Genomic DNA, 72,089 nt, shown 5'->3' with positions numbered 1-72,089 from the left:
TTCTAAAAAGTACTTTCATGCTGCAAGAAGACTAAAAAGCCAGATTTAAACTTTTGCATTCAGTCCGTGATATACTGTCCCTAAGTTGACTGTGTGGTGTCCCACCACAGGTGTTGCTATTGGTTACACCATTCGTAAAAGTCTGTACTTTTAAATGTAAGTGGTAATGTAGCAGTACCAGAGTTTTACCACTAGAAGTCGTTATATCAAGTATGTATGCCTAGATATTGCACAGCTGTAGAAGCTAAAGCGTTATTGTTTTTTTTTTGTGTCAAATGGATCTGTACACCAATGAGAGTTTTTTCTACTTCTCACCATCATCTTTCTCTTTAATTCTTCACATGCACTCCTCACCCACTCACAGTACATCTTACATGCGCTGTAGTAAGGAAGTCACATGGGTAGAGGAAGTGTAGGGTCTTTTGCCTTTGGATTCTGTAGAGGAAGGACACAAGCTAGAACGTTCCCCACAGCAGTCAAGTTGGGCCCTGGCTCTTGCCAGGTCCCCAGTCTAAGTTGTGGTCTAGAAGGAAAACACATGTACCTAGACAAAGTTTTCCTCAAGAAACTTCACTAAACACTATGCAGTGTTAAGCTCCTACTAGAGAGGAAAAGTCAGGGATCATCCTAACCCCCGCCGTGGACAAAGACAAACACAGTGTAGGACAGTATCCACACAAAGTAAAGGACCTGATTCGGATCGAGCAAAATTGCTAGAAGCCTATGCACTCTATTTCGCAGCATGAGTGTAATCAGAGAACTCTGACCACTCTGCTCATCCCAGGTAGCAAGGTCTGGGGCTTGTGTCTCCCTCTAGGATGGGTCACCCGACACTAGTGGGCAATTGGTGGTGCAAAGACTAAAGAGTCAAAACTCAGGCACAAGTATTCTCTCTACTTTCAAGTATTCTACCTCTTCTACCTCTAAAGTTCTGGCAGAGCACAGTACTAACTCTCTCGACATCCTCCTCTCAGCACGCAACCCAGCCAGCACGGCAGTATCTTCTGCTTCACTCTCAGTACAGATCCCGCCTACCAAGTATAAAGAACCATATCAAGGCAAAGCTGTATTACCTGCTTCCTATATTAAGTATACAGATTTTATTTATTGTAACGGGACTCTGTGGTTCTTCACTAAGCACCTACACAGTGAGTACACCTTCCTTGGGTCATCTCCTCTTTCTGTGGGTGGCAGTATCAATAGTCCGGGTGGGCGACTATTCCACTTCGGACTACCGTGATAATTACCCAAGGGACCCCAAAGCAACCCGGCAGGTTACTGTTCACAGGAGAAAAAGAAAAAGGTTTAGCTAGCCCATTAAAATAAAAGCAGGTGTGCCAGCATACCTGTGTGCCCATCCGGCACTGGCGTCACGACACATTACCACCAGGAAGGGCTATATATCGGCCAACCTATACAGAACTGGCGTCACACCAAACCATCTGGCAAGTGACCGGTTGCTCCTCCACACCAGAGGTCACCACAACTGTATATCATGGACTGAACTTTTCAGCTCTTACAGGAACCCCTGCATCGTAATTTATTATAATGCAGTGAGCTCTGAAACAGTTAAAGTGTACCTGTCATTTCAACAAACTTCTGACATGTTATCATTTGTATCACTTGGGATGCGAGTGCTAAAACCCCTGCTGATCACTAGAACGAAGGGGCAGAAGTTCTTAGCAGCGCCTTTTCTGCCCCTTCTTCTCCACTCTCACTGCTAAAGTAAAGATGGATGAAATTATAATGGAGCCTATGGAATTTTTGGCAATTGTGTTACAGAGTAAACCTCTTCAATATAAAAACTGCCACAACGGTCTGCAAACATTTTGCTTAAGGAAGATGCTGCTGGTTATATATTTCCCCTCAAGTAGCTGAAATGTGGTAAGAACATGTACATGTGACCATTTAAATGAATAGTAAAACATTGGTATGCAGTACATTGATGGCTAGGTCATCTTTTCATTTTGGCTCATAGCAAAAGGCCTTAAGCAAGGAGTCCCCTGTTGACATGTATATGCACTAACAGAGCATATAAAAAAAGGTTTATTAAGATAGGACAATGGCTTAAAAGCCAATGAATTACAGAGAAATGAAAGGAAAAAATGAATATACAGTGGTGCCTGGGATTATGAGCATAATTCGTTCCGGGACCATGCTTGTAATCCATATCCACTCTTACACTCTTAAACAAAGCAAATTTTCCCATAATAAATCACTGAAATGCAGAGAATTGATAGTGGAATTGGGAGCGTAGTACAACAGGCTAGAAAAGAGAAGCACTGCTGCTGTCAGAGGTCTGTGAGGTCACATGACCAAAATGGGGAATGGGTGCGTGTTCAGCATGGACCAATCAGGAAGTGAGAATCACAGAGCTCTGCAGGAGGACAGTGACAGAAACTTCTCTATACAGCAGTGTGAATGGCTGAGTGTAAGTGCAGCCACATTATAGCAGCAATGTGTATAGCTGAGTTTGAGTGCAGGCACATTATAGCAGGAATAGAGAGCATGGGAAACACAAGGACTGGCTGACTGCAGGGAGCATGAAGGAATGAGCAGGGTATATGTGGGCACATCTCGCACTATCTGTCTGAGGTAGAGAGAGGTTACAGCTTGAAAGAGAATAAATAGGGCCGTGTTCACATAATATTTTAGATATATGAACCTGTATGTGCTTATATGTAAAGGAATTAGACAACAGGTGCATTTTTGGATTAGCACCTGTATAGACTCGTATACACCTATCAGACAAAGGATCAGGTATATAAAAGGACCTAACCGTAGGGGAAAAAGTTACACTAGCATTATTCCCTCTAAATGTAATTGACCACAGCTACTACTGGAAAATAAAAGACATCACTGGTTTACATGGATGTTTTTGGTCACTTTTGGTTCAAACTACTGGCAAGTTACAAAAACAATGGGATCTCTCAGATTCTTTCCAACTTTTTATACTGAAGGTGGTATGAACAAAATGCCTAAAGGAAACCAATCCCCACATTGTGCTGATATGGTTTCCTGCTGCACAGTATAGATCCCCGAGGCCAGCCACGCTGCTGCAGTAGCTTTACAAAGGGGAAAAAGAACTAGTCATCTAGGCGGAGAGCTACCAGTGATTAGTCACAGCTTTCTGCCTGTCAGCACACAGTTCGTGGTGCTGATTGGTTCCCTTTTCTTGCCTGATCCCTTTTATAGATTCTGGTGGAGATTTATCAAACGTGGTCTAAAGCAGATTTGTATTAGTTGCCCCTAGCAACAAATCAGATTCCACCTTTAATTTTTCAAAGAGTCTGTGAAGAATGAAAAGTGGAATCTGGTTGCTAGAAGCAACTTAGCCAGTTTCACTTTACACCATGTTTGATAAATCTCCCCCATCATTTTTAAAGTTTTATTTTTAAAACTCCAGACAAAACCAATGGTGAAAAGCAGGTCAAGTGTAGCATTTACTTCTTAACCTTCCACCATGGCACACTGTAATGTTATACATGCTCTCTTTGGTAATACTTTCCATGTGGCGCTTGCACTTTATTAAAGATGTTATTTATTTGACATAATTTCTTGGAATCTCTCTGACTAGAGATGAGCAAAGATACAATAGATTCAGATTCACAAATCCCTGAAAGCTCAGCATTCGACTGACTGGAGAAGATAGATGCAGCCCTAGGACTGCCTGGAAAACATGGATACAGTCATAGGCCATAGGCTGTATCCATGTTTTCCACGCAGTTCCCAGGCTGCATCAATATTCTCCAGCCATTGGGAGTCAAATATCGATAGTTTGGGTTCATGTAAACCCGAACTTACTGTAAGCTCCCTCATCTCTTTCTCTGACACATTGATGTTCTGCTTTTACATAACTAGATGTACATTTTCATGAATTTTGGTGCCTATTTGTGTGTTCATTTTATGGCATATATGTTAGACTCAACCACCCTCCAGGATTCATTTTGTGACTTTTTATACATTTAAAGCATCGGAAATCTTTTTAATTATATGTTGTGCCCTATAGCAAATATAATTCAGCACCCTCTCCTAATTATCTTCACATGAAATTGGTCCTATTCTGTGGCTGAGATAAGAGAAATTATATTGGGACCCCAACTGGGGAAAAGACTAATGCAATCGATGTAAAAAATAGACAACAGAATGTGAATAGGATAAAGGTTAGATTTACCAAGGCAGTTATGTTAAATATTCTGATATATTTGCATTTGACTAGGAAAAAAACTTACTTTTGCATACAAGGCTGTAATTATAAAGCCATGTGCCAAAAGATTTTAAGTCTTTCGCCCTACCAACTCTTCAAAAAAAGGCCTGCAGTGTGAATAATGCCTGACAGCCGTTTAAGCTTATTGTAGTGCTCAGCATACAAGATCACAAGCATCCATGTAATACAAGTCCATCAAGAAGAAAAGTACGCCCACAGGAACTGGTACAGGTATGAGTATAAATACAAATACAACTGATCCAACACACACCCATCTTACGTTTCCTTCCCTAAATCCAGATTAGTCCATATATACAGGGAATGTATAAAACTGTGGTCTGTCCCCCACAGTGTACTCAGTTTTTATTCTGTTCATCACCAGTGGTTCTGTACTGAATAACTTGTCTAAATATGCTCTGCAGGTCTGTTTGAGTTTGAGATGGTATTGTTTAATTTGAGTCTGTATCATTTCACCTGATTTGATAAGCTGTGTATTGTTTGGCAACAGGACTGTTGGCTATTGTATGTACATTGTACAAACTGGAAAAATTTAATAAAATAATAAATTATAAAAAAAAAAAAAGAGAGAAGAAATATGCGGCACTCACCAGAGCTAGATACAAATATAGAATGTATTCCATCATATGGTAGGTATACAGACGTGGAAGAACAAATGGGCAATGATTGTTTCACGTGCACCTGAAAGGAAGTAAGCAATGGTGTGCACAAAACGATCGTCGCCTCTTCCCTCTTCCTCTTCTGTACACCTATCATATGATAGAATAAATTCTATTGGGGAGATTTATTAAAGGGTGTAAGATAGACACTGGTATAAACTACGCACAGGAACCAATCAGAGTTCAGCTTTCAGCTCTGGTAAAATAAAAGGTGAGCTGCGATTGGTTGCTGTGCGTAGTTAACACCAGTGTATATTTTACACCCTTTGATAAATATGGGCCTATATTTGCATCTAGCTTGGGTGAGTGCCACAATTTTCTTCTTCATGGACATAATTATGGAGCTACTAACTCTTTGCGTGGAACATGAGAATCTTTTTGCCAGGTTGTAGCTTCGAAATAACATAGAATATAGGAAAGGGACTGTATTTTTGTTAGGGAACTAGAATTGAATAATACCATGTGAAACCTAGCATTGTTGTGTAGCCTGCACCACATTCTGCAACAGGTGTGCATTATACACCACATCAATTGGTATACCCCCTAGATATACCCCTTAGTAAATCTCTCCCTGTGTTAAACCTTACCTTGCTGTTTTGCAGCAAATGCACATGGTTAGATCTCTGTGTGTTTTATTGCCATTTTATTTTAAAGCTTTGTTTAACATACTTGCACAGAGTACATGAAGGCGGGTTTTACAGTCTATACAAGGGGCTTTAGGTGGCTCAATAAAACCAGCACTAATTGTGTACTGTTAAGGTAGACAGTTACAAATCAAGTGGAGTCTAATCCCCACTATAATCACTGCAATATAAAAGCACCTCTTCAGCCCACACTACATGCCCGCTCACTGCGCCTTGGTGATAATGAGGGTAAGCCACCAAGTTCATTCTTATTGAACTGATAAGTATTTTGTCCTTTGCAATAAATGTCTGAGTATCACCCCCTCTGTGAAAGAAACACTGTTCCCTTCTGTTTAACTAGTTTTCAAGCAGTAAAACAAAGAAAAAAAAATGATTGCTTTCAATAATTGTCCTTTAATCACTCTGACATTTCATGGCAACCTAATGAACATACCAAGGCTTTGGTGAATGCGGACTGGAAGAGACATAAGAGGCCTGCTAGAGCATTCAATAAGACTGCATTATATTTACACGCTGTATTGTCTTCTCTAGGTAAAGAGAACAGCAGTATATAAAGCATTAAATCAATCTGACATATATACATTGCTGGCTCACTATATATCCTATATTTTAGGCTTTTCCTATACTTTTTTTAACTACCATATTAAAGCAGCCAGGAAATATATGTGTTCATTTTCAATAGTATAAATTAGGGTTGTAAGGACAATATATAATAAAGCTTAATTTACTTAAAGGTAATAATAAACCTATTTTAGAATCATGCAGAATTACTTTTGAATATTTACTTCCCAATAGGCGCAGCTTTCCTTGCCATCATCTAGAAGAGAAGCTGATATACATATACATACAGGTGTTGGGCTCTCCTAGTTTATGTTCCATGTCAGTGTGACATCAGACAAGCTGTGCCCAATAGTAAGTGGAAGGGCTGTCATCAGGACACTTTGATGCCTACAGCTCTTTGATAGAAGGTCACAATGCACAATGACATGTACAAGATAACACTAAATGGGGTGATGCTGGGGCATGTTCACTTTAAGGTCGTTCACATCCACTATACTAAACATATACTAAACCTACTAATATATTGGATAGTTATAATGCTGAAATGTAGAATCCCTTACATTGGGTGAGAACAGTACAATGGGCTTAATGCACACATGCAGGAAATGCAGGAGACATTTCTGCCTTAAAATATTGTTAAGTCTTCCTTTTGTTCGATCTTAAAATAAGTATGAAGTGTTGGTTATGATATCTTATGTGTGTCTGTTTGTCTATCTATCTCTATATGTTTCTCTATTCATCCATTTATGTATGACATTATTTTGGCACATGGGGCTGCTGCTGCTGCTGCCCCCTCTATTGTATATCGCATCTTCTATGTAGGAAATTATTTCTAGTAATCAGGGCCCCGGCCTCCTCCTGATCTGACTGGGAGCCTGTGTGAGATGTAATCCTGGGCTGCAAGCTGGGGGGCTGCCTTCTGCCTATAGCCCTGTCCAAGCGGATCTTAGCTGTGAGCCTTGCCTCGGGCTAAAGCTAAGCACTGGTTTAAAATGGCCACAATGAGCACCAACCTACTCTGTACCAATCTCCATCACCCAATGTCTACTGAACAGCTTAAGGGACTGATTGCTCCATTAACGCATATAACCTCCCCAGCATATTCTGCAATTGAAAGATACATACCCAGATTATTCCTTAAGTGGGCCAGGAACAAAAAGCTCAGGGAAAGAAAGAGTTAAAGTAGCCCTATACAAGTTACTAATATATCCTACATCTTCTCATCAGCTTCACCTTGTTGTAAGAAAAACAAATAATTATATATATGCATGCCCTCGAAATTCTGGGACCTATTGTGGGGAAAAAATTTAATTATATCTATGTATATATATATATATATATATATATATATATATATATATATATATATATATATATATAGTTGAGCCAGAAGATTTGCATTTATGCGCCTGTTGTATTACTGTTACTATACCGTAAGTATTCTATCTATATTTCTGCCTTCCCCACCGACATCGCTGGTTTTGTTACTTTGTAACGTCTTGCACAAACTTTTAATTAGGTATGAAATTTCCCATACATTTTTCCTTTCTGGTAGTGATATGAATAAAATAAATAAAATATTTACAAATAAAACAATAACAATACAATATAATAAAATAATGTATATGTATAATACAACATCCAACACATTAGAATCGAAATTTCATTTATTTGCGAACTTCTACTTTTATAAATAAAAAGACTAAAAAAACTAAAAAGACTAAAAACGATTAAACTTGTAGAAATAGGACCAGGATCACTTCATAGAGTATAAAGCAGCTCAACTTTTTTCCCTTCTATATCGCTGCTGTTAATTCTCTGTTGGGTTAAACTTAATTCCCTAAACTTGTCCAGAATTCCACCTGAATTGCTCGATCTTTGAGAAATTGATGGTAGTGGGACAATATATCACAACTATTTTTTTAATAATGTAGCATTGGCCGAGTAGTATTGAAAAGAACTGAAATAAACCGTTTTGTTAGTAGTTAGTTAGTTAGTTATTAGCTGCTTTATGACATCGCCTGCTGTGTTCTAATTCTTGCACAAACCCTATACAATTGCCCACTATACAGGTACGTGTGTATACACCTATATACTTGCGGGAGAGGTAGGCATCGGATTTTTAATAAAGGATCCGAGCTCCATGTGAGCAGTGCCGGCTTGTTCTCAGTATCCGCTGAGAGGAAACGTATGGAGGAATGAAATGAAGTTCTTGTGATTAAAAGAATCCGGTCTAATGATGGAAATGTCATTATTTGGGTGACGGAAGCCGCTCAGGATCAATCAGCCTCAATTAGGATTACACAGAGCCCATTGAATGTAATCTATTAGCGTCTCATTTCACACACGGCTCCAGTGCATAAATCAATAAGCAGCAGCAGAAGGGGGAGAGGGTAGGGGGAGACATAGGTGGGAAATGAAGAAGAAAATCAAACTTACTACATCTAAAGAGCCAATTCCTTCATCAATAGACATGAATATTTCATGGTGAAAATCAACACATTTACTAAAAGTGATCTTAATATATATATATATATATATATATATATATATATATACAGACATCCCGCCCTATGTGACGTCACACACGTAGGAAGCTCAGTGTAATGTGCAAATTGTATGTTACACACCAGTGACCTCGTCAATAATGTGGAGAGACCTCAAGCTCAAGGCAATGGTCTGATTTTTTAAAATAAGTTTGCCTTTTCTTGTTTTTACAGGGAGTGTTGTGAGATGCCAGTCATGTGGTTGGTCTGGATGCCATAGCTGCTGTGTGTGTGGCTTTATTTTCATAAACTTTCGTCTTTTGGCTAAATACACTGGTCTATTGATAGCTGTATGACAGCCAACCATGCCTGCAGGAATGGGGGCAGGATGGCAGCTCTCCCTGTCTAGGGCCATAGGTCTATGCTGCCAGGCCAGGTAGACACAGCTGCACCTATCACCATGTCCTCTCTAGCTGGGATCTTCTCTTAGTTATAGTCATTAGTGCTGTATAGGATGAGGAGGACGATGAAATGACTTTATTTTCCTAGGAAAGAGGTTGAAAAGTCCATTTAGAGCAGATCCAGTGGCTTGTGGAGAATAATAATAATAATGATTATTAGAGGGCGCAGTGAAGGGAAACTGGATAAATCCCCCCTCGGCCTTTTCCATTCTCCCACCCACAGAGAAGATTATTTTGTACGAATTATTCTCATGTATATAGTTAAGGGTAGAGGGGCATGTTCTGGAGCCTGTGTGGGAGGTCTGCAGAATACTACATAGATTCTGGAAAGAGAAAAAGTCACTCTGTGTATATTACCAGCTACACACATACATATATATATATATATATATATATATATATATATATATATATATATAGCACTAGGGAAATTGGGATCATACAAAATTGGGAAATACAGATCAGTTCTTTCATTTTAGATCTTTACTTCTCTACCTTAAAGCAACACAATGCAAATAAATAGGATCCTTGGCATACAGTACAGCTGCATATAGATACATTCCAGTATCCTTGTCTTGAGGATTGGGTGAATATTGATATTTAGACATACATTAAAAACTAATAAAGTAAAATATTTGGTTGATTTTAAATAATGGAATCCATACAGTGCGTTATACCCTCCAAGAAAGTTTATTGCTGATTGAACATTGAAACAAAAGGCTGTTTCCATCCACTTGAGAGAAGCATTGGCTTGCCTTCCATGTCTGGGGAGTCCTCTTCATGCCACATGACAGCTCCTCCTAGGACACAGAACAAACTATACAATTGTTGTGGGGACATTAGAAAGCAACAGCCCGATTCCCATTCAAACAACAGATAGTCTATGCATTCTGTTACCATGGAAACTCTGGAATAAATCCCCATACTAAACATATCATAAGCTAGGTGTAGCATAATCTGCCTGGAACATTTGGAGGCGATGTAGTCAGACTCCTCACTAGATACGGGGACACTACATAGCATAGCATACTCTCTGATTGTTACCTCTCTATAACCGGGAGAAATCATGAAATCATGGCACACATATATATATATATATATATATATATATATATATATATATGTCATGATTTCTCCATATATATATATATATATATATATATATATATATATCGCATTTTCTGGGGTATGCTGCGTTTATTGGATCCCTACCGTAGAGATATAAGCAGCTGCTGAAATATTAGTCAGTTTAAATATCTCACTTCTTCATCTTTTTACAAACTACCTGTCAAAACAAGAAGGTAAACGCTGGTGTGAACACAGCCTAAACCAAGCATACATGTGTTCTGAGGTAAAAAAAAAAAAAAAAAAAAATATATAAATAAGTGTATTGTAGTATTTGTTGAAGTGAATGGTGAGGATGTTGGAATATCAATGGTAGAGCACATTCCAATATTCTCAGTTATGGATGTCTCTACTATATGGAGTTATATTTGGATGCCCTGTAAATGAGATCCAGCATGAACTATTTGTATAGCAGTTGTTGTCTTTGTATTAGGTGTTGGGATCCTGCCGACCCTTCCTCTCACACATTGCTTTTTATTATTTGCAGGGGTTAATACATCCCTCCAGCGGGGTCATGTCTATTGCTCAAGCACACAATTCACAGTAAATGTGTAATGATAGCAAAAACGATAACCATAGAGTAACATTGTAGGTCTGCCATTATACAGAAGGGAAGGTGGTGTGCTATGTAGCAGCAGGTCCTGGGTGTAATAGCAGGCATACAGGACTTACCATTTCTGCTAGTATTGCTGGGTCCAGGCTCCTAGTTATTATTCGCCAGACGTGATCTGCAGCCACTAACCTTTCTCCAGATCCAGGACCTCCAGGAACCTTCTGCTTGTTGCTGAAATACAAAGGAAGCCATTTACCATTAATGATATATTCTGTGGGCTATTAAGAAATAGGAAAGATGAGACGATTATATATATATATATATATATATATATATATATATATATATATATATATATATGATAGATAGATAGATAGATAGATAGATAGATAGATAGATAGATAGATAGAGAGTGAGTGTAGTATATTAGCTTAGTATGTGACATTACATTCCGACCTCAATGCAAGAAGCTCTATGTCTATGATATAACTATATAATGTTTTTTTGTTTTTGGTCTGCTACTCCAATGATTTTTGTGATCTAATGTCGATTGAATATATTAATAGATAATTATCTGCTCCACATCCTACACAACAGTCAGTAAGTATCACCTTGCTCCATGACCTTGCCACATGGACTTCACCAGCCTGCATTGCCTCCAGACACTGGACTAATCTGAGGGAGGTGAGGAAGGAATTGACTGAATGAAACAGATCAATGACTTATTCCCCAAGCTGCTTGTACCTTGTTACCTTGTAGAACCAAGCTATACAACTTGACTACAAGGGATAATTCTGTATGTACCAGTAGAGAACACTTCTTGCGGTCCCCTATCAGTCGTTTAACCCATTCTGTCCCGTGCTATGTGAAGCCAGGCCTGTAAATTTATGATGCCCCAGCTCTGACACAATCCATCAGCACCATGTAAACCTCATTGTATTTGTAGTTACCAGTCAGTGTAATTATTTTCCCTGTAAAGATGTTAAGACACTTAAATATTAAAGCAACCCTCACTGACTCTCAGGACCACATTACCATTTCATGTATTTGGAAATCGGTCTCCTGATATTTGCTGGGACATATGTCTTTCTGTAATAATTATCTATAGCCTGAGAACATAATAATAGATCAAGTCTGAAAATCTGGAATTATGATGTTTTTTTTGTCCCACTATGAATAATTTGTAAAGAAAATACAAATACGTCTTTTGATGAGGTTATCCTATGATGAAGAAAGGATCTTTCCATGAATCAGAGCCTGTTGACTGGCATCCAGACTTCCTCCTAAACCTGACTTGAGACTCTATATTATCGCCCCCCCTCCTTCCTTACACATTGCTAGGACAGGACATCTTGATTTGTCCAGTAATTAGACACTTTCCACTAATGGAAGCAATTGCATGTATTATATTCACGCACCTGATTAGGAATGAACTCACTGCTAAGGGTGGACTTCATTATGTAATGTCACTTAATGATGAGGAGATCAAGCTTCACCATGGAAATAGAGGCGGACTCATACTCTAATGTACAGTCAGGGAAATCAGCTAGAAGTCAATGTAACAGTCCAAGGCACTACTAGCATGGGGGCGTCAATATATATATATATATAATCGATTATTATGGGACTTCAGTATTTTATAATATTAATTAATTAATTAATTAATTAATTAATATATTTGGAGATAAGAAATGGGCTGTAACTAAAACTGAAATAAACAAGTAAACGACTACTAATAATTTACAAAAAGTTTTGTCCTGTATATAAGGAAATTATATTTAGAAGCTTACACTATGTATTTCTTCCAGTATAAAGTTAATCAATGAACTCTCCCTTGGCACCAATGCAAACCAATAACACTGCTTCAGCGCTATTAGCTCCAAGGCAATTTGGATGGACAATGTCCCTTTTCTGTATACTATTTCTCCACAACTGTAGAGTGCAGCAGATACCTGGTGTCCTTCATATGCGTTTTTTGTGCACTATACCTTTTTCCCTCTCTTTTTTGGGCATCTACTTCTCTAAAATCAAGGTGCATTGATGCCAACAGAGTGATGAAATAAGAAGAAAAGCCAATTGCTGCACTGAGGTGGGGGATAGCTGCTAGGAATCCGCCTGCAACTGTGGAGAAGTCAGTAATTGCTGGAGACAGGGAGAGCTGGGGGTTGGGCTGAGGGATCCATGTATAAATAGTGTGATCTCAAATTGAAAGGCATAAATAACAGCAGGAGTGATCTAACCCTATGCAGTTCATCCTCGACGGGGAAAAGGGGGGGAGAAACAATAAGGAGAAGCTTCCAGGGGACGTGTAGATCTCCCAGTGCAGACCAAGTGGATCTCTGTGGATACAAGATCACAGGGCGCAGCAGCCATGGAAGAACTTACTGCTTTTGTATCTAAGTCCTTTGACCAGAAGAGTAAGGATGGCAGCGGCAGTGGCAGCAGCAAGAAGGAGACCATTACATACAGGGAAGTTCTGGAGACCGGCTTAGCTCGGGCCAGGGAGCTGGGGAACTCTGACAGCAACCTCCAGGACATTACAGACACCAGCAACCACTGCTCACTGCACCTCTACAAGGAGCACCCAGACCTAGACAAGGACAAGCTGAAAGACTACAACCCCAGCAGGATATCCGACGGTGAGTACTCCCTATGGACTCTACTAGATATATGGACTCAATCCTGCAGAGAGAGAGAGACTGCAGAGCATGTGCTAGTATACTATATACCATATATAATCGGCTTCTTCTTATTATTATTGCATTAGTAGTATTATTAGTAGACGATATTCTATGTACATTGCTTTCTATGTAGTCAGAATGACACTTCCAGAGCTTCATGTTTTTTTGGCATGCTAGAATAGTAGTCCTACCTTATTTCTCCTAGAAGAGGGGGCGATTAGTTGCTGTTGTGCAGTGGATAATGCCTGACAACTTCCGGATAGTGTAGTAGATGGGAATGATAGGGAGAGATTATTGGGCCCAGTTGTATACTACATCACTCACATGCAGATGACTGCATTCTGTATACTCTAGAATAACACAGGCCACAGACATTAGACTCACTAAATATTTTCTCTTCTCTCAGAGAAACAGGTGTTCTTCTTTCACATTGTTATCGTAGCTATTGCTTACTAAGACATATTGCAAACAGCCTGCAAAACATGTGGCTGGAGAAGGAGGGGGGGGGGGGGGTAAAACGTTTTCATCTGGTGGGACTCAAGGTGAAACGAAATTAAAAACAAGTCATGGGAGAGCAGAATGGAGGAAGTAGATGTGTTTTGTGATACTAGTGATTTTAAACACTTACAGAATAGAGAGAAGATGGACAGACAGAAAATAGTTACCATATATAGATGATATGTCATAGATCATCATTTTTGCTACATCATAAATTGACATAGCTACAAAGTCCAATGATCTGTAAAGACTAGAATCATATCCTAACATATTGTTTTATTGTACACAGCAAATACATTTCTCACTAATAGTGACAATTCCTCTTCCTTTCTAATGCTATATGTAATGGCAGCACATTGCTATCAGGCAAGAACAGAAGGATTTGGTGCCCTGTCTGGACTGGGTCTTGTCCGGCCACTTCTTCTCAGCCTGAGCGCAGAAATCATGTGTTTGTAATAGAAGTAAAAAAAAAAAAAGTTTATCAATCCAGACTTAAATAAAGACTACACATACAAGATCTCTATAAACACCTGCAAAATGCACTTCCATTTTTTTTTTGTAAAGTTTGTTTTTTATGAAATGTATTGACAGGATGAGGAAAGTTTCTGCAGAAGGTTCTGACAACCTGAGAAAGTGCAATTCATTTTTAAAATATAAGATAAAATAAATAAACTGTAAGATTTATATGTTGTAATTTAAAAAATAATAATAATGTATATATTATTGCTGCTACTATTTGTACTATTAGGAATGTATTAGTTATTATTTTAGTATTTTCATCATCATCATCATCATCATCATCATCATCATCATCCAGATGATTGCATTAGCAAGACAGACCTTATCGACAAAGGTTTGACACTTGACTATCATATTCCTTTTTTATGTTCCACTTCCTCCAGAGCCTTTCTCCCTTGGTCATTGAAGACCCATCGGTAATAGCAGGGTTTCCTAAAGTCAGAACCTATAAAGAAACTGGACTAAATATTGTGATTGTCTGGTACTTAACTGATTCACCAAATAGAAATACACAGAAATGTAGGAATATCCTCAGTATATATATATATATATATATATATATATATATATATATATATATATAAAATTTATACCATTATTTTACTTTGAAGTGAATTCTTTATCTGTCTGTTTAGCTCTCTAGCCAAGCTATCTGTTTTGCTCGATAGAACTCATGTCAGAGATCAGGTCTGCAAGCATCCAGTCCAGCCTGAGCCCAGGAGAATGGGCATAGTGAAATGCTTGCTGTTAATCTATTTATCGTATGTAATGAAGCCACATAGTAGAGTGATCTGGATTTATTATCATTATTAAATGGTATGAAATAGATACAGATCCTCGATCGTTGTGTATTACTATTCAGTAGGTGCAGAATTGATTTCCCTGCCTGTGTTCTCTGCTCCACTATTGGACTAATAGTAATCGATTGAGAATACATTAGGACATATCTGTTAGGATAGGACGAGCAGTTCATGAAATACATGAGGGATGAGGAGTCATTATTAACATTACTCTGACTTCTTCCTTCCCAAGGAAAATCACATTTCATTCATCAATTATTCTAGAGCTAAATAAAAACTATATGAGGAAATGCAGCCTGTTAATTGTGGATCCAGTCCACGGTCATTTATCAGCAGGAGAAAGCTTTATGTAGAGACATTTATCATAGAGGTATTAGGGTGTCATTCAGCCTGTCTGGGAACTAATGCCATGCTCTGGGACTGATGGAACTCCTCATGCTTACAGGAATCTACGAGTGTAAGGACAAGAGGGAAGACGTGAAATCCGAGGATGAGGATGGTCAAACCAAGCTCAAACAGAGGAGAAGCAGAACCAATTTTACATTAGAGCAGTTAAATGAATTGGAAAGACTGTTCGATGAGACTCACTATCCTGATGCATTTATGAGAGAGGAACTAAGTCAGAGGCTGGGACTGTCTGAAGCCAGGGTGCAGGTAAGGAGAGAAACTTCCAAATACTGGGGGAGAATCATATAGTAATAATAATAATCAGAACCATCGCTTTCTAGTATGCTCTGTATTAGGTATCCTATTATCATCTAGTCATCCACACCATCTATCTATCTATCTATCTATCTATCTATCTATCTATCTATCTATCTATCTCCTATCTATTATCTATCTATCTATCTATCTATCTATCTATCTATCTATCTATAAATCATCTATCTATCTATCTATCTATCTATCTATCTATCTATCTATCTAGTGTTAGACACATACAGAGAAAAATAAAGAAAACAATAAAGCAAAAACAAACTAACAAAAAACAACAACAAGAAAAATCAGTTAACACCTTGGCAGGAAGAGGAGAATTATTGTGTAAACTTTCCCTAGTTAAATTAACAAAGGTTGGTGAACAAGTTATTTATCATGAGGTCGTCATCATCATTGTCCTCAACAAGAAGATATTAATTTAATAATAAAAATACAAAAAGGTATAAATGCAAATACAAAAAAGGATATAATGCTATAAAAAATAAATAGGTACTCATTGTGTTATCATTACGTGAAATATATTGAGAAAAAAATAGATAAATAGATAGATAGATAGATAGATAGAAGATAGATAGATATCAGATAGATAGATAGATAGATAGGAGATAGATAGATAGATAGATAGATAGGAGATAGATAGATAGGAGATAGATAGATAGATAGATAGATAGATAGATAGGAGATAGATAGATAGATATGAGATAGATAGATAGATAGATAGATAGATATGAGATAGATAGATAGATAGATAGATAGATAGATAGATAGGAGATATCAGATAGATAGATAGGAGATAGATAGATAGATAGATAGATAGATAGATAGATAGATAGGAGATAGATAGATAGATAGATAGATATATAGATAGATAGATAGATAATAGACAGACAGACAGACAGACTGGTGAGTGGGGAAATAGTCCCTGCTTCTCTCCCTAATGGTTAGTGTCTCATTATAGGAATACCCCCCAGTTTCCCCTGCATGCAGGCAGCCTCCCTCTATACCACCCGCTATAAAATCCCCTTGGCAGCACAGACACATTTGGTCTTATTAGTTTCCAGCACAATTTCGCAGCTTGTGCCGGGCCCGCCGCCGCCGCCGCCGCTCCTGCCGGATAGAACAGGCCCCTTTAGAGGTTCCTTGGCTGCTTTGGGGCTGGATTATCCTGAGCCGGGGGTGAAGGTGCCCCAGCTGACCTGCTTGACAGCCATATGGATTTATGACATCCAAGTCCTCCCCATCTGCTCCCTCTCTCGCTGCCTTTAAAGTGCTGGAAACACAATCCTGAAAATGATGATTATTTCGTCAGTAAAACGCATTTACGAGCTTTTAGCTGAGCATTCAGCCTTTATGACAGGACGCAATGAATTAAATCTCTATTAGACTCCATCATAACTTCTCCTGCCTTACAATTAATCGATGGACAGAACAGTAGAGGACAACGACATAGAGACAAATAGGAAGGATACTACATAGGCTATAACATCCTATTCTATATAAAGTACCTGCTCCAATGTGTTACTTGCAAACCTACTTATTTGACACCATGAATTGTGTTTGCCAGTGAGATGTTCTAATAATAATAATAATAATAATAATAACAATAAAACAATTAAAATTATAAATATATAATTCATAAGAGACTAATCAGGTAGAATTCTCGTTTGTGTTCAGTGTAGCAGAGGAGGAGATCATCTTTGCCATCATTAGCACACTTCTCCTCTTCTACATCTATAATATCTTCCACTGCCTTGATGTCTTTTCCAGAAAAAACAAATTACTTGTAATTTTGCCATTTACTAAAGTAGCACCTTCTTCTCAGGATGTCCAAAGATGCAGAAAATTGCTCCTTAAACTACTTTCAGATCGCAACCAAAATGTCTATATTGATTCAGGTGAAGGCATGAAAAAAAAATAAAAAAACTTTGGAGCTTTAAAAAAAACAAACAAAAAATTAGTTGGAAATAGAAATAGTTGGACCGTTTGGGAAAGAGGAAGCTAATTATCAGAACACTACAAATCATATTATATATGGGGGGGGGGGTCTTAGAGGATCTGGGTTTGGGGGGGGGCAGTATATGAGCAGGACAGGCAGGCATTTTAGATGGTAAATGGCTTGTTGTAATAAGCACATAAGCACACACTGTCCTTGTTGTTAGAAGATACAGTTTCAATTGAGAGTGGAAATTTGCTGTAAATAAATTGATGCTCCTCTGCCTGCCTGCTCCTTATTAACCTTTTATTTTTAGCGTGTCCTGGAACCCCATACCACCCAGCTGTCAGCTTTATAATTGAAAGTTATGAGCCCATAGTGAGGAGCAGGCAGTAATTCAATTACAAGAAATATCTCTTGCTTTATGGCGCACAGCTAAATTAAATGTCATTATTCACTGTCTCTAATGGAAATCAAAAGGAAATCAGATTAGAGTATTTGTGAAAGAAATCACTGAGTGATCCTTAATGAAGAAATAACTGTCTAAAACAGTGTAGTGCGCTTTACTTAGCAGATTCAGGCCTAATTGGCATTGATCACAAGCCTGATTTATTATTGCTTAACCTACTGGCTAATTCATCACTTTTATTTGTCATCATAACCTCGTGTTGTGTTTTTTTTTTTTTGCTTGTCCCATGACTACAGGGGCTTCATGCATTTATTCCAAAAAAGCAGGCAGCCAATGTGCCAGGGGTTCTCAGAGGTGCCCCCCCTTCCCATACAACCTAATCACATTACACACTGCGCTTCTCCCTTTGTCTACAGCATCTAGATACACAACAGGCTTCTAGTGAATGTGCACTGCCCGTTAAGATGGTGTGTGGCTTTGATAAAGTAAAAGGATCAGTATCACAGGGCCAAATAGGGATTGCGGTGGGCCATGTAAACTCTGCTGACCCCCTATTATAGAGTCCCCTGACTGCCTGCCTCTGAAGTATGGAGCACCTACTCACACACACACTCTTACAGATGACATTGCTCTCCAAATCACTGTGATGAATGTCTTCCAGAGTTTCTTTGCACTAATTACTGCCTTGTAAATGACCATCATTAAAGCAATTGAACAAAGCTTGGAGGGGAATGCAAAGCAGAAAGTGCAGCCAGTAGGAATGAAATGGTGGTAATTGTCTATGGAGACGTGGAAAATTCAGACTTTTTAGATGGCACTTCCTTGCTGCTAATGATCTTTACTGATGGTCTTCTTCTTCTTCTTCTTCTTCTTCTTCTTCTTGAGAGCTGGGGAAAATTCTATTTATTAATAGTTATGCAGTAATGGTTTTGTCTGTGCAATCCACATCACTTTTTTATTATTATAAAACCTTATGTGCTATTGGTGCTGTTTAGTTTGCTGCAAATGTGCAAGATGTGTAGGTTAGGAGTGGAGCAAGAGGTTTCTGAGACTATCACTGAAGAATATAGATTATACCCCAAGCAGAATAGAAGACAATATCCTAACTTTATTGGACCTTGGAAGAAATTTGGTTTATTACTCAAACACATTAATTTACTTCCTAGTTTGCATTTTCTGAATGTCCAGTAACAATTTACTAATATCTGAAACAATTATCAATTCCAGGGTGACAGCTCTGTGGTAAATAACACAAGGATTTCATTTCCTCTGTTACTAAAAAGCTCTTGGTATTTGATAATTTGTATACAATATATAGTTGTTTGTGTGTATCTAACAAGGGCAATTCTATCCAACTCTCTCTCTCTTCTCTCTCTTCTCTCCTCTCTCTCTTTCTCTCTCTCTCCCCACACTAGCATCATATACTTGTATTTTGTTACAGTATTTAAGTAAAGAAAATTAATCTGTGTCAAATGCCATTTTAATAAATACACTAGCCCCACTTTTTCTTTGTAAATATCATTAGGTCCTTAACAAATAAGATAAATACTGATACAGACTGACAATAGTTTTCACATTACTTGTTTAAATAAAAAAAATAAAAACATGCAGATAAATATAATAGTGGAGAGGGGTACTGTCCAACTTAAGTAATTTTTGATACTTAAAGTTAGAGTATTGGTTATATGTATATATATATATATATATATATATATTTTAGTAAAATGCTAATGTTTGCTATATTTGTATTATCTAAGCTATATCACAGCTTTATTCACCAAAATAGGGCTGGCCTTTTAACTGTACATCAGCCTTGCTCAGGACATTCAGGTATGCATGCACACACACATAAATTTTTCACATTTTTATTCTTTAAACATAATTATATATATATATATATATATATATATATATATATATATATATATATATATATTTCTGAGCCAACTTTTATCCGAAGCCTCTTCAACTCCTGTAATGTTTCTCAGGTATGGTTCCAGAACCGAAGAGCTAAATGTAGAAAACAAGAAAATCAAATGCATAAAGGTGGGTACGGTGAGTAGATCCAAACCCAATGCAGTCTTGGTCATTAATTCAGGTGGCAAAGGGTTCTTCCATTTTTACATTGTATAAATAGCATGTCTACTAGCAGATTGTATCTAGAGAACTGAATAATATTATAGTTTCGCAGAATACTCTGTATGATTTCACCCACATCTATCAGCCTAGGGAATGTAGTATAGGAAATATCCTGGACAACTCCTGTGTCATCCATGCATCATTGCATTGTAATAATTTAAGCTGAAAAAAGATCTGCAGTATAGCACCTGAGAAAGGTACCACTGAATATATTACAGAACAGCTATGACACATTTGTTTTCAAAGTTTTTTTTTTACATTACATTTCTCAAATAGTTATAGCTCCCCAATATTCCCATTACTTACCATTATATAAGTGTTATAAGATAGGGTAGAAAATATCTGGCCTCCAATGTGTACAAATATGATAGTAAAAGGAAATGTTAACAATATTAGTCAAGTTCTTTAAAACTTAAATAGTTTTCATGCATGCAGATCTTCTTGCTACTCTTTAACAATGTGTTGCCAACATAATTGTTTTTTACATGTTTTATATAGGTGTCATTCTGGGGACAGCAAGTCATTTAGAAACATGTAGAGTGGCACCATATGTGAACATGGGAGCACTGAGGATGCCTTTCCAACAGGTAAATTTATATATTGTAAAATTATATTCTATAATGCTTAAAATATAACATTACATGTGATTATTCCCACAGGTGGGATTTCCACAGGCTGTCTAAAATGTGTCTATTTTAACTGAGTGTGTAGGCTTTGCTATATCTTTTTGTTATCTTGCTACAGCTTTATGTTACATCCCCTTGATGTAAGATACTTGAATTGAGTATATTTAGAACACCTCATATGTATCTAAGGCTAATTTACATGTATACAAAGGTAATCCTGAGGCTGGGTTCACACTATGTATATTTGAGGCTGTATTTGGTCCTCATGTCAGGTCCTCATAGCAACCAAAACCAGGAGTGGATTGAAAACACAGAAAGGCTCTGTTCACATAATGTTGTAATTGAGTGGATGGCCGCCATATAACGGTAAATAATTAATATTTCAATACAACAGCCGTTGTTTTAAAATAACAGCAAATATTTGCCATTAAATGACGGCCATCCACTCAATTACAACATTATGTGAACAGAGCCTTTCTGTGTTTTCAATCCACTCCTTGTTTTGGTTGCTATACAGCCTCAAATATACAGCCTCAAATATACGTAGTGTGAACATAGTAAAGCTGTATTTCCATCTTATAAAATGATGGTAGGTCACTAATATATGGTTGAGGTCAAAGCTCTGGGACCCCATTCTGATCCTGATAAAAATGGGCCACAGTGTAGAATTACAGTTATGTTCCTGGCTGCCTAACTGTGCATGGCAGTACAGCCAGCTACCTTTACTTAATTAAGGCTACCTTGTTCCCCAATACAGCAGATGGTTGGGCGCCATGGTTGTGGTAAATGCCGGAAAAATGCTAAAAAAGCAAAAAAATGCTGAAAAAAGACTGTAAAGGGACTTTATTACTAAATCAGCACTAAAGTTCCTTATTTTTCAGGATCAGTGAGTACTCCAGATGTAAGATCTCTACTTATCTTAAAGGGATAACACAGTTTAGTATTTTGCCATCATTTTAGGAGTTTGGAATACCTATTTACCCATTTACCACACTACTTTGGGCCTTCAAGATAAAGTATTCCCCCCCCCCATTTTTTTCTGTTGGGCTGGGTTTACATTCATCTGGCGATCTGGCGGCATTAGAAAAGCGCCAGAGGGAAGCACATCTTTGAACTGATCCCATTCATTTCAATGGGACAGTTTAGAGCATCCAGCTTGCTAATAGTGCTGCTGCATTGCTGGACAATGGACACGCCATATGTCAGAATTTGTCAGAATGCAGAAATTCTGCCATATGGCCTGCTCATTGATGGAAAAAAAGGTAGGAAGACGGAAACAACTGAGGCCTTTTTGGCATCAGTTTGGGCATCAGCTGTGTTCAGTTTCTGAAAAAAAAAAGGAAAACAAAGAAAATTTTGGGGTACCTACTGATTATTGTTTATTAACATTTTTAGGGGGAAAAAATCTTATACATTTTTTTAAGTGCTTAAGTTAAATTTCATCCTATGGGTCATAACAATTATGGTAATAGAAATAGTTTTTAGAATGTGACATAGCAATAAAATAAAATAAATTGGTTTTAAATTGCTGCATTCCAAGGGTTTTACCTCTATGTTTTCTATATTTTTCCATCACTGTATCTGTATCAGGGCTTGTTTTTGCTGGACAAGCCATGTTTCTTAATAAAACTATTTTGGGGTTCATATACATTTTTTTATTAACATGTTTATTTTTAGTGGGGGGAAGATCCCATTGTGCATTTCTGCCATTTAGTGTGCAAAGTAAATCAAATACAGACTATTATTTAAAATACCTTGATTTTTTATTTTTATGAACACAGTATACCAAATCACTTGTCAGTAGTGACTTGGTTCTACTGCGATAGTAGACCCTGGCTGACAAGGCAACCTATGAGCACCCCATGATCATCTTGCAGAGCACCAACGGGGTAGCAGAATCAGAGTTATCTCAGATTCTTGCCATTGCAGCCAGAACCTTGCATCTGTGCCCACCTCATCTCCACATTGCAACGGTTCACTGAGATGCAGGAAGATATCCCACACCATAAAGTAAAGCTACAGTCTGGTGCGGGATGTTCTTGTCATTGATATAGAAGTTGGAAGAAAATCAATGTCCCATTGATAATTTTGTTTAATAAAGGGCCTTTATTAGACCCTCATCTGCGAAAGGTAGCCAACTGATGTGCCACAATCACACTGCAGAACAGTAGCGGGTGACAGAATCACAGTTATCTCCCAATGTTGTCATTGTGGCTAGCAACTGCTGGTGGCTCAATTATCCCTTTGCTAGGGCCCAAATTGCCAAGACAGTCCATTGGCACACCACTATGACACTGTGGAGCGACAACTGGGCAGCAGGAAAAGAGTTATCTCTGATTTTGCATCCAGCGTATGAGGGCTGCCACACTAGGGAGCAGAGTCTAAGGGGCCGCTGGTCTTCACCAGTGCCCACCGGAAGGACTTGCTGTGGCAGGCGACCCCCAGGTCGCTACCCCTGGCTTGGCTTGCTAGCGGCGGCAGGCAAGGTGCAGCTGGAGACAGGTAGGCAAGCAGGCTGGAACACAGCAGGACAAATGGCTGGAACCGGGATAGCAGTCACAGGCAGGAACCACAGATAGCTGGACCTGGAGCCACGGGCAGGAACCACAGGCAGGAATCATGGGAGAGCTGGGACCACAAACTAGGAAGCATGCAGAGGCTTCAACAGGGAATGTCAGGACAGGGGCAGCTTTAAAGGGAGTTGACTGGATGCACATCCAATTAGGAATGCACTCTCAGTTTAAATTAAAGCAAATAATGCCGGCACATGCACGCTCCCTAGGGGACGGGGTGCACGTGTTGGAGCCTGGGACCATGTGCAGCCGGGACGACAAGTGGGAAGGGGTGAAGTTACTTTTGGTCATTTATAAAAAGGTTGGAGGAAAACTGATGATGTAATGATACTTTTGTTTTCATCTGAAAATCTAAAATCAGTTATGTCCTTTTTTTACAGAAACTTTTCTGATATTATCAGCATGGATTGTGTATTAACTGACATGTCAATGAAAAGCTGTATGTTCCATCTGAAGGCGTATTGAATGTTATACTCCTTCAAGTGGAAATGTTAAGCCAGTATCCTACCAGATAGCAAATATAGAGCCCACGCAGTTCCTCTTTACCTATGATTTTTTATTTTATTTTCAGAGACATGTCAAAAGTTTTTATTAGTTGGGGTCTGAGTGTTCAGGCCATGACTGATCAGGAGAGCGACTGGGCAGAGAGTTGTGTTGCTGCACACCTCTCTCCCAACTCTGTTTCTAGGTGAGCAATTTGGCCCTATAGACCTACATTATGCAGGCATCTTGGTCACATGACATGAAACTGGAAGAGAATGCCCAAAGATCCTTCTCCTGATTGATCAGGGTCTGAACACTCAGGTCCTAAGTGATAAAAACTTTTGACATGTCTCTCTGACATATAGTATCAAAGTTTTCTTTTTTTATTCATGACAGTTCCCATTTAAGTTTATGAATTAATCTAATTTAAATGCAATTTGTGACAGAACCCTCTGAGGGCCCATGTAATAAAATTGATGATCAGCCGATGACAACCCTCAATGGCCTATAGTGTCTTAAGGTCCTGACCTAAAATCATCGGCCAGCAGACACGCATCATTACTTGTAATAGCAATGCACGGCCAATGGCTGATTTCAATTCCTTGCGAAACATATGTAACAGTTTATGACACTGCACAAAAGGGCTTTACATCCACAACAATTGCTGGGTGTCCACAAATAGACAAACACAGTGCATATACTTGGTGACAGAGTTGTGTTGTGAAAAGTTGACCCCACACCATACATTTCAGAATATATTGATTTTGGAGGTATGTTAAGAAAGGGTTTAAAAGTACATATAATATCATAGTTTATAAGGCTATGTTCACACTACATAACAGACCGGCAGTTCCGTGACCCCGGCCGGGTCACGGAACGGCCGGTCTGTGCCCGGATCATTGCGGCCGGTACTTAAGTACCGGCCGGATGATCCGTCCGGCCGCAGAGCTCTCATGTGGGCGCATCAGCGCACGCCCGCATCAGAGCTCCCAATAGCACACAGTGAAGCAAGCGGCCGGAGCCGCTCGCTTCACTGTGTGCACTGACAGGTCTTTCTGAGGCCGGAATTCACTGAATTCCGGCCGCAGAAAACTGACATGACAGTTTTTTCTGGTGCCGCACGATCCCGTCGGATGTGTGTATGCTCCGGCCGGGATCCCATTAAAACTAAAGCTATGTCCCACCCTGCAAAACTACGGCGAGAACTACGGCCGTAGTTTTACTTAGTGTGAACATAGCCTAAGGCTGCAAAAAAGATGTACTTCCCTCCATTTCAGCCTATTACTCTTTAATGTTGATCCAGAGAAAGGCAAAGAAAATAAATAAAAAATAAAAACAAACATAGAGCATAAGCCATTTTCCTTCATTTTGGGAGGAACATTTCAAACTCTAAATCTGGCAATGCCAATAAATCCCTGGATAAACAATCCTTCTCCAGAATCTAGTGACTATAACTTGTAATATTATAATACTCCACAAATGTATCCAGACTCCTTTTCAATTATTTTAATATATTCGCTATAGCAATTTTCTTGGGCAGAGAGCTCTGTAGTCTCACTGCTCTTACTCTAAAGAATCCTCTTCTGTGTTGGTATAGAGATCCCCCCTCAGGCTTATAAAATGTCCCCTTGTTATTATTACTGTCTTGGGTACATAGTTACAATAGTTTATGTGAGAGATATTTGTATTGCTCCCTGATATATTCATACCTAGTTATTGGAGATGAGCACAACTTGAGCATGCTTCTGCTTGCCTAGCATTTAAATACGGGTGGCTGACAAAGTTGGATGAGGTCCAAGGGAGTCCTGAAAAACATGGATACAGCCTATGGCTATGTTTCCACTAGTAAAGTAATAAAAGTGCAAATCATTATTAAAACAAATTAAATTAAAAAGTTAAAATTATTTTTAACTAGAGGGAACAAAGCCATAGGCTATGTACACAAAACGTCAAAAAAAGAGAAAAGGCGGCCACTTTTTCTATTTAAAAAGACGTCCATTATTCCCGTGATTTAACTTACTGCAATGCAATGCACTGAAGTCAATGGGATGTTGGACATCCAATGCACACAATGTATAAAATAACAGACGTTGTCTGTGCGGACGTCAAAATAATGATTATTTTAATCATTTTCAGGCGTCTTTTGCAAACAGCAAATAAATTCAATGGACTTTTCAATTAAAGACACACCCAAAGGGCAATTAGTCAACCTGTACTACAATAATGTAACAGCAGCTGTCATTGCACTGACGGGTGGCCAATCCACAAAATAACGGACATAATTTTGGACTCAAAATGACAAAATTCATTTTAAAAATTATTAACGGACAAGAAACGGAGCTGAAAAAAACGGACAAGAAACGGAGGTGAAAAAATTGTTGTGTAAACATAACCTTATGGCTATGTTCCCACGTTTTTTCCAGCTCCATTTAAAATTATGTCCGTCATTTTGAGTCTAAAATAACAGACGTCATTAAGCTGCCTAGCCTTCCCTTAGTGCAATGACGTCTGTTGGTACATTTTTCTAGATTGGGTTACTAATTGGCCTTTGGATGCGGCTTAATTGAAAAGTCCATTGAATTTAATAATAAAAATGGAGAAAGAACGGTGAGTAATGAAAAACTGTGTGAACAACTTATAAAAAATGCCCGCTGTTTGAAAAAAACGCCGAAAATAATTCACATGATCATTATTTTGACGTCCATTATTACGTCTGTTATTCAATAGATTGTGTGCATTGGACGTCTGTCTTTCCATTGACTTGCATTGCACTGCAGCCAGTAAAATCGTAGTAATAACGGACGTTATTTTAAATTGCAAAAGCGGCTGCCTTTTCTCTTTTTTTTGACGTTGTGTGAACATAGCCATAGGCTGTATCCGTGTTTTCCAGGACTCCCTAGGGCTGCATTCAACTTTATCAGCCATTGGAATTCAAATGCCTAGTGAGTGGACTCGAGCATTAGGTCACCCTTCAGTTTTCTTTTTTTAAACTAAATAACCATAATTTTGATAATACTTCTCCCACTCCTCCCATTCTATTTGTTTTTCTGGTTGCCTCTCTTTGACCCTGCCCAAGCTTTATTCCTCTTTCTTGTTTACAGTATTCCATGTGTGGTCTGACTAGTGATTTGTACAGTGGTAGAAGTATTTCCTCATCATATGTATTTACGACCCATTTCATGCAAGCCATGGTTTTATTTTCCTTGGCAGCAGCTGCCTGACAATATACCAATGTACCATAGAGGCATTCTATACTGATGTGGGGTGGCTTATGGAGCTCAGATTGGCCTCTTTTTTTTTATTACTAGTAAGAACCTAAACTGTTATTTCCCTCTGTACAATGTTACATTGATAAATGAGGCACAAGAACCAGCCAAAAGATTATGCTTTCCATATCACCTACACATCCCCTACACCAAATATATTCCTGAGAATTATAAGGGAATATAAACTGTCCATTGACCATCCATTAATGTTTCTTCAATAAGCTTAAATATTTCCTATATTAACATAAATATGGAAGATATAAATATATATATTATTTTTTAAATATTTTCTAATAGTAAAAATAGAAAAACAATCTAATGAGGGACAGCTATGTACACACACTGTTGCTTCGCAGCTATCTTCTTTTTGGATCATGATCATTATTTGTGTCTGTTGTTATTAAAAAACGGTAGCAAAATGACAGTGGGTGAACATGGGCTTGATATTATTATCAAGTTCCTGGACCCCCGGACGCTTTCTGGTTGGATTGGGGACCTGGGTTGTGATGCATCGGCCCCGCTCAGCAAGCCAGTGGCCGTAGCGGGTCCCAACATGTTGTTATGGTAAAATTGTACAAAGCTATGTAATACCTTAATGGTCAAATATTTAGTGCGCAGGGATTTACCTGCTGCATTATTTTGACACTCGGCTTTCCTTAAAATGTTTGCTTCTTTTATAGAGTACTTTATATCTTTAAAACCTGTACACTGATTTTCTTCACCTTTAGGGTAGCTTCACACATACCGGATTCGCAGCGGATTTCACGATGCAAGTTTGCAGCAAAATCCTGGTACTGTGATATTCAATGGGGTTACATTTCTGCAGTGAAATTTTTAATCCCTGCGAGCATGTAACGTTGGCCCCTTTAACCCACCACCACCCAGAGCATCTGTTACCTGCTCGGCGCCGCGGCTGCATCTGAGGCTCTTGTCAGTCCCGCTGAGCCAATCAGTGCGCAGACACTGATTACCTGAGCAGGACCGACGGGAGCTGGGAGCCTCAAATGCAGTTTCGGTGCCAAGCAGGTAATATATTTTCTGGGTGGCAGAAGGTTAAAGGGGCCAGCTTTACATATTCGCAGCGAAATAAAAATTCTGCTGCGGGTATGTAACCCCATTGAAGATCACAGTACCAGGATTCACAGTGGATTTCGCTGTGAATTCGGTACATGTGAAGCTAAACTGGACAAAAATAGTAACAAAATTCTATTTATTCAAACTTATCTTTTAAAAGCACATACACTGTCCCATAGGTACTGTGAAATGCCTTTGCTTTATTTAAAAAAAATAAAAAAATAAAAATAAATAAATAAAAATTAGATTTATCAATATATGTAGATTTTTTTTTAAACTTTATTTTATTGAACAAGGTTGGTTGGTAGGTAGGACACACTTCTGCAACCACCATTCAAATGAATGGGATTGTTGCAGCATGCGGAAAAAATTAATTGCATGCAATTTGCCATTATTGTTTTTAGCATATGTATACAAGAGTAAAGGAAGTGTTAGGTTACGTAACTGTTGCCACCCATATGTACATATACATACATATATTTGAGTCATAAGATATCAGTAAAATCCTAATATAAAATTTGATCAGATATTATGAATTTAATTGCTTGGAATCCTTTTGTAGGCCATGTCCCCACACTGTATTTTTGCTCAGTATGCAACCAAAATCAGGAGTGGATTAGAAACACAGAAAGGCTATGTTCACCCACTGTTGAAATTGGGTGGATGGATGTCATTTAATGGGAAATAATCACCGTTGTTTTAAAATAACGGTCGTGGTTTTTAAATAATGGCTGTTATTTGCCGTTAAATGGCGGCCATCAACACAATTGATAGCCTTTGGCTATGTTCACACAACATTTCTCCAGCTCGGTTTAAAATGATGTCGGTTCTTTTGAATCTAAAATAATGGATGTCATTTAGCTGTCTGGCTGTCTGCTGTCATTTAGCTGTCTGCAATGACTGGTGTTTGTACATTATTCTACTTTGGAGTTACTAATTGGCCTTTGGATGCGGCTTAATTGAAAAGTCCATTTAATTTAATAGTAAAAACTGAAAAAGAACAGTGACAAAAGAAAAACTGTGTGTGAAAAACTAATGAAAAAAGTCCGCTGTTTGCAAAAGACATCTGAAAATAATGGTCATGTTCATTATTTTGACGTCCACGGCAAAAACGTCCATTATCCAATGCATTGTGTGCATTGGATGTCCGTCTTCCCATTGACTTCAATGCATTGCCACTGCAGTCAGTTAAATCGCGGCAAAACCGGACTTTTTTAAAATATCAAATCGGGTGCCTTTTCTTTAATTTTGATGTGTGAACATAGGCTTTCTGTGTTTCCAATCCACTCCTGGTTTTGGTTGCAAAATACTGTGCAAAAATACTGTGTGGGGACATAGCTTTAATCTTACCTTTTTCATGAATGTATTACTTGAGAAGCCCAGTAAAATTTAAAGTATATTTTACTATTTTGTTCATGGAGAAATAAATCTATGATAATATTTGGGGACTGTCTACAACTTATTTCTTCTCCCAATTAGGACCAGAAGGACTATTGCAATGATGGTGACCCTTGGCATTTCAGCTGTTGCAAAACTACAGTTCTCAGCTGGAGTGCCAAGGTTCACCATCACTGGACTACTTTATCAATTCAATGTGCCCTACTAGGTTTTACAAGGAATGGAGACTGCCACTTTCGGATCTCCACAAGCTGTCATGTTACGCTCTGATCACATTCTTAGTTGCAGCCTCAAGGCCTAAATATATGTAGGCTTATTCTTATGAAACATCTATGGTAAAAAAAACTAATCATTAGAAGTCAGAAGTGTTTCTATCATTGCAGTTGTTGGTTCCCACCATCACATCCCATAAAAGAGATATACAGTAGCTAACAATAACACTTGTATAAACATGTAAATTTAACTTTAATCTTACATTCATTAACTTATATTTGACCCTTTTAGTTCAATAAATCTTGACATATTTTCATTGTCATGTGCAGCAAATATCACTCTCTATATTCCAGAAATGTAATATTATGTTGTAAATTAACTGCTTTTATTTATTTATTTTATAATAATTGTCCAACATAGTGGGGGAGGTTAATATGAATTATTGCAGGAAAACTAGACAAGCAACCAATCTGATTTCTTATTTTATGTTGAGAAAGGCTTATAAAAATGAGATCTGGAATCTGATAGGTTGTTATGTGCTAGTGCCTCACTTTTTGTTTTCTTAACTTTTGTTTCATATTGGGTTTGCATTGTCAGTTGTATTGTTGGTGGTAAATTATTATTTAACTGCCTATAATTTAAAGATAGTTCACCTTCTAGAACCTTCACCCCCCAAAAATGCTCATATTGAGGGTATTTTCTCACAGAGACTTTTGAGGCGAAAATGTGTCCATATTTTAATAATTACGGTTGTAAATAATGATCATGATTATTATTTACAGCTGGAATCTTTCAAAATACGGCTGTATTTTTACCTCATAAAAAGTTTTGCGCAAACATAACCCTAGACATGAACTAAAATAATTATATGTTTATTCAAAAAAACTTTTCATGATAATAAGTGTAATATACTGTAAATTATTAATGTTTAATATCTGATATGTATAGCAGTTATGCATTAATTTAAATATAAAACATTTTGCAAATAAAACAGTCTATCAAAATTCCTCCCTTGACCTACTGCGAAATGGATAAATGCTGCCATGCCTTTGCACTATACAGTCTGGTCTTTATGAGAGGCTGTTGGCCACCTGAAGTCAAATTGACGAAAGTGATGTTTGTATGGAAAAAGTGGCAAACTTCAAGCATACATGTGGTTGCTGGACAGATGTCCAAAACAAATGTTTTCAATCAAATTCATTTTTCTTTGGCCATTTCAACTAGATTTTATGGTAGAAAATGTAGATAAACATGAGTACCTTATGACAAATTTACACTGTGCCTCTCTCAACCTTAGAAGAGGCTGCAAACATATTTCATTTTCACTGTTAGTGATGAAATATAGTCTCCTAATGGCCTGAATATATTAGTGATATAGGTGAGCCAGGAATAAAAAAAAAAAAGATAACATGAACTTGTAGAAATGTAACATTCCTGTTGCTGCTGCTGGCTAGATGTTATGCCAATTTATTCCGCTTACTGGCCAAGTCTCACACATTTTACTGGGTTTTTATGTAGCCAAAATTTTAATTATTGTTTTAATAATAGTAAAATACAAAGATATTTTGTACACATTAAAAAGGAACGTGATGTTTACATGTTTTATTCTTTAAAAGATGGCAGCATGAAGCAATCATTGCTTTTAATGTTGAGAGAAAGAGAGTGAAACTTTTCCTCTAATGTGGAATTCCATATTTTATATACATGGGTGTTATATTATAGAGTCATATAGTGTCATAGTTAGGCTATGTTCATACAATGAACTGACTGCAATGCTATGCATGGAACTCAATAGGAAGACGGACAACCAATGCACACAGCGTATTGAGTAACGGACGTTTTTTCCGCTGACGTCAAAATAATGAACATGATTATTATTTTCGGACGTCTTTTGCAAAAAGCGGACGTTTTTTATTTATATTTCACACACAGTTTTCCTTTTGTCACCGTTCTGTCTCTGTTTTTACTATTAAATTCAATTTGCATTTTTAATTAAGCCACATCCAAAGTCCAATTAGTAACCCCAAACTAGAATAATGTACAAACACCCGTCAGTGCACTAAGGGGAGGTCAGGCTGCTAAATGACGTCCTTTATTTTAGACTCAAAATGACGGGCGTAATTTTAAACGGAGATTAAAAAACATTGTGTGAACATAGCCTTATATTAAAATACGTAAACTATGAATACAAAAGTACTAATTTCCAAGAAAGTAAAGTACAGCTTAAACCATTAGCCCTATGAGAGTTTTTTGTGGAATGGGTTAGCAGGCCTTTTTACATAAAAATATATATAAAAAAACAAATAAGCACTTCTTGTTTTTTGTTCATACTGTACGTATGAACAAAAAACAAGAAGTGCTCATTTGTTTTTTTGTATATATTTTTATGTAAAATTTTTATGTAAAATTTTATGTTAACATTTTTAATTCAGGTTTCTGAGTTGTTATTTTTTTTACTGTTAACTATGTAGGATAACATTTAATTTTTTTCTTGTGCACTGAACCTGGAAGCACTGCAATAGCTGGGGACAGATCAAGCTCTTTTTCCATCTCCCTGTTCTAAAAATCAATTTAATAAATGGGGCCCAGATAGGGGACGTATGAGATAAGGCCGAGAAGCGATGGATAACATTTATGAACATTTTTTCTTTATATTCAATAACATAATAAAGCTTTTTTTTTTTTTTTTAAGGGGGGGGGGTGTTTCTTTTTCTTATATCTAACCTTTTTAACTTTTTGTTATACTGTGGGCCTAGAACAGGCCGTTGTTTATATAGTACATTACAAAACGTCTGTATTTCAGTGTACTATGCCTGTCAGCATACCAATAACAGGTATAATAGCAGCATTAATTAGGCCTCCAGCTGCAATGGCAGTCCATCAACACCCCATGCTTGCACAGCAGGGGAGTTTATTGGGGTCATAAAGGGAACCCCCTTACCTATGCCTAAGTGCATATATGCCACAGTCAGCATTTAACACTACATTTTAAAGGATCAGGATTGGAGTTTAGTCTGATCCCAGTTGTAGGAGTAGGGTCACAGCCATATAGTACAGCTGGCACCTGAAATGATTTTGGGGGCAGCTCCTGGACCCGCTCTATTACTATGTCATATAACTGTCCCAATTTTTGGAAGCTGCATAGTTTCAATTAATTGCATATCATGGAATGGGAAGAGATTTAAAGGGTTGTGCTGGCCTAAACTTTTCAAGCAAATCCCTAGAACATTGCATGAATGTATGAGCATTAGGAAGATAGGAAAGTCAGCAATATTTTGTAAAATATCAGAAGCCACTTAAACACCATCAGCCCAGTGAATGTATGTCCACTCTTTCCTCCCGCCATGATAGAATAATCTGTTATGTTTACTCAACTACATAAATATTCCTTCTTTATGGACCTATAGAAATTGCATATTGGTAGTGGCATAAAGGCTTTTTTCACACAATGTATTTCCTCTCTGTTCAAAATGACGACTGTCATTTTGAGTTTAAAATGATGTCCGTCATTTCGCTGTTTGGCTGGCCATCAGTGCACTGATGGCTGTTGGTACATTATTCTAGTGCAGGTGGACTGCTTGGCTTTTGGGTGTGTCTTTAATTGAAAAACCATTGAATTTAATAGTAAAAACAGTGAAAGATCAGTGAAAAAAGAAAAACTCTATGTGAACAACGAAAAAATAACGTCCCCTGTTTGCAATTATTGCTGTGATCATTAATTTGAAGTCCAGGCAGACAACGTCCATCATTTTATACACTGTGTGCATTGGACGTCCGTCATTCCATTGACTTCAATACACTGCATTAAAGTACAAACATGGTAAATATTGTACCCATTAGCCCCAATACCCCTATTTTGTAATTATAATACTACAATACTAAAATCAATTACTATAATTGATGAACACCACAACAATGATTTGTTAAAAAAACAAAAACAGTTGGCCATATGGTCACTATACTGAATGCAAATTATGTTAGAAAATATTATGAAATAAGGTTCAATACAGCGCCAATAAATAGGTTTACTGTTATGAAGTTGTAAATGAAATGATACAGTTACCCTACTTATGATTCATGAGGACATAAATAAATGCTTATGTGTACTCTCCAAACCCAAGAAATGCTTTGCTTGCATTATGTGAGTATAGTCACCCAAAGATTTTTTTTTTTGCATATGTATAATAACAGCCTGATTTTATAGTGCACTAGAAAACAGCAAAATTAGATCATACTAAAAGAAATACATTGATGAAAGATATTTATATCTTCATGTATCACTGTAGCTACACTAAAATCATGGATTTGCCGTGGTAAAAACGTCCGTTTTTCAATGCTTTGTGTGCATTGGATGTCCGTCCTCCCATTGACTTCAATGCATTGCCATTGCAGTCGGTTAATAAAGGCAAAAACTGATGTTTTTTTAAAATATCAAAAACAGCCGTTTTTTTGACGTGTCAACCTAGCCTTTGGGTGTGTCTTTTATTTAAAAGTCAATTGCATTTAATAGCAAAAACGGTGAAAGGATGGTGTAAAAATGAAAAACTGTGTGTGAACAACGAAAAAGGAACGTCCGCTGTTTGCAACAGACGTCTAAAAATAATTGTCACGATCATTGTTTTGACGTCCATGCAGACTACGTACATCATTTTATACACTGTGTGCATTGGATGTCCATCATTCCATTGACCTTAATGCATTGCATTGAAATCAATGAAATTACGACAATAACTGAGGTCTTGTTTTGATGTTGTGTGAACATAGCCTATGTTAGAGTATTCATGAACTTTTTACTAATTTTACTAATGTAAAAAAATAAATACTAATAAAAATAAATAGAGTAATAACTGTAGGCATAGATAGAATTATAAAAAAAAAAGAATAAATAAAAATTATATAGCAGAACCAGATTAAAACACAGCATGATATATTACTGATATTGCAAATAGTAAATAATATGTGTTAGCATTTCTGCATTATAAAATCTTATACCCAACTAGCAGCCAAAAATGAAGGACTGAGCCTATATAAAAGTACTGAGCCTGTATAATACATAAGAGAAAAAAGTATAATCCTTTTAGCTCAAATACAAATTTTGAGTATTATTGTGAACTAAATTTACGTTTCAGATTACATTATATATAGTTTTTTTACTTTTTTATTTTGTATGCAAGAATTTATAAACTCCTCTGTTGTGCATTTTTGTTTAGATAGCATAGTATTTTAAGTTTTAGATCATTTTAGATTTAAAAAATCCCTTGTTTTTTCTTGATGTAGCAATTGGTAATGAATTGAATTTGGTGACGTGATAATTTAATATAAATGAGAAGAATAGTTATAAATAACTGTATATTCCAGGTTGTGTATAAGTATATATTTGAGGAAATGCAAAAATTGTACTTTGCTCAGTAAGTGAAGTTTCTAAATGATTTTCACTATTTAAAAATGATGCATAAAAATAAAAAAACTTTAACCTCATTAATAATTAGAAAAAGTTATATAAAACATTAAATATAAGTAAAGTAAAGACATTGTCAAAGAACATATATTTATAATATAGCAATAAAAACCAAACAACTGTTGTGCTATAGGGTGAAATGTTTCATATTGCCTAGGCCTAGCTTAACAGACCTCGTACAAATCTATCCACACTTTTTTTTTCAAAATTTCACATTACATATTTTCTCCTTAACACAATAAATTATTCTCACTTCACTAATGTTAATATTACTTTTGTCGAGATATTATTAACTTATTTGGCAGTATATAGCAAGGGGAAATGGCTCAAATGTTTAATTCCTGTCCAAAATATTATGCTGTCTTTTCTTAGGATAATTTGACCATTATGATCCGAACACACATCTGGATTGTGGGCTGGAGATCCAAATGGAATATGTTAATATAATGGAGCTTATAGCTATGAAGACATGTGATTATTGTATTCCTTCTCTCTGTATTTTCAGAAGAAACTTTTACTAACTAACTACATTGAAGGCCAGAATATAAAATACTGTAGCTGGTGCCTTGATTTTCATTAAAATAAACTTCAGCTTCATTCATTATTAGTTTTTATTTTATTAATTAACTTGTAATCATGTGATAGATGAGGAAAATAACTTTCCGGCCATATAATCTGTTCGGGAGAACTAGGCAGCATGCAGGCCTCATTGCTACTTTATATGAAAAAATTGTACCTAGAAATCTACAAAACCCAAAGAACAATTAGGGACCTAATGAGACTTATAAACAGTTAATTTTAACCCGTGGTGATGGTGGTGGGGGTCTTGTAACTTAAACAAAGGTAGAGAAAATAAAAATCACACATATATTACACTATATACATAAATTATTAGTTCAAAAATACTGAAAATAAAATATCTAAAACATATTGACCTTAAATTCCAGTAAAATATAAACAATAAGCAAATTGTATAAGCACTTACATACTTTCACTTTTTGGTTTTAACATGAATTTTAAATTGATTAAAAAATTTTAAAACTATGAATAAAGATTAAACAGGAAATGTATCTTAATACTAGTACAATAAAGTGAAATCTGTATTAACAGTTCATAATATCAACCATATATTTGATAAGTCAATAGTTTGCTGTTTATTCATATTTTAGTTTATTTTTAGGAGTGATATATTTAGTTTTTTGATATACATATTACCTTCCTGCAATGTCTGTGATAGTTTCCTTTTCATGCATACTCTTGATTTCAAACATGAATACTTTAGTCCGTACAGCTCAGAAACGCTGTTCGGCCCTGTTTCTTTTCAATGGTCTCACTGCAGTTTTACACTTCAGAGTTTCAATTAGTGGAAATGTTAAAGAAGGGTAGAATAGGAAGGTAAAATAAGTCTTTACTTTGAATGTTTTATTTGTTACAATGTGTCCCTATTCGTGCTCTTTCATAAGTACAGAAAGCCCTTTTCTTAAGTGTTAATAAAGTGCTACTGTGAAAGTTATAGGGCTATATATCAAATTTCTAGGCTGCAGAATGTGAGCAAATTCTGTGCCACACATAAGGAAAATGTTCCCATTATAAGCTATAGGGATTTTCTTATTTGATTAGGTTGCTGTAAAATTTTTCATCACTACGACTCTTGATTCACACATTTTTAGTTTTATTATAATGTAATTTTAACGGATGATTATACTGTTTGTATACTATTTTTTCTGTAGACATTTACTATAATTGAGGCCTTTTTGTTCAATATTTAGCACATTACTATTCTGGCAATATAACATATTCTAATTTTATGATGATTGAAGTGTTCCAATATTAATACAAACTATCAAAGAAAACTTATAGCATTTTACAATGTAATTAATAAACTTATTTGCCTACAGTATAGAAATTGATAATAATGTACAGGTCACTTTAATAGGTTAAGTCACTTTCTGAGTGGTTGAAAGATATAAAATAAAGAAGGAATCAGTGTAATCAGATTATTCTCCTTTTACTCTCTAATTATTCTTAATTATAGCAATGCTTATTTGAGATTATTATCATTTACATTTTATTTTCAGTAAAGTATTATAATAAATGTTAACTGTTTAGTGATCAAGCCAACAAATGAAAGCACTTATGGTGTGGCTTTTTATTATTACAATTATAAATTTTTTAACACAGTTTTTACCATGCAGGGCTCCGTTTAAAATGACGTCCGTTATTTTGAGTCTAAAATAACGGACGTTTTTCGAAGCCTGGCGTCCCCTTAATGCAATGACGGGTGTTTGCACATTATCTTAGTTACTAATTACTCTTTGGTTGTGGCTTAATTGAAAAATCCATTGAATTTAATAGTAAAAATAGAGAAAGAAAGGTGACAATAGAAGAACTGTGTGTGAACAACTAATACAAAACGTCCGCTATTTGCAAAAAAGTCTGAAAATAATGTTCATGTTCATTATTTTGACGTCCGCGGCAAAAACGTCAGTTTTTCAATGCGTTGTGTGCATAGGACGTCCGTCTTCCCATTGCAATTGAATTGAAGTCAGTTAAATTGCTGCAAAAACTGACGCTTTTTTAAATAGCGAAATCAGATGTTTTTTCTCCATTTTTGACGTTGTGTGAATGTCATAGCCTTACAATGTATACTATTGTAGTACAATGTATTTTGCCTGTCAGCATAGCCCTGGCAGGCAATCTATTCATTTGTACCTCCGGCATGGCTGAATACAGGTAGTTAGACCTTTAGTTAGACATGGTAGGCCTGGTGGTTTTCATAAGGTCCCTGGCTGCCATGAAAACCCATCAACAGCTGGTAATCATGTTGCTAAACTACTGATAGGACACATAATACAGGGACCTCCATACATGCCAAACATACAATTTAACTGTATCATGTAAAGATTTAAGCTATGTTAAAGTAAAATAAAGGTAAAATAAACCCGTAATTATGAGGTTAAAATAGGGCTGTAGATTAATATAATAATGTGCTCCATTGAAGTTAATAGGAAATTGGCTGGCAGTACACAAACCACATATAATAACGTAAATATTTGATTACGTTCAACCAAATAAGAAACATGCTCATTATTTATGACCTGCTTTTGCAAAACACAGGCTTTTTTTTGCCTATTCACACATAGTTTTATTTTCTCTCAAAATTACTGCCGTATTTTGATGATTTTTTTGTGTTTTTTTTTACTGTGTGGGAACATAGCCTTAAAATGCAAGGATTGTATGTTTCTCTGCTTGGAGCAGTTAGCACGGCAGCCTAGCTATCATGAGAGAGACCCCTGCCTTGTGGTTACTGTAAAAAAAGGCAGCAGTGTAGCCTTAGGGACTACCCTACAAAGAAATGGCTGGTCGCTAAGAGGTTAATAATCTTTATTTACATAGTTCCAACATATTTTTCAACACTCTACCACTCAGAGTGTACATGTACAATCAAATTTAGGCATTACAGAGTAATACATTCAAATGAGAAACAAACAATGCTGTCAATAAAAGTGAGGCCAAGAGCTTAGAGGTATTATGCTGAATAAGCTATGTATGTAATGTTTAGGGTGCCCCCAGAGACTTTTTTTTGTGTGGTACTTTTGCGGCCTCCAAAAAAAAACCCACCAGAAAAACTGACAAAACTTATCTTGGCATTTTTTTCTGGCTTTTTTAAGCTTAGGTGTGATTGGCTTTTTTTTTCAAACTTTGGTACTTTTGAGACAAACAGAAGAAATTCTATTGAACTCTATGAGAGAGAAACACCACATTTTGCAGAAAAAAAAAATGCCACAGAGCCTAAAAAACACCAGAAAGAAGAGAAAAAGGCCACCCCCCTGGAAAAAATGGCAAGTATATAAGGCATTTCATAAAATTCCATTGATTCACACTGGCTACAGTGTTTTTGCTAAAAAAAAAAAATGCCATTACTTTTTTGCCATTTTTGCAAAAAGTTTAGCCAGTGTGAAACCAGGCTCTATTAGGACTGCTATTAGGACAGTCTATTAGCCCCATAGTGACTGCCCATGTATGTTTTACTGATGTGGTCACTGCTGGTCACTTCAAGCTAGGCTGGCATCATAAAAAGGGTCAGATGCGGGTCTCCTGTGCCTGGATTGCAGGAGCTCAGCTGTTAGTATGACAGCCATATCCCACACTGCCAGTTTTGAGGAAACCTCTGATCCTGGTAGTTAAATTCTTTGTATGCCAAGGTAAATCATGCCCACAGCATGTTACAGACCTGGAGGTGTCATTTACCCCATTGGCTGTGCAGTGGTATGATAACTGGCTGCTGATGGGTCTTCATGGCAGCTGAGGGGCTTTTAAAGGCCCCCAGGCCTGCCATGTACAGAAAAGCTGTCAGAAAAATGATTATAGCTATAATACACTGCACTACAGTGGTAGTAGTATGAGGAGGAGGATAAGTTACCGTATGAGGATAGTAAAAAAAAATAAATATATATATATATAAAATTATTTTAAAACATGCATAGTTGGTATTGCTATGTCTGTAATGACCCCAGTGATAAACATTATTATTTTTCTAGCATGGTGAATGCTGTGAAAAAATATAAATAAAAAACTGTGAGAATTGTGTTATTTTGTAAATCTGCCTCTAAAAAAATTGAGAAAAAAGTGGTCAAAACGTCATGCAGAGATGAGTGATCTTACAGTTAAAATAAAATGCAGCAATAGACTACGCTTGGCCATCAGCTTGTCAGGCTGCTGCTCTTGGAATCCACTGCCATGTACTCTGGGTACCTAGGAAGGCTTGATGCAGTCCTGGGAGACACTGTGGCAGCCTACCAAGTTAACGACGGAGTGCAAAAAAATGCTTTGTTTTGTTACAACTGTAAATTGGCTCAATTTTTTCTTGTGTTTTGGAAAATAATGCCAATAAAAAACACTTGTCCTGCAAAAATTTTACATTTGGACCAATAAATCTCCAATTTGGTGTATAATCTGTGACATTCCCTAACCAATTTAATCTATTTTTGTTTTCTTTGTGACCTAGTTTATGTGATTTTGCTACTCACATTTTATCATCAACAGACATTGTTTATTATGAATATAAGGCTATGTTCACACAACATCAAAAATATTAAAAAGGCGTCCGATTTTCATATTTAAAATAAAGTCCGTTTTTGCCGAGATTTAACTGACTGCAATGCAATGCATTGAAGTCAATGGGAAGACAGACGTCCAGTGCACACAGCGTATTAAATAACTGACGTTTTTGCCGCGTCAAAAATAATGAACATGATCATTATTTTCAGGCGTCTTTTGCATTTTGCAAACAGCGGACATTTTTTATTTGTAGTTCACACGCAGTTTTCCATTTGTCACCATTCTGTCTCCGTTTTTACGATTAAATTCAATGGACTTTTTAATTAAGCCCCATCCAACGGCCGATTAGTAACTCCAAACTAGTATAATGTACAATAACCCGTCAGTGCACTAAGGGGAGGTCAGGCTGCTAAATAACGTTCGTTATTTTAGACTCAAAATGACAGACGTAATTTAAAAGGAGATGAAAAGACGTTGTGTGAACATAGCCTAACTGTTCACATAGAATTTTTGAGCCCTATTTTTAACAATCTTTCTGTTCATGCAACGTGTTTTTCAGCAGTTTTTCACTTTTGATCCAAAAATATTGTTTTAACATAACCTTTTGCTCCCTAAATAAACACAGTGCATACTTACTGATTTGCCTTTTGATATTCTTTCCTTTAGGTCCAAGCTCAGTTACAGTTGGAAGGAGTCGCCCATGCCCACCCTCATCTCCACCCGCACTTGGCTGCCCATGCACCCTATCTTATGTTCCCGCCTCCACCCTTTGGACTTCCTATTGCATCACTGGCAGAAACTGCATCTGCTGCAGCTGTAGTTGCAGCTGCAGCTAAAAGCAACAGCAAAAACTCAAGTATTGCTGACTTGCGACTCAAAGCCAGAAAACATGCAGAGGCTTTGGGACTCTGACACTATTAGCCTTTGGTATATTAGTTAACTGACTTCCTTGTTTCCTTTTTTGCCATTATCTGACTCTACAGACACCAAGTGTTGGTGAACGCTTTGCAAGTGTAAAAGAAAAAAATGGGCCTGTACCTGCTGCTCTAGAAGACCAACAAGGAGTGTGGAGATTTTTTTCAACTGCGCCATTTGGTTTAGCTCATTGCACATCATGAATTTTTATGATGCCTGAAACCACAATGATTCTGAACCAGTATGATAACAGGAGTAGTTAAGAACTTAGCCTTATATTACTTCAAAAACATGATTGCATCTGAAGACGAAAGGAAGACGATTTTTTTTTACCCTGAACAAAATGAACTTGACACTATTGGCTGCTTTTAGATTTTCTTCTGCATGTTCCTGAGCAAAAAAAACAAAACAACAACAAAAAAAAATTAAATAAAAAAAAAATGAAAATGTATACATAGATCAATATATTATAGATTTCAAATCATTGGGGCTGGTCTCCATAATGCCAATGCTATTATTCCACTGCCACAAGAATCTTCCATTGCAGATACTGTTTCCTAAACCTACAATGGAGTTTTGGACATGAAAAAACATCAACAATCATCCTTCATATTGTTAAGTAGTCTTCTGACCTTCAAACAAAAGCAGGCAGCAATAATATATTTTTTTCCAGTTACCATATTCTGGAAAGGAATAATGTATGTTAATTACACCATATATTGGTGCTTTCAATTTACTGAAAAGGAAACTGGTTTTGCTATAAAGATAAAAATCTTTACCATGACATAACATCAAATGCTTTGTGCCATTTATCTGTATGCAGTCACCATGTTTAAAATGCTAAATTAAGTAGATTTGGAAATACCATAAAGTATTAATTTATTGGAAAGAGGGAGAAGATGAAACAATGGTGTCAGGAAATAATATGGAGTCAGAATAAATTCTAATTAAATGCAATTAAGTGCAGTAAAGTGCAATACTGTAAATATTATAGATATAAAGAATGACATCTTCAGATGTTGATAAATAATTTTGCATTCACCTAGGCCCAGCCTTTTGCGCTTCACTTGGGTGTTGCAGTTCATTTGCCAAATGAGTAAATTCCATGGGAATGGATTAAATAATATTGTCTTCTTCCTTGTATAAGGAAAACTGCCATGGTTTAGTCAATGTGCCATAAAATGATAATTTCAGCTCAAAAGCTGACATGGTGGTTTTTATTTCTTTTTTTTTTTTTCACAATTAGGAATTGAATACATCTTGGACTATTAGACCATTACTGGAAAAATACTGGTTGCATTAAGCACTGCAAGGTATTGATAATGTTACAAAAATACCAAAGTGTTTGCTTTTTTAAAAATTTTATTTAATGTAAAATGTGTCCAAATAACTTTTCAACACAATGTTGTGAATTGCCTAACAATACAAACCAACACTTTTCTCTTAATGAATTATAAAAAAAATGAAAAAAATATCATTATTTCTGTTTGGAATTTGTGTTCCATACAAGACAGGCAAACCATTCTGTTTCTTTGTAAAAATGTAAGTGGATGTTTTATTTATTTTTCTGTTTGAAATTTTATAAATGTGTAATATTCTAATTATGTTGAGTGTACATTTTGATATGCTTTGCATTTATTTTTATATGTTGGAAACCTGTTGCTTTTGCCATAAGTTTCAGGCAACTGGCCAAATCTGAAATACCCTTTTTGTCATCGTTTATGCCCATGCAAATGTACTCACTTTGATTGTTGCTGGAGACATTGCCAAGTAGCATTGATCACCTGATGAATTCATCTTATTAATTTAATAAGATGCATACATTATGCCAAATGTCCATGGGCATCATATCACCTAATACAATACATTAAGCTGCATATACAGTAATTGTATGTCTGGATGAACAGACATTTCAGGGATAGTAGAAGAATAGACTGTTTAATATCTCAAAATCTGTCATTTTGCATCCTTGATTTTTTTTTTTTTTTAGCTACTCTTCCATACCAGCATGCTTCAGCACAGATTCACTAAAACATGTTACATTCAGTTTCAGAGTGTATTGGTAAATCACATGGTATGAATGTACATCTTGATCAACAAGTGGAATATTAATAAATGTATAAATATTTGCAATTGTGAGGTAGCCAATGATTGCCAATGAAACAATATTACATAAGCCATGAAACTTCAAGATATCCAAGGGCTGAAGTTACTGATGTCTCTCAGCAGAAATGATTGTAGTAAGGCATTGAAGGCGGGACGTGACATTAGTACATTGCAGCATTTCCATTTACCATTAAAGGGGTATATCCCTGTCATAAAGTTATAGCAGACTGCTAACATATGTAATAACTTTATGATCAATGGGGTTCTGACTTCTGAGATACCAGTGAACATGGGAATTAAAGGGCACTGATTCAGCTCCGCAGTTCCCTACACTGATAATCCAGCTAAGGGTCCTTTTACACAGAAAGATTATCTGCCAAAAATAATTTCTCCTCTTTTCAAATCCATTCCAGGCTTTGGCTTCAAATCTTTGGCAGATAATCTGTCAGATAATCTTTCTGTGTAAATCGAACCTTACAGGGCAAAATATGCCATAACAATATGGGTCAGAAATGCCCCTTCAAGGATGTGGGAGAGGTCATTGCTGTAACTGATTAACAATGTTTCCCACAGCATGAGTAATATTACAGTAATGCAGGAATAACACATCTGTGTTTAACACCCAGGTTAACCCTAATAAAGATATTTTGCTGTGTATTTTTTAATGACAACTATTTTTTTTTTTAGTAAATAGTACCTATGCATTATATACACTGGCGTCTAGCTGTATTTTCAGGACTCATGAGTTAGTATAACCTTTTTAAATGCATTTGGCATATTATTTTCTTGACTCTAGAGACTAAGCCAGAATCTGAATGTCTGTTTATATGTATTTCTTGGTAATGTCACACAGTAGATAACAGTGACACTAACCAGCCAATTGCTATTGTTACATAAAAATAGATGCAGAGTAAAACAACAGCTCCCCTGCCACAAAACCTTCAAAAAATGCAAAACATCTGTGTCACATTTAGCTGCTCCAAGCCTGAGAAGAAGAAATTCTAGGTCATTTATTAACAGATCAATCCCCTTAGGTCCCACTCTTGGGTCAAGCAAATACATTATTTTATTTCCTTAATATATAGGTATATATAGGCTATGTTCGCACAACATTTTTTTTTTTTAGCTCTGTTTAAAATAACTTCCGTCATTTTGAGCCTAAAATAACGGGCGTCATTTAGCAGCCTGGCCTCCCCTTTTAGCAATGACGGCTGTTGGCACATTATTCTAGTTTGGGTTACTAATTGGCCTTTGGGTGTGGCTTAATTGAAAAGTCCATTTTAATAGTAAAAACGGAGAAAGAACGGTGGAAAAACAAAAACTGTGTGTGAACAACTAATAAAAAGGTCCGCTGTTTGTAAAAGACATCCGAAAATAATGGTCATGTTCATTATTTTGACGTCCGGGGTAAAAACATCCGTTATTCAATACATTGGACGCCCGTCTTCCCATTGACTTCAATGCTGTTGCAGTCCATTGCAGTCAGTTAAGTCACAGCACAAAAGGACGTTTTTTCAAAATCGGGCGCCTTCTCTCAATTTTTGACATTGTGTGAACATAGTCTAATATATATATATATATATATATATATATATATATATATATTTCAAATTAATATCAGTAGACCCATTATCCAAAGAATTTAGCATTGAAATTATTGGTTATTGTAAAGGAAGATCAGCAGTGCTAGAACAACATGGAACATAGGTTCTGGTATGTTAAATCTTACATGTAAAAATTGGCCTTGCATGTTAGGGTCCATTTACACAGAAAGATTATCTGACAGATTATCTGCCAAAGATTTGATGCCAAAGCCAGAAACAGACTATAAACAGAGAGCAGGTCATAAAGGAAAGCCTGAGATTCCTCCTCTTTCAAATCCATTCCTGGCTTTGGCTTCAAATCTTTGGCAGATAATCTGTCAGATAATCTTTCTGTGTAAAAGGACCCTTAAAAGCCACCCAAATGCTCAACCCCAGCTGTTTTTTGGTAATAATAATAATTGGTAATAAAGATCATCCCGGCCGGTACTGCAGTGTTCTGATGCGGACGCATTAGCGCTCGCCCGCATCAGAACTTCACACAGCACACAATGAAGCTTGCGGCCAGAGCCGCTCGCTTCATTGTGTGAACTGACAGGTCTTTCTGCACCCGCAATTCACTGAATTGCGGCCACAGAAAACTGTCATGTCAGTTCTTTGCGGCGCTGTATGGGATCCCGTCCGGAATGTATATTATGTGTATATGCTCCAACGATGGCAACAACGGCCGTACTTTTACATAGTGTGAACATAGCCTAAAATAAAAGCAAAACAGCCTTAACCCCTTAGCGACCCATGACGTATCTGATACGTCATGGCGCCGCGGGGGGTGTTCAGAGCGGGGTCCCGCCGGGACCCTGCTCTGAACGGCGCTGATCCCGGCTGACATGTGCAGCTGGGCAGTACCTCTGTTAGCCGGCGCGGGTCCCGTTGCCGCGCCGGCTAATTAAGCACTTCAATGCAGCTGTCAAACCTGACAGCTGCATTGAAGTGCTTTATGCACACTATCCCTGGTGTCTAGTGGGTCGGATCTTCCCCCCGCGATGCGATCGCGGGGGGGAGATCCGTTCTTCTGGCCGGCCCGGGTCTCAGTGTCGGAATGACGCTGATCCCGGCTCGGCAATAGATTGCTATGGCCTGCAGCAGGCCATAGTAATCTATGACCGATCTCATGGATCTTTGCAGTGCATATAAACAGCATTGATCTCTATGAGAGATCAGTGCTGTCTATATACAAGTCCCCCAGGGGGGCTTCTAGTGTATGTAAAAAAAAAAGTAAAAAAGTGTTTTTATTAATAAAAAATCCCCTCCCCTAATAAAAGTCCAAATCACCCCCCTTTTCCCATTTTATAAATATAAATTAATAAATAAACAAATAAATAAACATATTTAGTATCGCCGCACACGTAATCGCCCGAACTATTAATTAATCACATTCCTGATACGGTAAACGGCGTCAGCGCAAAAAAATTCCAAAGTGCAAAATTGCGCATTTTTGGTCGCATCAAATCCAGAAAAAATGTAATAAAAAGTGATCAAAAAGTCGTATATGCGCAATCAAGATACCGATAGAAAGAACGCATCATGGCGCAAAAACTGACACCTCACACAGCCCCATAGACCAAAGGATAAAAGCGCTATAAGCCTGGGAATGGAGCGATTTTAAGGAACGTATATTTGTTAACAACGGTTTGAATTTTTTACAGGTCATCCGATACAATATAAGTTATACATGTTATATATCATAGTAATTGTAACGACTTGAGGAACATGCATAACAAGTCAGTTTTACCATGGGACGAACGGCGTAAATGCAAAACTCCCCGAAATCAAAACAAATTAGTTTTTTTTTCAATTTGACAGCGCAAATGATTTTTTTCCGGTTTCGCAGCATATGTTATGGAAAAATAATGCCTGTCATTACAAAGTACAATTGGTTTCGCAAAAAATAAGCGCTCATATACGTCTCTAGGTGAAAAAATGCAAGCGCTGTTGACTTTTAAACTTAAAATGGAATAAGCAAAAGCGCAAAAACGAAAATTGGCTTTGACCTTAAGGGGTTAAAATAGATCTAAAACAATGCAATTTTTCTTATCTGATAATGTGAAATAAAAAATGGGGTAGTGTGGGAGCAGAATGCTTGAGCACTAACTTGCTTTGTTTCCACATCTGGAAAGTATAATAGAAACCACACCCATATGCAATGACCAATAGCTAATTGAAATCACTGCATCTATAACATAGAGTTGCTATTGGACAATGTGTGCAGTGTAGTTTCCCCCACACGTGATGATTGAGATACACTTGTCCCATCCTAAGAGAAGAAGTTGTACTTTAAGGGTATGTTCGCACAATAAAACAGCAGCCGTTCTTTTCAGCCTGGGCGGTATTGCATTAAAATCAGTGCAATGTCACCAGTTCGATGCACACACCGTACCGACAATGGCTTTGGCGTTTGGCGTAGCCGTGCAAAAAATTAACATGTTGATTAATAACCATTATTAATCTTCCATGCACACAAGGATGCAGTCTGTGGATCCATGGTGTGTATGAAAATCAATGCTTAATTGATTTCCATACACACCCTGAAAAGGCCAGATAGAAAACAATGTTCCTGTGGCTGTCAGCCCTCTGATGGCCACAGGAAAATGCTGAACACTGGACGGTGTTCGGCCAATATACAGTAAGGCCGGGTTTACATATGTCCGGCGGTGCGGCGGCATTTCCGCAAAACGCATGCAAACGCATGCAAAACGCATCTTTGAACTGATCCCATTGTTTTCAATGGGATCGTTCAAAATGTTCGGCGGTGAACTAGTGGCCGCTGCATTGCCGGACCGTCGGTGCGTTAGGACGCATCTTGCAGCGTCCTGGCGGACCGCCGCTCCGGTGATGCGACGCCGCACCAATTCAATCGAATAGAGCGCCGGATGCCTCGCCGGGGAGGACGCATGCCGTTCGGCTCTGGCATCCGGCGTTCAGGCAAATAGTAGCACAAAATATACACATCTCTCCCCCTGTGTGCTCTCCCCCTCCCCTATAGCCCCCCCTTGGTCCCCCAGTAGTATATAGCCCCCCCTGTTTCTCCTCCAGTAGTATATAGCCCCCCTGTTGCCCCCCCAGTAATATTTAGCTTCCCTGTGTGCTCTCCCCCAATTAGTATACAGCCTCCCTGTGCGCTCTCCCCCAATAGTATATAGCCCCCCATGTGCGCTCTCCCCCTCCCATATAGCCCCCCTGTGCGCTCTCCCCCTCCCATATAGCCCCCCTGTGCGCTCTCCCCTTGTAGTATATAGCCCCCCTGTGAGCTCCCTCAATTAGTATATAGCCCCCGTGCGCTCCCCCGCAAATCCCATTGAAAATGACAGGAAAACATACTTGGAAAAAAAAATGTCAACTGATGAGAGCAACTTGTGACAACTGATGGGAACTGATGGAAACTGATGGAAACTGATGGTTTTTAATGAAAAGAAGAATAGAAAAACTGATCACAACTGATGCATTTTTGGCATCAGTTGTGACATCAGTTGTGGTCAGTTTTTAGGCAAAAAACGCAACTGATGCCAACTTATATATGTAAACCCAGCCTAACAACGTTGGTTAACTGTGTGTGAACATAGCCTCAAGATTTAAAAATGCAGGAAGTGACCACCAGAGACTAGCGGGCTTGAGACGATGTTTGCTCCCGCACAATCACTGATGGGGTACTCCAGCATTAAAGAAATAACTTGCTGCAGTAGCATATAGCATTATGTGTCTGTCTTATTGAGTTCTGAAATCAACAAAAATCCCATTGTTTTTGGGGTCTTAGTTTCTTACTTCCTGGTTGTACTTTCCAGTTGAGCACCTTCCCTCCCCCAGCTCTCCATCACAGTCCTCCTACCCTGCCTACTCCCTTTCCACAGCACCCCTGTCAGTATCCTGTCATGTGTCATAATTAATATTTACCTTCCTCACTCCCCTATTGCCACCAGTGACATGGAGCCCTGATCCTGACGCACAGCACTTCTAAAGTTAGGGTTAGGATGAGACATTCTCTACTAATTGCCAATCAGTGGCCACAACAGTGTATGGCTATGTTCACACATCGTCAAAAATAGAGAAAGGGGGGCTGATTTTGATTTTAAAAAAAACAAAACGTTCGTTTTTTCCACAATTTAACTGACTGCAATGGCAGTAGTTCAAACACAGTTTTACTTTTGTCACCGTTCTGTCTCCGTTTTTGCTATTAAAGTCAATGGACTTTTCAATTAAGCCACATCCAACGGCCGATTAGTAACTAAACTAGAATAATGTGCAAACACCCGTCAGTGCACTAAGGGGAGGTCAGGCAACTAAATAACGTTCATTATTTTAGACTCAAAATGACGGACGTCATTTTAAACGGAGCTGAAAAAACGTGTGAACATAGCCTATCTCTGTTTTTACTATTAAATTTAATGGACTTTTCAATTAAGCCGCAATTAGTAACCCCAAACTAGAATAATGTACCAACAGCCGTCATTGCACTAAGGGAAGGCCAGGCAGCTAAATGACGTCCGTTATTTTAGACACAAAATAACAGACGTCATTTTAAACAGAGCTGAAAAGACGTTGTGTGAACATAGCCCATCACTGTTTGGCTGAGAAGGCAATGTTTCATAACAATCACAACTCTGGAAGTGCTGTGCATTTTGCTGTGCTTTTTACGGCAGTCAATACTTGGCTTTATTCTGATTCCATTAGCTTTTACGGTGGAATGAGAAGGAAGATCTCCTGGGTTCTGATCGTGTAAGGTTATACTTACTGATTGAAAGTTCCGATAAGAGGTCTCGGCTTCAGATCATTTCCATGGCAATCTTGGAGGCGTAATACAATATGTATTGTATTGTATTGTATGATGTGTACAATACACGGCACAACAATGGTAGCACAGTATACTGTAACAGTCATCAGAAGATGGATAATATACACAAATGTACACTAATGTTACTAAAACATAAATATATTCCCCATCTCCCTCAAATAAGAAAATAACACTGCATTCCCCATACAGAATAAACTGTTACATAAAACATAAAAAAACACAAAAAACTATACGTTTAGTATTGCAACACCCATAATAACCTAAGCTATAAAAAGATACCATCATTTATACCATGCGTTGCACGCTGTAAAAAGAAAACAATAAAATGCACCAGAATTGCTATATTTTGTCAATCCATTTTGTCACAACGTCATAAGAGATCAAAAAGTCATATATATATATATATATATATATATATATATATATATATGTTAAACTTCATATATACAGTACATAGGCATGTTATGGATCTAGCAATGTGGCGACAGTTTTTGTCTTTTTTTTTTTTTTTTAGGAAGATGGTTTCTATTGTGCCGAAGTGGTAATTGTTAGAAAAGGAAAAAAACTATTTAAATTTGTTATCACTGTAATCATAGTGACTCGGAGAATACATTTATTGTGTTATTTCTTTTTAATCATAAATAGCGTAAGTTTAATATTAAAAAAGAAAAAGAAATTAATACTTTTCTACTTTTTCATGATATTTTGATGTGACCAAATTTTGCCCCTAATATAAAGTACAATATGTCTCAGATTCGCTAGTTTATAAAGTAATCTGGCAGATTATCGTTCCGTGTAATAAAGACAACTATCAGCCGATGATCATTGTCATCGGCTGATCGTTGATATAGGTTCTGACCTATAATTGTCGGGCACCGACCGCGCATCGCTTCGTGTAATAGCGGTGCGTAACCGGCGGTGACGATACGCAAAGAAGAATACATTACCTATTCAGGCTGCAGGGCTCCTCTTGCTCTATGCTTCTCCCCGGGTCTGTGCGCTCCAGCTTCAGAGCAGCCTGTCTCAGCTTACAGGTCCCTCTGAAGCTGGAGCGCAGGGACCCGGAGAGAAGCACAGAACAGCCTGGACAGGTAACGATGTCCCTGCAGCCCTTGTTAAACGGTTATTGGGCCGTGTAATAGGCCCAGTAAACAATCGCCGATCTAGCAGATCGGCGCTCGTTTACATTCATTAACGGGCCTTTATCGATCGTGTAATAGTACCCTAAGACATAACATAAATGAGCTTGGTCATTAACATAAACATAAAAATGAAACAACCTACCCAAAACTAACTCCTTGAAAATTATCAGGTAGAATTAGTAAAGAGACCAAACAAAAAACTAAGTAAATTCTTTATAGACAACTAAGTAGAATTTTTAATGAGAACCTTGTTTTTTTTCAATCACTATATATTGCAGATACATCACTACTTAAAGGGGTTGGCCACTTTATAGTAAAATAGGTCAGTACAAAGTATTAGTCAGTGTACTCACTCTATATACTGACAGCAGGTCCCTGTGTACCTCATAGACCTAAAATCAGACTCCCCTTCTCCAGGCTGGGATGCCCTGCTCTGTTTTGTTTCTGTCAGCAATCTTATGGACAGAAACACCACAGAGCAGGGCAGCCCAGCCTGAAGGAGGAGAGTCTGATATTAGCTTTATGAGGTACACAAGGAGCTGCTGTCAGTATATACAGTGAGTACACTTACTAATACTGTACACTGAGCAATTTTACTATAAAGTGGCCAACCCCTTTAAAGTGTCATTGTCGTTATGAAAAACTTTGACATGTTGGAGAGACATTTCAAAAGTTATGTTCAGTCCAGAGCTGAGTGTTCAGACTTGTACCGATCCTGAGAACGAGCCGGGAAAAGTCCATGCTCAGTGTGGTCCTCTCTTGGCTCTGTGTCATGGGATGAGTTGGATTCAAAATAAAAATCTATAAGAACGACTCTTTTCAACGACACAGAGCAGTAAGCCGACTGCACAGCAGTGCAGTCCTCTCCTAGCTCATTCTCATGATCGGTCAGGATCTGAATATTCAGACCCGGACCGATCAAAACTTTTGACATGTCTCTCTGACACTAAGTGACAGCAGTGACACTTTAAGTTAGTGTACATAGAATACTTATGCATAGAACAGGGTAAGGGAACCTGTTATTAAAGAGGAAAAATTAGTAAAAACCTATTGTACTCATGTGAGAAAGCAGTTGCCCCCCGGTCTAATAATTGATTATGCCACTCAAGCCACTAACAACCGCAAACATCAACATTTGTGATAATTTGTGGCTTTTTTTGGTAAGTTTTTTAAATAATTGTTGTGGGATTTTCTACCACTTTTCTTTACATACATTTGGTTGTATTAGCTTATGTTCACACATCAAAAAAAGAGAAAAGGCAGCAGCTTTTTCTATTTAAAAAGACGTTCGTTGTTGCTGCAATTTAATTAACTTCAATGCAATGCATTGAAGTCAATGGAATGATGGATGTCCAATGTACATAGTGTTATTGGATGTCTTTAGTTGTTCTTTAGTTGTTTTTACTATTAAATTCAATGGACTCTTCAATTAAAGACACAGCCAAAGGCCAATTAGTCCATCTAAACTAGAATAATGTACCAACAGCTGTAATTGGACTGATGGGTGGCCAAACAGCGAAATGAACTCCATCATTTTAAAGCGTCTCTGTACCCACAATCTGGCCTCCCCAAACCACTTCAGATAGCTGCTTTTCATTCCAAGATCTGTCCTGGGGTCAGTTCGGCAGGTGATGCAGTTATTGTCCTTAAAACCTGGCACAACCTCTCTGTCCCTCCTCCCAGCCCTCCTCATCATTAGGAATGTCCCAGGCAGGTATTCTCCTATTCATCAGCTGTGTGAACACTGCACATGAGTTAAGGCACCTTTGCAGTGTTTACACAAGTGAGGAATAGGAAATGTTCTGCCAGAGGCATTCCTAATGGTGAGGAGGGCTGGGAGGAGGGACAGAGTGGTGTTGCAAGGTTGGGGCACAGACACTGTAGGCCATGGCAATTTGACACAGGGCTGCAAGTTTAAAAGTTGCTTTTTAGGACAATAACTGCATCACCTGCCGAACGGACCCCAGGACAGATCTTGGATTAAAAGCAGCGATCTGAAGGTACAAGCAGTTTGGGGAGGGCAGATTGTGGGTACAGAGTCACTTTAAATTCAAAATGACAGACATAATTTTAAACAGGAAAAAACATTGTGTGAACATAGCTTTAATGTTTTCAAGCATTAGCTGTCAATTACAAGGGGTAGTTCAGAAAAAAAAAAAAAAATCTTTCAAATCAACTGGTGCCAGAAAGTGCCAGAGGTTTGTAATTTACTTATATTAAGAAATCTCAAGTCTTCCAGTACTTATCAGCTGTTGTATGTCCGGCAGGAGAGCAGAAGAAGCTTTCTATAGGAATATGCGACTGCTCTGGACAGCTCATGTCACAGACAGAGGTGGCAGCAGAGAGCACTTTGTCAGACTGGAAAGAATACACCACTTCCTGCAGGACATGCAGCAGCTGATAAGTAATGAAGACCAGATTTTTAATATAAGTAAATTACAAATCTCTGGCACTTTCTGGCACCAGTTGTTTTGAAACATTTTTTTTTTTTTGCGAACTACCCCTTTAAGATCTTTTCATTGAATCTCATTGGGAATAAATTCAGAACTTCATTCATTCGAAAATCTTAAAAAGGTTGTGCCAGGAGTAAAAAATTATATTTGGCTGGGGGCAATGTAATAATAAAAAAGGAGCTATACTCACCAAACGAAGCCTGTGCCGTTACCTCACTGATGCTCCTAGTCCTTGCTCATCACTGTTGGTTCCTGGTGATGCGTCACCCATACGGGAGCTGACCTTACCTGCTTATTCATGGTATTCAGGTCCTGCAAAAGCAAAGCAGCCCTAGGACCACCAACATAATGTTTAACTGTAGATGTGACATTTTATCACAGTAAATTCACTAATTTTCTGCAGAAATTGTGTCAACTAAAAAGCAATTACATTTGTCTGAATGTGATGTTTTTTTTCTTTCTGGAAAACACCTGTATTACTGAAAGGCCCATTTAGATGAATGGGAGTATTGCTGGAATGTGTGAAATAAATGTTCAGCCTGTGAATATACTCTTAAGTTTCATGTCATTATTGACTATTTCAGCTATTTGGATAGACCAACAAGATCATTTGTGCATCATGCTGTTTTCTATATTTACTAGATTATAACACTGGTAGCATGGGCAAAGGCCTAAAGATATTGAAAAGTTCTCAAAGCGAATGTACCATTAGGTACATTCGCTTTACGCTTTGCCCATGTATAGAACGGCGCTGGTACCACGGAACCGCAGCCCATTCTATTCACGGTCTGCGGGCCAGGCATAAAACACTGGAGGCGGGCCTGCCCCCAGTGGGAGGGAACCCCTGCACCTCTATGACGCCGCTCTATTGATTTTAATGGAGCCGCGTCATAGTGCCTGTTCAAAAAAGGACCGTGGCATCGGCTTCCCCGTGCCGGTGCGGTTCTATACATGGGAAAAGCTTAAAGCGAATCTACCTGATGATACATTTGCTTTAAAGGGGTACTAATAATTAACTATGCCACCCAAGCCATTAACAACTACAAACAGCAAACATTTGTGATAAGTTGTGGCTTTTTTTTGGTAATTTTTTAATATAATTGTTGAGGAATTTTTTAACACTTTTCTTCACATACTTTTGGCTGTTTTAGCTTATGTTCACACAAAATAAAACAAAGAGAAAAGACTAACTGCTGTCAACAAACAATGGATGCCCCTTTCTCTTTTTTTGATGTTGTGTGAACATAGCCAAAGGGTTTGGTCACACAATATATTTCTCAGCTGTGTTTTGGATGGTCATGATTTTAAGGCAAAATTACGAACTATTTATACTGCCAATCCAAAAAATATTTCCTTTCCTCTGATAAATGTGTCGCAACAGTTAAAGTTATTGCATCATTCTTTTCAATAAATTCAAGAATTTTAATAGCTACTTCTGATTTGTTAAATATTCATATTTTCTCAAGAAAATGGATAGATCTTCCATATATGTTGCAATCAAGGCTGACACTGTATGAAAAATGTATTTATTTATTAATCTAAACTTTTTAAATAAATTAACAGTAGTGTGATGAGTTAAGACGGATGGCCAGCTATTTGAACCATTGCATTTCAAATTATTACAGCTACTGCTAAGTTTATTTGTAATGCAATCTCTGTGTATGTTTTGTTACATTTGCATCATGTTTTTCCTGTGTGCTTAGAGTATATGTCAGCAAGCTACCAAAAAGGTTTCTGAAATATATTGTGGTTTAAATTCACTGGGCATATTGCAGCATATTTGTCAAAACTGACAGAAAAAATTGTCATTGTTGCCCATAGCAACAAGAAATGAAATGTGCCCTGTGATGTATTGCTAAGGATAATAAGAATTATTATATGGATTAGCCAATTTTGATTAATAGGGCCCATTGAGTTTAAATGGGTTAACATGGATGCTTTTAGTTAACATGGATGCTTTTAGCAATTTTAGTGTTCTCAAAATTTCCACGGAAGGTCAATTGACAAGTTCTACATCTTTCTATGGAAATCAAGTGGCCCCAAAACGGATCCGTTTGCATAATTGGCTGCTTTATGATTTGCTTTACTTTTTGCAGGATCAGCTTCTGCTGTGGAAATTTTACATGGAAGCTTTGTAAAGGTGAGATTGTGGAAATAATGGTATTATACAGTGGGGAAACAATCAGATATTTTGATGGATATTTTACACCTACTTTGTGCACAATTCTGTACTAACTCCAAAAATGCTTTTATAAAATACAGAACATCTAGACAGACGAGGGCTACTAAGACGGAGCTCTAGCTACAAAACAAAACTTGAAGGAGAGACTTCAAGAAGTATAAGTTTAAAGCTTAGTGTAGAGAAAGGGCAGAGGTGATGTTATTGAAACATTCAAATATATGAAAGACATTAATATTAGAGGACTAGTAGAACTTACAGGCATGCTTTTAAAGTGGAGCAAAGTGAGATATAAGGTAACATAAGTAAGATAAATCTATGCAATATTCTCAAAGCAGTTGTGTTGGGGACTTAGTCATGGGCAGCATGAACATAGGGTGTTGATAACATTTTACACATACAAAATGAAAGAAATAATAAAAACACATGCCTATACACAATAGGGCTGCGTTCACACTACGTATATTTCAGTCAGTATATTTCAGTCAGTATTGCAACCAAAACCAGGAGTGGATTAAAAACACAGAAAGGATCTGTGTTCACACAATGTTGAAATTGAGTGGATGGCCGCCATATAACGGTAAATAACTGCCATTATTTCAATATAACAGCCGTTGTTCTAAAATAACAGCAAATATTTGCCATTAAATGGTGGCCATCCACTCAATTTCAACATTGTGTGAACAGATCCTTTCTGTGCTTTTAATCCACTCCTGGTTTTGGTTGCAATACTGACTGAAATATACTGACTGAAATATACATATACTGACTAAAATATACGTAGTGTGAACCCAGCTAGGAATAGGAAGGCTAAATTAACAGCAAAATGGAAATGTACTGCACACCATATTACAAGTTTCCTATGCTTTTCATAGACATTAGATTTCTGATAAGGTCCCCATACACCCTATACTTTTGTCTGCCTTATTTGCTGGTCACGGCCAGTTCCTCCAGCAGTATAAAGTTAACAAGGTCTCCCAACCAACCACTGACAGATGATGACGGTAGAGATAGGGGACGAGCCTTATGGAAAATCACTGGCTGACCCCTTTGTTCTGGGAAAGATAAACCTCTGTCAGAGAACCCCCTTCCCCAATATAAAGCGAAGGAGCTCTCCCAACAAACCACTGACAGATGAGGACAGTGGAGATGGGAGATGGGCCTTATGGAAAATCATTGGCAGACCCCTTTGTTCTGGGAAAGATTGGGCTTGTTTAATTTAACAAGGGTTGGGCTTGTTTCATTTAAACATGTCCTATCCTTTTTATTCTAAGGGGAGATAGACTGCTTTAAAAGGTGTCTAACAGCATCCTTCTTCCTTCCCTAAATCATTCAAAGCTAAGCATCCATGAGTATAAGTGGATTAAGAAAGATACCTGTCAGCTGAAAGAGTGTTTGGCAGCGTAATGAAATGTATGACCAGCTTTAGTTCTGATCAAGGTTCCGTCTGTAATTTTTGGTGCTATGGGAGAACTGGATGCGAAATACTGCAGCCAAGCATGCTGTAAATTGTGACCCCACAAGCATTTACTGCTGTATTTTGGGAGTGGTAAGCAAGGTTCTGTTTAAGCACAGGATACATGTGCATAACACCTCAGGAGCACTACATAAATTTGGATACATTCTAGTTTTTAGTCTGCTTTATTATCAAACGGTCATGCAATAGCTTGGATACAACTTGTGGATAATTGTTGTGTGCTAAAAATACTTCAGATTTGTATTCTATGTAACAAATTAAACTCAAGCTGCTCTTTTGGTAAATGTATATGTTATGTGTCATAAATGTTATTTAGTAGGCTATAGAATGAATTTTATATTACAAATGGTTTAAACTTGCCTAGCTATTGATGGAAAAAGCATGCTGACCTGTAGGATAATGATCTCTTGAAAAGAGTAATTGGAGTCAAGTAGTCCAATCATAAGAGTTGTGACCTGTTCTTATACAAAGCCACAAAGTTTTGGTTACATGATCTTTCTAATAGAATGTAGTATGGCCTCATCAAAATAAATTTCAGCCAACATCAAAAGAACAGTTTTTGAAGCTTATACAGCTGGAAAGGGTTACCTATTGATTTCTAAGGACTTCTCCTTCCATAGCTGCTTTTTATAATATACATATAATAGATAATAAATGTCCTTGAATAGAACTTAAAAAAAAGGATTAAGTACTGTACAGTGACAATTTAAGATCGGTTATCTCCTCTTCTCTACTATAAGAAATACATTGAGCAAGTATGGTGTTCAGACAGCATTTCCTATGACAATGGCTCATAATCAATTATGGCCGTATTCAGTGTGTTCACTGCCAATTTTCTATTGACTTAAATGGAGCGTCGGATTTCTATTTGTTTAAACAACAGAACATCTTTAATTTTTATTTACTGTAAAAATGTTCTTAGCTTTGCCTACATTTATTAATTTTATGAGTTTAATGATGCTTAAAGGGGTTAAACTAACATAGTTAAACTTTTAAACTTGTAGGTCTTGTTTAGTTAAAGTGTCAATGTCATTTTTAAAAAACCTTTGATGTGTCAGAGAGACATAGGGCTCACCTTGGTGTGGTGAGATGGCACATTCTGTTTGATCAAATAGTTTGCTAAGAACCTCAATTTTAAAAAACCTTGTACGCTGGAGGGAGTATGTGCGGTAAGTCCAGTTTTTGTCTGTATTTTAGCAATGGCAGCATGCAAGGTGGGCAGCACGGTGGCTTAGTGGTTAGCACTGTAGCCTTGCAGTGCTGGGGTCCTGGGTTCAATTCCCACCAAGGACAACATCTGCAAAGAGTTTGTATGTTCTCTCCGTGTTTGCGTGGGTTTCCTCCCACACCCAAAACATACAGATAGGTGGAATGAGATTGTAAGCTGTAATGGGCACAGGGAGCAATAATTGGCAAAAACCATGTTAAGTTCTGCGAAATCTATACAAATAAAAGCATTTTTATTATTAATAAACTGCATAGTGTGAACTCTTGGCTTGCAAGCCACCCATGGGTGTTTTAAACAAAGATTAATTGGATCCTTTAAGCCCAGTTTGTAGGCATAACGTGATCCCAAGAGCGGTAAGTGCTAGAGTGGGACCATCTCTCTGGGGTTCACCTTGGCTTTGTGAGATGGCACATTCTGTTTAATCAAATAGTTTGCTAAGAACCTCATTTTTAAAATATCTTTAGAGCAGGTTTCTATCGTATGTAGGGAGGGAGGGAGGATGTGTGGTAAGTGCTGGCACTTTCAGGTTGCCGTTACACTTTCCTGCCTTTGTGTGAGAGTGACATGTCAAAAGTTTTGAAAATAGTGTTTAGGCTCTGATCGATCAGGGGAAAGAGCCAGGAGAAGTGTTGGAGCAAACACTCTCTGGCACAGTCCTGACAAACATTTATTAATTCCTAGATCTAAATGGCAGAAGATAGTCTGTGATAGAGCCAAAGTGAAGAATAAGGTATTCACAAAATGGGAAGCACTGCCATGTGTAGATGAATCAAACTGTGGACTTTATTCCTGTGAGTTAAAATACATGCCAAAATAAAGAACAGGAGATAAGGAAATACGTAATACTTGCCTTTCTATTCAATCCCCTTCTGGACTTGGCGAGAGTTTCTGCAGGATGTAGCCCTACTCTTAGACCACATTCACACAGCTGTAGACCTGCAGCTATGGACTAGTATATGGATGCACACCTGCAACCTCCTGTATATAGTGTACTGACACCTGTATTGTGGCACGGGCAAATATTATCACCATACATAATACTGCAGTACCATTACTGGCTAAATCCAGTATACCAAGATGAATATTACCAATAACAGCAGTATACAAGGGCGAAAATTATATAACTGAATATAACCACTATACACAGACCAATATTACCCTCCCCAAATACAGTGGCCATAGAGCTGTAGGTACCAGGCTCTGCACTCCATGCATATGATTACAGTGCAGGTAACAAGTAAGGGTCTATAGCACTCTGTGATATCATGGGGGCAGGAAGGATTTGTGTGTTGGGGGATTTATATGGGAATCTCTTGACGTATACAGCAATTATATTACTAGAACCCTATATTTAGACAGAGGCTTCAAAGTGCCATATTTGCCTGTATGGTGGTTCCCATTGGGGTTCCAGTCTAAGTACTGGATGAAAAAGCAAAAATATCTTAACTACTCCATAAAGCCAATTCTATACCAAAAGCAAAATCTATCTATCTATCTATCTATCTATCTATCTATCTATCTATCTATCTATCTATCTATCTATCTAGTTAGCAACAGTCCACAGGACACCAGGTGGTTTTAAATGGTGATTTATTCCATCAATAAGGTGCAGGTACAGGTCACAATGTTTCAATTTTCTCCCAGAATCATTTTCAAGGACTTTAAAATGATTCAAGGAGGGAATTGAAACGTTGTAACCTGTACCTGCATCTTATTGATAGAATAAATCCCCATTTACCACTACCTGGTGTGCTGCAGACTTTTGCTGTATACATTTGGGATCCCTGGCCAAACGACTTACTCAGCAAGCACCCATTCATCCCTGTCTGGATCTGTGTCAGGTTGTCGTTTTTGTCATTTACCCAGGCATTCCCTAGGGCTGATAGTGTGATAGGGTTAGGTCGTGGTATACCACTTAGAGGTGGTATCACCGATTAGGCAGGGACCATGATTTGTAAGGTTTTTTTTAATACAAAAAAGGGTTAGTGTAGGGCTAGATATATATTTTGATGCATATTAACAGCTTAAGGACAGAGCCAATTTAGATTTTTGCACTTCCGTTTTTTTCCTCCTTGTGCTTAAAAGGCTATAGCAGTTGCATTTTTTCACCTAGAACTCCACATTACCCCTTATTTTTTGCACCACTAATTGTACTTTGCAGTGACAGGATGAATTTTTTCATAAAGTACACTGCAAAACCAGAAAAAAAATAAATGTGTGGTGAAATTGAACCCAATGCATTTTGTTTATTTGGGGGGTATTTGTTTTTACGCCGTTGGCCCTGGGGTAAAACTGACTTGTTATATATGTTCCTCAAGTCGTTACGATTACAACAATATGTAACATGTATAACTTTTATATTATGTGATGGCTTGTAAAAAATTCAAACCATTGTTAACATAAATATGTTCCCTAAAATCGCTTCATTCCAAGGCTTGTTATCTATGGGACTGTGTGAGGTGTCATTTTTTTGCGCCATTTTTCACCTTCACAAGTAATACATTTGAAATTAAAGTTAAAAAGTAAGAAATAATGTGGGTAAAATAGTCCAGGAGGATGAGAAAAAGACCCATATACTAAATGCTAAATTCTATGACAGATGACATGAATATGAATAATGTAAATTCTTCATTAAATGTCATTCTGGTCCCCTAAGTTCTGTAGAGATTAAGTAGTGCGATAACTAAACCCTTCCTTTTAATAAAAAAAAAAGATAAATCTGACAGATCTGGGTATCAATGACAGTAGTGCTATGGTGTTGAAGTTTATCAGTTACCTGAGTATAGATGTGGAACACTGACTTCCAAAACGGTTTAAGGCTGGGTTCACACTACGTATATTTCAGTCAGTATTGTGGTCCTCATATTGCAACCAAAACCAGGAGTGGATTGAAAACACAGAAAGGCTCTGTTCATACAATGTTGAAATTGAGTGGATGGCCGCCATATAACAGTAAATAACGGCCATTATTTCAATACAACAGCCGTTGTTTTAAAATAACAGCAAATATTTGCCATTAATGGCGGCCATCCACTCAATTTCAACATTGTGTGAACATAGCCTTTCTATGTTTTCAATCCACTCCTGGTTTTGGTTGCAATATGAGGACCACAATACTGACTGAAATATACTGTGTGTGAACCCAGCTCAACATTGATATGTAGAAGAAACTTCCTGGTAGCATTGATGTAGAAGCTGAGGACACATATCAGTATGTCAGAATTTTTAATTTTTCTTCCTGAGTCAAACAAGCCATGGTGATTATATGGGTCAGCATAAGTTGATCAGCTCCTGTTGAAGAGATATTAAAGTCAATTTCCCATGCCAAGAAAATCCGGGAAAGTGGTTACTAAGATCCCGCTAGGAAAGCAATGCCACAGGAAGGCCTTCAGCTGCGTATATTCTACTACCAAGGACCTGACTCCCTGGAGGATGAACAATTAAGAAAGCTATTCCTTTCAAGAGCTGGGAGAATAAAGGATCATCAAAAAGATGACTCATTATGCAAGGACGGTGTGAAAGTTCATAGATTGGTATCAGTCTATACCAGACCTGGAAGAAGTAGTCAAATATGGGAAATATTCTTTATTCCATCCACCAAACACAAGTGACATATCACTTCTGGATGGATTTCTGGACCCATAGGGATAAATTAGTCACGGACATCCTTCAGGATTTTTCCTGAAGGGTGTCCATTCCGGAAAATAGGTCAGGATTTTTTAGATCCTGTCTTATTTTCGTTCGGAAACCCAGCACGGACACCCCCATTGAAGTCTATGGGAGCATCAGAGCCCCGGACGCTTTCCGGATGCATGTCAGCTCTGGTACCCCTCTCCCCTGGAACTCACGATCCTGGACCCGGCTCCCCCGGCCTCCTGCTGCCGCTGCCCATGGTCTGCCCAGGCTTCCTTGTGCCGCTGCCCCTGGTCTGCCCCGGCTTCCTGGTGTGGCTGCCCCTGGTCTGGTCTGGTCTGCTGATGCCAAACCCATCTGTCTCAGCCCCCTGGCACCCCCGGCCTCCTGTTGCCACCTCCACCCCTCTCCTCAGCGGCACCGCTGACCTCCCATTTCGACCCCCCAGACCCCACCTCAGCTCCCACTGTCTGGCCTCGCAATTCACCCCCCTTGGACCTCAGCACCCGCCCCCCCCCATTCAGGGGAAGGGGCACAGTACATGAGGTGGAAACGGTGGCAGGGTACACAAGGGGTGGCGGTGGAAGGGTACATGAGGTTAAGATGGTGGCAGGGTACACGAGGGGGATGCAGTGGCAGGGTACACTAGTGGGGATGTGGGTACTTGTGATGTATGTTGGCACATTTCTTTTTTTTTTTTTCATCAGGAAACCCTAAAGGCATTTCCTGATGGTTTCCTGAAGGTAAAAACGGATTACTGTCAGGAAATCCTGATACTTTCCTGATGCCTTTTGAGGCTTCCTGATTAGGATTTCCTCACAGTAAAGACTGACATGTACGTGTGAATGGGGCCTAAGTCTTTTGAGGCCTCCTGATCAGGATTTCATGAGAGTAAAAACTGACATGGACTTGTAAAGGGGGCCTAACAACTTAAACAGGGTTTTTGACCCTGATATGCACACCATTTTTACCATGGCTGTACAGAAACTGGCAAGAGGTAGGTCCATGAAGATTAAAATGCCGGAAAAAGCAGTAGCAGTGGTCGTCATGGACACATCCAAATACTAAGAAGGAATCAGGTGACAACTGGAGGACAGAAAGGTATATGAATCACTTGCCTATGGGATATGCCTATGCCTATGGGATAAATAAGATATATGTTGATTAAATTTCTTTCATCTCACCCTCCGCTAATCTTTCATTCACTCTGAAAAAAATAGCTTGTTTCCATTATGTGTTTACAAGATATACTACAAGCTGACTGAGAGATTAGCTTACATGCTGTCACTGCAAGGCTATGGACAGGGTAGGGATAAACAGTGAGATGAGAGTGGGAATGAGTTCAGACAATAGGGGCACACACAGTGGTGTAGCATTGGTTTGCAGAACCCGGGGCATGGCAAAGTATTAAAAAATCCTTGGGAATTGCACTGCCCTTACCCCCATTTGGGTGTCTATTTCACTTTATGACTCCTCTAAACTTTCCTGACGACTATGCAAATCAAAAGGTTTACATCTGCGATCTTTAGCAGTTATAAAGCACATTTTATTTAATTCGCTTAAAGATTGTGTCAATGGTCCCAAAAATTAAAGAAATGGTTACTCAGCACACCTTCACAGAATACACACTTTGGGGGAGATTTATAAAAGGGTGTAAATATACACCTGGTGCAAACTGCCCACAGCAACCAATCACAGCTCCCCTTTTATTCTACCAGAGGTGTAAGCATAGCTGTAATTGGTTGCTGTATATTTACATCCTTTTATAAATCTCCCCCTTTATATGCAAAACAAAAGTCTATTAACCCCTAGACGACCCAGGACGTAGAGTTACGTCATGGAAGTCTGTCACCAGACGACCCTGGACGTAACTCTACGTCCCGGGTGCTTCTCCGGCAGGTGGGGGCCGGCTGCAATCAGCAGCCAGGACCTCACCGGTAATGACACGCTGCAGCGATCGCGCTGCCGCGTGTCATTAACCCCTTAAACGCTTACTGATCGGGACCCCCGCAGTGTGACTGCGGGGGTGCCGATCGTTAAAACGGACCGATCGTTAAAAGAAGTTAAAAACACCAATACACTACTCCAAAACCCCTCCCCCAATAAAAGTTGAAATCACCCCCCTTTACCATTATATAAATAAAACATAAAAAAATAAAATAAATAAACATATAATATACCGTAGCGTGCGTAATTGTCCAATCTATTAAAATATAACAAGCGCCATTGAGAACGGTGAACGGCATAGACTAAAAGAGGGAAAAAAGTGCGCGGATTACCCATTTTATGTTACATTATATATATAAAAAAATTCATAAAAAGTGATCAAAACGTCCAATCTTCACAAATTAGGTATTAATAAAAACTAGAGATCATGGCAGAAAAAATTACGCCCCATACAGCCCCATAGGTGAAAAAATAAAACTGTTATAAGCGTCACAATAGGGCCATTATATTATTAACTAATTGCCAAAAAAAAAAGGATTTCATAAAAAAAATATATATAACATTAGAGAATCTGTGTAACCTGCATAGGGTTGTGTTCAGGCTGACCTATAGAGTAATAGTATTATGTCGCTTTTACCGTATAGTGCGTACGTAGACACAGGAACCCCCCAAACTTTACCTTATTGCTTTCTTTTTTACGATTTCACCTATTTATTTTTTCATAAATAATATATTTGGGATTCCGTCATACATGTTATGGTAAAATGAAAGACGCCATTACAAAGTACAACTATTCCTGTTAAAAACAAGCCATTACATAGCCTGTAGATAGAAAACTGAAAGTGCTAGAGCTCTTAGAAGGGGAGGAGGGAAAAACGAAAGCGCAATGATCAAAATTTGCGCGGTCCACTGGGTCATTTTGGGCCTGGTCCTCAAAGGGTTAAGTGGAGGTCATATATTGAGAATGCAACAATGTAGGTAGAAAGAACAGGCACTTACCATTCAGTAGCCGTGTCACTTTAATCGAAATGCATATTCATAAGTTGCAGGGAGGGGAGGTGAAGGAGCAGACACACTCTCACTGATCAACAACGCACATTTTGCGCTGACTAGCGCATCATCCGGTCGTAAAGCAGAGACTACCCCTAGGGGAGGTGCTTAAATAAACATGTGAGCAAACAAAACACCAGTGTGTAGTGAAAAACAATTTAAAAAAATCACAAAAACGCTGCATAATCGTTCCTTTCATTGAGCCCCATGGGACCCAAGGCATATAACTTGGAAATCCACAAAGTCTCCTCTAGTTGGCACATTGACTCTTTCGAGTGCGCAATATTTGAGGCACTTGGTGTCGCTTCGGTGGTCTTTAACATGATCAATCAGGCGAGGTACTTCTTTGCCGGTCCTCACCGAGTAGCAATGCTCTTTGCATCTGGTTGAAAGTGCTCTCTTGGTCTTTCTTGGAAAAGCTGATACCTGATTTCCCTCGAGCACCAAAATGGTATCATCTACCTAAAATACACAAACGCCTCATAGATCCTCCCGGGCGCCCCATCGTGTTCCGCTATCGGCTTTTCTGAAATTCCTAGACTGCCGAAGGCATTTCTGAATTCCTAGACTGGACACTACGACCACTATTGAGGAACACCCTCTCATATCTAAAGGACACAGGAGAGTTTGTCGCTGCCCCAGAGGATTTCACCTGGACCCCAGGCTGTGCGCTGGCGTCGGTGGACGTCGAGAGCCTCTACACCCGCATCCCACATGATGTGGGTGTGGAGGCTGTCGATACGTTCCTCCGTCGTTCGGGCCAACCTGATAATTTTGTACGTGAGGCTCTACATTTCATTCTCTCCAACAACTTTTTCACCTACGATGACAAATGGTTCAAACAGTGTATCGGTACGGCAATGGGGACTCCCGTATCGTGCACTTACGGTAATCTGTTTTTGGCTGTGATGAAAAGCAATATGGTTTTTTTCCACCACCAATCCATACATCAAACATATCAGGCTGTACATGAGATATGTGGACGATATATTTATCGTCTGGGGGAGTAATGAGGAGACATTTAATGACTTTGTACAATACATTAATACTGAGATTGCAGTCAATATGGCTTTCACAAAACTTTACGGGGGCAACTGGCTCGAATTCTTAGATGTGTTGGTGGAGATAAAAGAGGATAAGTTGCTTACTTCGGTGTACAGGAAACCGCAAGCATGCAATGCCCTGCTACACTATAACAGCTCTCATCCCACCCACACACGTAATGCCATTCCTTACAGTCAGATGCTAAGAAATAAAAAGATTAACAACACCACCGCTGGCTTTGAAACTCAAGCCAAAGAGCTTGAACAAAGACTACTGAATAGGCCCTACCCCAAAAAAGATTGTACAAGAAGCGATAGTGAGAGCTCGCCACCGTGATAGAGCGGAGCTCCTGGTTGGGGCAAAAAGAGAGAAAGACGCAGTAGCCAGACGGTTTAATTTCATCTTCAAAAACTCACCCCTAAATGATTTGATTAACAGCACCATCAGGAAGCATTGGGGCATCATCGAACAGGATCCGGATTTAAGAGATAGAGGACAATTGAAACCCCTCATAACACATCGAAAAAATCGGACCTTAAGAGATTTAATTAAACCTTCTCCCCCTACTACCAGCACCAATTGGCTGACCGCATCTTTACCTGCTGGCAATAAAAAGTGCGGCCAATGCCTCTACTGTACTCAAATGATGGCGGTGTCACACATATGTCTCAATGGGCATGAACACTCTATCAAAGACTTTATCACATGCAAAACTACATATGTGATATATGCCATCATATGTGACTGTGGTCGTTTCTACATTGGCAAGACCAAGAGAGCGCTTTCAACTGGATACAAAGAGCATTGCTACTCGTTGAGGACCGGCAAAGGAGTACCTCGCCTGATTGATCATGTTAAAGACCACCACCGAAGCGACACCAAGTGCCTCAAATATTGCGGACTCGAAAGAGTCAATGTACCAACTAGAGGAGGTGATCAACATCGGACCTTGTTACAAAGAGAGACTTTGTGGATTTCCAAGTTATTTGCCTTGGGTCCCATGGGGCTCAATGAAAGGAACGATTATGCAGCATTTTTGTGATTTTTTTAAATTGTTTTTCACTGCACACTGGTGTTTTGTTTGCTCACATTTGTTTATTTAAGCACCTCCCCTAGGGGTAGTCTCTGCTTTACGGCTGGATGATGCGCTAGTCAGCATGAAACGTGCATTGTCGATCAGTGAGAGCGTGCCTGCTCCTTCGCCTCCCCTCCCTGCAACTTATGAATATGCATTTCAATTAAAGTGACACAGCTACTGAATGGTGAGTGCCCGTTCTTTCTACCTACATTGTTGCATTCTCAATATATGACCTCCACTTAACCCTTTGAGGACCAGGCCCCTTGATAAAGGTTGCTCACCGAAACGTGCGTTGGGGTGGGGGCAATTGTCTGGCTGGCATATCGTTTCCATTTGGGTAAGACTAATGATTGTTGTATAATATGTTGTATAGTTTGTTGTATTTCAGGGTGACTTTATGGTAATTTACCAATGAATTGTATTTAACCCCTGACCAACTTTCTTAACATTGCCTGACATTAGCACCCCTCATTTGTATGTTTTCCTTGTTGGTTTTTAATGTATTTTCTCAGTCGCAGTTCACTGTGTTGTACGATTTTATGTGTGTCTTTTTATCTAATAAAGTATTTCTTTGATATGTTCAAAAATCATGGAGGTTCAGTTTTTTCTATGTAGGTGTTGTGTTCATAACTAGAACCCAGTATTATTATATTAACACTATATCCCTTCCTCAGATCTTACAATATAGTCTGTAGTGTAGGGGAGATCTGCTATATCTGTATATATGTGTATTTCTACCTACATTGTTGCATCTGTTTCACCCATCGCAGCACCACCTTTAGCACTGCATATCATATTCTATTATATGTACTTCGACCTGCTTACCCTAGAGCTCAGGTGTATCAGAGACGCCCGGAGTGCTCCCCCACCCACACTACTTGATTGGATATATTGAGAATATTCTCACGGATGGTGAGAGAGCCCCATAGGGCAGTTTCACCACATGGAATGGTATTATATAGAGAATTTAAAGAGCACATCTGGCAAAGATTTCCTGGTGGGGTGGATTTATCCTCTTTTATTTTATCTTTATTTTTTTTTTTTATGGATACAGTTTGTCTTGCTCCTTTTCATTAATGTAATTTTTGTTACATATTATTCTCTGCTAAACTTCAATTTTTTTGTAAATAGAAGTTTAAATCTGCCAAACTCTTGTTCTTTCTTATACCATATTACAGAGGTATGCTTTTCTAATTTACGTTAGTCTAGAATAAATATTCACTTACTTTGCCTCTATACTGGAAGTATATCTTGTCAGCAATGTAAAAAAAATGTAAAAAAACTACTCTTAAGTGCATAGATATTTAAATTAGTTTTGAAATATTGTATTTGCCTTATAACTATTATTATTATTATTATTATTATTATTTTAATATAAAAAGATGCCAACATAAAGTCTTGTAAATTATTTTCCACCACCCTACGCTATGTTTTGTTAGATAAATAAAGGCTATAAACATTTGAGAATATACACGAATAACTTGAAACTTTTTCCATATAATACTGTCAGCAGGAATAAATTCATTAAGTATATGCAGCCCCAATGCAGCTCAGGTGACATACCTTCTAAAAGTATCACAATGCTACATTATTATATAATGATATGTCACATACGAGAAAATTATTTTTGCTATAGAAAAATACAAATTTACATTTTACAAATACAACTGGATTTTCAACCTATTAGAATTATCCTATGATTAAATTGTAACTATCTCCTAATTTATGGAATTTGGTGCAAATGTGAATTCATTAATATTGAAAACATTATAAGGCAGAGCACAGAACTTGACATTGTTTAAGAAATAATGGCATATGGTGCAAGGGTTTTGCCAGTAGTTAATGACCTACTTGAGGTGTTGATGGCTTGGGGCAAAGCTAAAGGCCCTTTACTATGTTGGTCATTAGTGAACATAAAATGGCTATTATTGATATCAGTTACAAAAAATAGAGCATTGTCTTTTTCATGTACACATATCTAGTGTGTCTTTAGCTTACTAATTTCCTACAATTATACCAGTTCTATTACTTCTTTTAACCTTTTTTTTTTATTATATTGTCTATTGCTAATTTATTTTACTATTGTTGAATCAAAATTTTTTAAATTAAAATATTATGTTTTAGCTTTTTTCAAAATAAAAAGGATTTATAGATTGTTATTCTATCTATCTATCCATCTATCTATCTATCTATCTATCTATCTATCTATCTATCTATCTATCTAATTCATCTGGCATACTGAAACAGTGCATAAAAATCTTGATTTCTGTTTTTCACAAACTAGACCAATCCAATCTATTCTGATTCTATCTAAATACAAATGCATGATAAATAATTATAGAATGCTAAAAACAAACTGCAAATTAAACATGTTAAATAAGATTTGTAAGCATTATATGTATCTCAGCTACTTAACAGGATATTGAAGTCTATATTTATTCTTTATCAGCCTCTAACAGATATATAACAAAGAAGCTTCTGTATTACATCTGTAAATTACCTACCATGTACCATTTATAATATTGGTGTTTTTTTTGTGTAACAGAGGGGTATTTGGACCCATACTATGTCTTCCCGTACCATCTCTGTCCCTGTTAACTATGCCCCTGCCCTCTCACAAATCATGGATATATTTATGTGGCTCAAGGTATCCTGTTATCGTATCCTTTACTTAAAGGGAATTTGTTCCATACAAGCTTCAGATGTAGAGGAGTCATAGTGTGTCAAAAAGATGTCTCAACTCATCAAGTCTGATTGTTAACTCTGCTGCATCTGTATCTGCATAGACTTGCACAAGAGTCTTTATCTTTGCTGCGTCTGCATGGAGAAAATGGCAGGCATCATACTCAGGGCCGTATTTGCCACTAGGCACCCGTGGTCCGGTGCCTAGGGCGGCGCCCTGCTGGGGGCGGCAGCCGCAGGACACATTTCTTTTTTTATTTAATTATTTTTTTTCTACCCCCTCCGCCGCCCCGCCGCTGACATCCGCGCCCGGGTGGTGCGGCGGGGGGGGGGGGGGGGGGGTGTGCGGTGGGTCTTGTGATCAGTCGGCCGAGGGATCAGTCGGGCGGCAGGAACAGAGGCAGGCTGGGAAGGAAGGTCCCCCTATGCAGGGCCGGCGTGAGCTTCCGGCACAGACTGTCACACAGGCCGGAAGCTCACATTGCAGCCCCGCGATGCCCGAACTTCCCTGCTCAGCAGTGGCGTGATGACGTCACACGCACGCTGCTGAGCAGGGAAGTTCGGGCATCGCGGGGCTGCACTGTGAGCTTCCGGCCTATGTGACAGTCTGTGCCGGAAGCTCACGCCGGCCCTGCATAGGGGGACCTTCCTTCCCAGCCTGCCTTTGTCCCTGCCGGCCGGCTAATCCACCGCCCCCCCCCCCCCGCTGGTCCCTGTGCCCCCCTCCAGCTGGTCCCTCTGCCATTCCCCCCCCCCCCCCGCTGGTCCCTCTGCATCCCCCCCAGCTGGTCTCTCTGCGTCCCCCCCCCGGCTGTTCCCTCTGCCCCCCCCGGCTGCTCCCCTGCCACCCCAGCTGCCCTCCCATCTTCTCCCCCTGCTCCCCCTCCCCCTGTCGCCCCAGCTGCTCCCCCTGTTCCCCAGCTTCTCCGCCTTTCCCTGCCACCCCTAGCTGCTCCCCCTCCCCCTGTCGCCCCAGCTTCTCCCCCTGTTCCCCAGCTTCTCCCCTCCCTGTTAACCCAACTGCCCCCCTGTCGCCCCAGCTGCTCCCCCTGTTCCCCAGCTTCTCCCCATTCCCCAGCTTCTCCCCCTGTCGCCCCAGGTTCTCCCCCTGCCACCCCAGCTGCCCTCCCATCTTCTCCCCCTGTCGCCCCAGCTGCTCCCCCTGTTCCCCAGCTTCTCCCCCTCCCCCTGTCACCCCAGCTTATCCCCCTCCCCCTGCCACCCCATCTGCCACCCCATCTTCTCCCCCTGTTCCCCAGCTTCTCCCCCTCCCCCTGTCACCCCAGCTTATCCCCCTGTCGCCCCAGCTTCTCCCCATTGCCCCAGCTGCCTTCATCGCCCCAGCTGCTCCCCCTGTTCCCCAGCTTCTCCTGCTCCCCCTGTCACTCCAGCTACTCCCCAGCTTCTCCCCCTCCCCCTGTCACCCCAGCTGTTCCTCCTGCCATCCCCAGCTGCCTCCCTTCCCCAGTCTCCCCCAGCTGCCTCCCTTCCCCACTCACCCTGCTCTGCCCGCCTGCAGACGAGTTGTGGTCGGAGAAGTCTTCATGATGGCTGCACCAGATGGAGAAGAAAGAAAAAAGTGAGCAACGGCAATCGGAGAAGACGTCACCTGTGAGTCATTAGTAACTGCACTGTAATCACTTCTATAGTGTGCAGAGCCTGTGTACCATTGGGGTCTAAATGGGTCAGTGTATGGTTTGCGGTAGTGTACTGACACAGCCCCGCGGTTACTACAGTACACTAGTACAGTAAACTTTTAAACTAGGACCCAACTACAAGAGCTGCAGGTACTACAACTCCCAACATATCCTGAGGGCTGCAGACTGTCAGTACATGCTGGGAGTTGTAGTGCCTGCAGCTGTTGTAGTTGGGTCCTATACACTGGGTGCTTTGTGGCACATAAGAATACATAGATCTGTGGGGGCTCAGTGTGTGGAAGTGACCCCAGAACATCACTAATAGGGGATACAACAAAAACATCTCCCCCTATCCCTATTAGTGATGTTCTGGGGTCACTTCCCTGCACTGAGCCCCCACAGATCTATGTATTCTGATCTCCCACAAAGCATCCAGTGTATGATGCACCTAGGACCCAACTACAACAGCTGCAGGCACTACAACTCCCAGCATGTACTGAGTCTGCAGCCCTCGGGATATGCTGGGAGTTGTAGTGCCTGCAGCTGTTCTAGTTGGGTCCTAGGTGCAT

The 72,089-nt window shown here is 38.6% G+C and overlaps 1 protein-coding gene across 2 annotated transcripts; it reads left to right on the top strand.

The window, feature by feature from the left end:
- Positions 1-12,955: 12,955 nt before the first annotated feature.
- Positions 12,956-43,931, top strand: LOC138793700 (short stature homeobox protein). Of its 2 annotated transcripts, none has more exons than XM_069972379.1 (5): positions 12,956-13,353; positions 15,658-15,866; positions 20,260-20,317; positions 20,909-20,997; positions 41,229-43,931. In XM_069972379.1, exons 1-5 carry the CDS (start codon positions 13,086-13,088, stop codon positions 41,472-41,474), a joined length of 870 nt encoding a protein of 289 aa, XP_069828480.1. In that variant the 5' UTR covers positions 12,956-13,085; the 3' UTR covers positions 41,475-43,931. The 2 variants fall into 2 exon arrangements, with proteins under 2 accessions (XP_069828480.1, XP_069828479.1); XM_069972378.1 differs by having other exon boundaries at positions 20,260-20,326.
- Positions 43,932-72,089: the final 28,158 nt, after the last annotated feature.

Source organism: Dendropsophus ebraccatus, chromosome 5, assembly GCF_027789765.1.
Source record: "Dendropsophus ebraccatus isolate aDenEbr1 chromosome 5, aDenEbr1.pat, whole genome shotgun sequence".
Lineage (NCBI taxonomy): Eukaryota > Metazoa > Chordata > Amphibia > Anura > Hylidae > Dendropsophus > Dendropsophus ebraccatus.
The sequence above is the reverse complement of the archived record's forward strand: the minus strand, read 5'-3'. Positions and strand labels throughout refer to the sequence as shown.

What these genes read in the sequence shown, in the direction of transcription:
- LOC138793700 (XM_069972378.1), top strand. Translation starts at nt 13,086, where the DNA reads ATGGAAGAACTTACTGCTTTTGTATCTAAGTCCTTTGACCAGAAGAGT. An exon ending in CCCCAGCAGGATATCCGACG is followed by an intron (nt 13,354 to 15,657) that starts GTGAGTACTCCC and finishes TCATGCTTACAG; the next exon opens with GAATCTACGAGTGTAAGGAC. An exon ending in TGAGGATGCCTTTCCAACAG is followed by an intron (nt 20,998 to 41,228) that starts GTAAATTTATAT and finishes TCTTTCCTTTAG; the next exon opens with GTCCAAGCTCAGTTACAGTT.